Source organism: Helianthus annuus, chromosome 9 (genome assembly GCF_002127325.2).
Source record: "Helianthus annuus cultivar XRQ/B chromosome 9, HanXRQr2.0-SUNRISE, whole genome shotgun sequence".
Lineage (NCBI taxonomy): Eukaryota > Viridiplantae > Streptophyta > Magnoliopsida > Asterales > Asteraceae > Helianthus > Helianthus annuus.
Window position 1 is genome coordinate 87,897,448 of NC_035441.2, and position 72,089 is coordinate 87,969,536.

Consider the following 72,089-nt stretch of genomic DNA (forward strand, 5'->3'; position numbering starts at 1 on the left):
TTGATGTTGCTTGTTTGTGATTGTAGTTAAGGCTGGTGGTAAAAGGCAAAAGACTACAGGCCAAGCGTCATCATCAGGGGTCGGTTCTTCTTCCGGTCTAATACCGAAGAAGTGGGAGCAACTAAGCCCCGTAGAGGAGAATGATGCAAGATTGTATAGGCAGGATTGGGAGTGGGCGAAGTTTAGGGATAGCCAAAATGCTAGAATTTGGGATGATGAGAAAAACAAACCGTTATCGGGTTATCAAGACAGGAAGTTAGAGGCTAAGTTATGGAAGTGGAAGATGGTGAATGATGTGAAAACTTCAGTCCCAGAAAGGATAATATGTGAACGAGTTGTGAACGTTGAAGAATTTCGTCAGATTGGGATTGTGCAGATGTTCGAACGGTTAGGTTGGGAAAGTGTTCTTGACTGGTGTGAAGATAATACCTCCAGGGTGTATTTAGCGGAGGTGTCTTGAAGCTCATGAACAAGAATGAACCTCCATCGCAGTGGAAGTTGGTGGGAAAGACTAATCGAGGGAACATGACAATGTCCTTCGAGACGATAAATTGTATCGCGCGTTTCGACTCCTTGGGAGTACAAGCATATGATTACCCACCCATCGAGCATTTTTTGGATAATCATATGAACAATGATGATTCCGAGCAACTGTTAGATGTTATTTTACCGTTCAATAAAGGGGGATAAATGAAAAGAAAGCAAATGTCGCTTGAGGGAAAGATTCTTCAAGGGATTTCTGTTGAGAACATCTTGGCAAGGTTTGGTGATCGTGGAGGTGTTAGAGTGAGTGACTGTAGGGTGGTGCACGCTTTGCCTTATGGAACCCCAACATTGTCATGGAGACACATAGTGATGATGAACACGTGGGCTACTAGGGAGTCGTCCCAGAGGCGTTTTATTCCGTACGCACGCCTCATTAGCGCCATGATTGTGCAACAAAATTGCTTACCCCCGGAGTCACTATGGGTTTCTAAGCCGTTGGAGGAATTTAACATGGCGTACATGAGGAAGAATTGGAAGATAGAAGTTAAATTCTCGGGGAACAAGTACGTTGTGACCGATAATTTGGGTAACAAGTATGAGTTTCGTACTTCTGGAGTACCACCAGCATCGGAAGAAGATGAAGAAATGGGTGATGAAGAGGAGGAAGCTGCACCCTCTGGTCCACAAAGATCCAGACAGAGATATATGCGGCCACATAGGTAAATCAATGCAGATGTGGCGGGTTTTTTGACCATGAGACGGGTGCCCTCCTACAAAAATTTCGATCGAGGACAGCAGGAGATATATGACAATGTCTCCGCATGTATAGGTGAAGGACGGGAGTACAATCGAAGAAGGGAAGCTTGGGATGGGTCCCATGGACCCTCCATGCAGGAGTATTGGGCAGCTCAAGAAGCCCATAGGGAGAGAATGAACAAGTTTGTGGAAGAGCAAGAACTGTTCCAAGCAATGCAAAGATCACACATGGAACAGTTGGCAAAGATGCAAGAGGATGAGGCTGCCCGAAGACGGGCATGGGAAGAAGCAGAGGCAACGCGTCGGAATGAAGAAAGAGAATTGAACCGACGCCGTTGGAGTGCCTTGTACGTCTCTCAACAAATGGCGGTTAATAACGCCAAAGTGCTCCACGATCAGGAGCGGCACCAAAGAGACTACCAAGTCGGCCTCCCATATGCCGAGCACTCGGGGTGGACAAATTACCCCGACCTTCCCTACCCACAAGGCCCATCCGACCCGACTCCGCATTGGCCCGAAGCGGTAGGGTCTAGCTTTATCCCGATCCCGTACCAACCGCCGCCTCAAAGGGAGCAAAGTCCCCTCGATAACTATAGGGAGATGTTCGAGGCCCTCACTGGTTATCCATACCAACCCAACCCGCCAGTGGATCCAAACGAGCGATATCAGCGGTAGAGGTATGGTATATTTTATGTTGTTGTTGTTGTATATTTTGTTCCTTTATTTCTTGTCGTTTTTATTTAATTTCTGCCTAGTTAAATGAACTTTGTGGATGTGTTCCCTATATAACCCTCACGAGACCTCTCGTCCTCCCAAGCTATTGGGGGGTTTAAAAGGGCTTGTTGCATAAGCTAATGCAACCGTGATTCCTACGAAAGTGAGTTAGGTTTGTTGTTGTTGTAAAATATTTTCCACAAAAAAAAAAATCAAAGTGAAATAATGCATGGCTTGGTAATGTGTTCATAAAAAGGGTAGAACTACGTAACTAACAAATTTTGATGGTTGTGAGAAGCATGCTTCTACACAAGGATTAGAATTTGTAGGTACAACATGTTCAAGGGACAACCATTTTTATGAAGAAGACGCATGATATGAGCATCAAGCGATAAAAATCAGGTGCATGTGTTTCTTTTTACTTTGATTGTTAGTTAGGAATAAGTGGATTGTAATGTGTATTTTAATTTCCGGGGTGAAAAGTTGGGAAGGTTAGTCGTGTCACATCCCTTGTGCATTTTTAAAACTCTAGTTCTTATACATTGAGGACAATATGTACTTTAAGTGTGGGGATGGGGGAGTAGTAAAAGTTTTCGATTTTTGACCCGTTCATTTAAACACTACACATTGAGGACAATGTTTACCTCAAGTGTGGGGATGGGGGAAAAATTTCAAAAATTTTTCAAAAATTTCTTGTTTCAAAAGCGATCTTAAAAGCACAAGTAACCAAGTCAACGAGGGATGGCACAACCCATTTGGTCTTTTGTCATGGTCAAGTTCAAATTAATAGCATGACGGGTATTTAGCGGGTGGTTAATTGGGAATAATCCGCCTAAGAAACTAGTATATCATGCATATCACATATCATACCCTTATATGTGAGGTTTGAGCCACTTTTATATCATAGAATTGCATTTACATGTTTCTTTGTTGAGTGGACCATTAGTCGCGTATTGTAGAACTTGCAACTTTTGATACATTCGAGACCATAGACCGAATACAAGCACGAGAATGATTAAGGCATTAGGTAAACCTTTTCCCTTTACACAATTTTTATATCCTTACCCAAAAATTATCCCCTAGTAGCCAACTTTGAGCCTAAACCTTTCGTTTGACAACCCATCTAACCCATAACCATAAGCCGTTTCTTTTTAAACCCGTGTGATGAAAATTCAGTATAGGTTTTTTAGTTGTAAAGTTGTGAATTGAAAAAAAAACAACAGAAAATGTTGCGAAAAATAATGAAAAACCATTGAGAAAAATCCAAAAATATGTGTTTCTAGTTATTGAATAAAAGGCGAAAATCGTTGCCTCGTAGTTTATGTCTATAGTTAGTTTTGTTTAGAATAATTGCTTTGTAATAAAAATCAAGTTTTCATCACCTTAGCCACTTTAAAACATCCTATTTCCTACCCTTCGCCTAGCCCCATTACAACCCTTCAAAGACCTTTTGACTTGTGCTTGGTATTCGTGTTCGGTGTTGGAGAATGATTGAGTTGCAAGCCTATGCGGGTACGTGTTCTAACCGATTTTGAGTGATTAATTGATTGTAGTGCTAATACATTATACATATTAGCCAAATTTTAAGCCGAGTGGAGAGAACATTGTGCGGGATATGCATGACTTGTTAGTTTTACGGGCGGGTTAATCTTGGATAACCATTATTATATGTGATTATTCACTTTACCGGTAAATATTTGGAAATTGTAAAGAGTGTGAACTTTTGTATGACAATAGACCTTAACCTTTGTCTCAGGAATGGGATGTGTATTCGTTGTTCGACCCACGTGAAAGTGAAAAACATATTTGCTTGAGGGCAAGCAAAAGACAAGTGTGGGGATGTGATACGTGGTTGAAAACCGGTGTTCGTTATTGCGTAACTTTGTGTTTTTACACTAGTTTCAATCTTGAATGGCCTACTTTTAATTAGATTTGTGTTTATGCAGGTTTAACGAAGTTTAAGGAGCTTTTCGGGAGTTTTACGAGTCACCGGGTCGAAAACCGGAGCACCGGAACGCATTACGGATCAAACGGGAGTGAAACAAGCAAAATCAGAAGTTGGGGTTTTGAGAGCCCGTCGGCCAATCATGCCCGTATCCAGATGAATAGGCCGTCGGCCAGAATTGAGCTTTTGGGAACCCGTCGGCGACGGGGTCAGGCCCGTCGGCGACGGGTGGTACTTTTGCCAAACGCGAAAAACTTGAATTGGGTTAAGGATCTCGATTCTAATTGGCCGAGGGACATCAAAGTCGGGGGTTACACTCACTTTTGAGTTTTGAACTTGATCTTGGAGCCATTCACCATCCACTATTCAGCTACCATTCCATCACTATCATAACAACAACCCGAATCATCATCATCCATCTCACATCAATCATCAAAACCCTAGTTCATCCAATCCATCATCCTTTTCTCCATCATCATTCCATAAACCCTAATTCTCCATCATTCCTTCATCTTACAAGCTTCAAGATGACTCCATCCGCATTCCAAGAATCCGGTGATCAAGTTGCATCAACCATGAGCGGCTAATCATCTCGGTTTCACCCCGGTGTAGGTAGTTGTTAATTTTAGGGTTTCAATTTGTTCTTGTTTCATCTTAGTGACAATTTGTATTTGGTTTTTGAAACTTTTGACAATAGTATTACATTTGTTACGAATTCGTAAATTGTCGAACGATGTTAAAAGTTATGACTCTGTGAAACGGTGATATGTAATTGTACGTTATCATTGTTAGGATTTACTTATGTTGATTACAAAGTGTCTTTTTGTCGTTCTTCAGGACGTCGATAGCTAGTAGCACCTAAGTCACGGTACACTAAATCCGTTAATCAAATGCATTTGAGTTGAAACTAAAACTTGTAGAAATCCTAGGTTAATAATCACCGAAACCGGGCGTGATTCCTTTTTATTATTATTGTTCTAGTAACCATTTTTTATTGCAATTGTTAATTAGTAATGTTAATCATTCTCATCAATTCATTCCATTAAAAATCATCTTTCTCAATTATACGAAAACACAAAAAATTGTTCTAGTAAGCTTCATAATCGTGACAATTGTTTTAATTCATTCGAATCCACACACAAACCACATACTCTTCGTGGATCGACCCCTTACTACCACTAACACATTGTTAAGGGTAATTTGGGCTTATAAATATTATCTTTGACCGGAGCACGACACTCCGATCAACCCCCTATACAGGTACCTGACTATCTGCACAGGATTATTGCCACATCTAAAGTGTCGCGTGACAGGACTCGGGAGTGGTGCATAAGTGCTGACCTATTCATCCTGTACTCTCTGTTATACATGAGGCCACAGGCATGACGTGGTGTATAGCATAGTACTTTTGCATCTACACATCATTGGCAAGAGCAGATGTTGTTGTACGAGGGGAAATACATCACAATTCTTGCGCGCTCTGTAGGGTATTTCCCAGATGATGACCCGAATTTGTCCTCGACGATCATGTTGACGAGGGTAGACATGCGTATGGTGCATGGCATGCGCATGGCGCCCAAGTTCCCTTGCATCGGCCTTTGGTTTACCACGAGGGGCCACCATCTTTCGTGGCACAGCCATTTTCGGAGGTCATCTCGATCGTGCTTCTAGGGGTGGAAGGCATGGAGGCGTTGAAATAGTCACCTGATCTTGATATACCACCTCCGTCATCGCAGCCGCCGCCATCGCAGCCGCCTTAGTAGACGTATCACGTTTACCGAGGTGTGGGGCTACCTCCAGTTGTACATGCCTTTCTCCATGGCATTATTTTCCAGATTGACCGGTTGGAGGATTTGATGAGCTAGTTAGTTGAGTAGAGCAGCATAGGAGTAGGGCTACCGGTTTCGAGCCCCGACCACTACTCTCGGCGCGATAGTATCCTAATCCTAGTGCCATAGCTTAGGATCCCCACCCGGTAGGTGACGATCTACCAGCATAGACGTGGTCGTTCTCTATTTCTAAGTATTTCACATTCAGTTTATCTTTGTTTTGTTATGTATGTCCAAATTAGTGTTATATATATGTATAAATTTGGTTGTTTATATAGGTGGTGTTTGTTTACAATGCTTAGCATGTTTAGTTGTTTACCTATTATACAATAGTTTCTTTCCGATTAATTTAAAATGTTTGTATTATCTAATAGGGTGAGAGTTGGCTACAAAGTCCATTTTTCCTACAAAATGTAAAAAGTCATAAAACACCATAATGTTAACCATAAAACACACTCAAAACCCACAAATAACAAAGTGAAGATTACTAAAACGCCATATTTGTGGGTTTGTGTTATGTTTTGGATGATAAGGCTTTGATTATCAAATGACTAACATTAGTGTGTTTTATGTTGATTATCATGTTGTGTTTTATATTCATAGTTCTACGATGGTGTGTTTGAAGTTTTAATGGACTGATAGGGTTTGGATATTGTGTTTTAGTGTCCTTTACTCTATAATTTGTGGATTTGGAGTGTGTTTTATGGCTGAAATTGTGGTGTTTTATGACTTTGTACACTTTGTAGGAAAAATGGACTTTGTAGCCGAACCCCACCCTTATCTAATAAAATATTTACTTATATAATGTTTTGGAATTTATAAAGTACAAATATATATACATATATATATATATATAAATGTTTTATGATATTTTATAATATTAAAAGATAAATATTGTATGTATTATTTTTTTTATAAAAAAAACTTTTTAAATCTTGTTAAAATGATAAATAAATAAAATTATAATCTTATACACCTCGTATCAGTCTATATGAACCGCGTAACACTACACAAATCCCATTATGCCCAACTTTTGAAGAAAAAAACACATGGGTCGTGCATAGGCCCCGTATTAACCTATACACAACGTATACGACTAGCTATCAGAGAATAGAACTGACAGTTGCCAGTTCTGATTTTAATATTTTTGGTATACGTGTGTTTAGGCCAATGCAATACCTATACGCGACGGCGGGGTATTGACTTAGCTTTTTGGGGTGTGTGTATAAATAGAGCCTAATTTAGCTAACTAAAACGAATCCTTTAGAAAATAAAAAAAAATCAATATTATAGAAAGTTGATATATTGATATTCAAACTAATGGTATTAAGGTGTTGGATGATTGCATATTCAAGAGGTGAATGATCGATCTTCATGGTGAACATAAATGTGTGGTTTAGTGGTAGAATTAGAGAGTGTGTGAGTTGTCGTTCTGGGTAAAAAATGGTATTTGGACACCCCCTATATACCACGTATATCGTTATATGTGGTGTATATGTTTCATATCTACTAAGCTTGTATTAGTGAGACATCAATCAGCCTTATACGTGGTGTATAGGAGGCTGAATAATATGTATGTTCAGGGAATCATGGGGGTGGTAAGGGTAAAAGTTAAACCCTATACGCGGCGTATAGCACTATACGTGATATATAGGTCTAGAATTTGCACTTTAAAGCTTAGAAGTCGGATGAAGGGTGATTCAACATAAACTTTAAACCATATTTTTTTCCGACTGATCCTTCAAACCATTCGTATTACGATGTTGTCTTGGGACATTAGCTATGTTTTTGGCGAATATTCGAATGAGTCATGGATGTCAATAATCATTTTCAGACATGTTGAATCTTCTTATGAAAGAGGGAAGTTGTGTTCGTCGTTCGTTGTGATGACGGAAGAGTAGTACACGACTTGAACGAATAAATAAATCTCTATGAGACCACCCGTAGTGGGCATCATCTCCGGCGTGATCCCCCCAAAAAACGGCGCCACCCCACCCCCGCCGGCGTGATCCGGCAAAAATCCCCCGCAGGCGTATTTTAAATCACGCTTGGAACAAGTTGTTTTGGCCAATCAAATCTTATCTTCCTTTTTCATTTATTTAATCTTCCAATAGGTTTTTTTTTGGTTTTTTTTTATTTATTTCTTTACACCCTTTTATTATAATGCCCACATCCCCATTACACCCGTTTTAGAAAAACGCCCAGTAATATTCCTTGCTAACTGTACTGCTAAATGGCGGAAAACGCCCAAAGATTGGGGCATTATTCACCCTTACCACTACGCATATTCTAAGTGTGATGCTAATTTAATTTTACCACTATTTTGTTGTTTTGTATGGTATCATTATCTATATTTTTCCTATTTTAGGAGCACGGTATATAAACAAGCAATAGAAAGACCAAATCATTATATTATATTATATTATATTATATTATATTATATTATATTATATTTTATTATATTATATTATATATTTTCAACAACTACAATTTAAAGTGTCGGCGGAAATAGCTCCTGCTCTCTGTTGATTTAAATGGGCGGCATAGTCAACAGTGCCAGGCAACTGCCTGTCACTTTCTTATTGGTCCAACAAATTTACGTTTTTATCCCGCCTTAAAATTACGATTTTGTCATCAGTATAAAATTATGTTTTTGCCCTCACTTAAAAATAAATTTGCGCTTTTACTCCCACCTAAAAATTTCGATTTTGCCCTCGGTTAAAAATTGCGATTTTGCCCCTTTTAAATTTACACTTTTACCATTAGCTTTTTTTCCTTAAAATTACGATTTTGCCATCAGTTCAAAATTATGGTTTTACCCCCACTTAAAAATAAATTTACGCTTTTACTCCCAGCTAAAAATTTCGATTTTGCCCTCGGTTAAAAATTACGATTTTGCCGCATTTAAATTTACACTTTTACCGTTAGTTTTTTTCCTTAAAATTACGATTTTGCCATCAGTTCAAAATTATGTTTTTACCCCCCCCCCCCCTTAAAAATAAATGTAAGCTTTTACTCCCAGCTAAAAATTTCAATTTTTCCATCGGTTAAAAATTACGATTTTGCCCTATTTAAATTTAGAGTTTTGCCATTAGTTTTTTTTCTCACAGCCAAATTATGATTTTCCCCCAACTTAAATTTACATTTTCTCCATTGTTTTCGTTTGTTTTCTTGGTTAAATTACAATTTTGCCCCCTGTGTAAATTTGCAGTCATGCCGGCAGATGCCTGGCACTCCCACATTGGTCTTTTTAATTTACGATTTCATCCCTGAATTAAAATTATCATCTCGCCCTCGGTTTAAAATTATGCTTTTCCCATCGTTTTATTTTTTTTTACCAAAACTATAAAAGTTTTTTGTTTTAATTGGTTTACTCCATTTAATTTTTTTTCGTGTCAAAGAGCTGCCTAACACACGCTCGTTAGTCCTGAAAAATTACATTTTGCCATGAGACGAAAATTACGGTCTTACCATTATTTTAGTTTTCTCCCCAACAAAATTATAGTTGTGTTTTTTTAATTGATTAAAAATTATTCGGCTATCGCCCCACAACACGAACGAGACATCAACTAGTTATATAATATAACAACTGCAAGTGCAAGTTCAGTTGCAGTAACTTTTTTTCCCCTTTTTTGTTCTTTTATCTCTTTCTTTTCTTTTTGACTTTTTTTTTCTTTTATCTTTATTATTATTTTTATTATTTTACCTTTTAACTTTCGGTGCTAACAATTACAATCTTTTAACTTTCTAAAAAATTTTGTAATCAAATTTTACGTGTTTATTTTTATGTTTGTATAAATTCAAATTAATTTATGTTTAAACGTAAATTTTTCCCGGTAGTAAATTGGGTCAAATATAATATAATTCTTATGCTTATTATTATGTATGTTTTCAGTTAATCTACATTTTAATATAAATTTTATTTTATTTTTTCTATAAATGAGTCAGGTAAAATATAATATGTTTTCGTATTTATTTTTATGTACGTATTCAAATGGTCTACGTTTTGACGTAAGTTTTTTCCGGAAACACGTCGAGTCAAATATAATACGTTTTAATTAGACGCTATAAATTCGAGTCACTTTACGTTTTGATATCGTCGCAACGTGTCGTACCTATTTTCTTAAGTGCTTATTTTTATGCACGCGTCAGTATAAATTCAAGTTGGTTTACCATTCAACGTAAATTTTCTTCGAAAATATGTGTCAAATATAATTCGTTTTCTTTCTTATTTTATATATGTTTTCAGATGCTGGGCTACATTTTAATGTAAATTACAACTAGAAAGTTATATGGACAGTGCTTTTATCCTATTGGCTTTTTTTGTTTCTTTCTTTATTTTTTCTGGACTTTATTATTTTTATTTTTTAGTTTTCTTTATGTTAAGTGTTTTAGTTTTAGGTTTATTTTCATTAAAGTTATATTTAAGATAACATTTACGTTTCAATTTACAATTAATTTAAAATCATTCTGTCTCGCTGTCCAATTTAAATTTATGTTTATGGTTTTCGGTTGATGTAAAAACATGTGTTGATATTCTTTTGAGCATGATTCTTTCGGTTAGTATACTAAATCAAAATAGATATCGATTGAAACCCCACAGGATAGCGCATGTATTCTTAGTAGATCTTTGACATTTATTGAATCAATTGGAATTGATATCCCATTTGATTTTAAATAATCCATAAAATCAAAAAAAAATAATAATCAATTAATTTTCGATAAAATATTCACTTTAGATTGGAACTAGGGGTAAAAGTGAACTCCTCATTGTGTTTGTGCTGCCTATCTTTGCCTTTCATAAGTAAAAAAAATCAACTTTCCACCAAAACATCAAGTTGATTACATGATGAAATTGAAATCCCATTTGGTTTTAACAACCATTAAACTCCATCAAGACACCGACGTGAGAGTTCATTAATTTTAGAGTAAACTGCCATTTTGGTCCCAAAGTTTTGGTTATTTTGCAACTTTAGTCTAAATTTAAAACCTTTTGCATCTAGGTCCATGTGGTTTCACTTTTATTGTCATTTTGGTCCAAAAATGAATTCAGGTCATACTTCCTAAATTCAATCATGGTATTTTGTCCTTTTCCTCAGGGGCAAAATGGTCATTTCCTTTTTTATTTTATTTAAAGCTTTTATTAAAACAATAATCTTTTGTGGGTCCCACCACACCTCCACTTCTTCTTCTACCTTCTTTCTCTCTGTATTTCTCCTGTATAACAACCACCATCCATCACCACCTCCACCACCATCAATCTCCACCACCGCCACCATCTATCTCCACCTCCACCACTGCTCAACGTCACACCCATAACCCCGACGACGAAAACCGAAAACCGCCATAACATCTTTGATGATTTGTAAGGACAATATGAGATATTAACTAGTTTGGGCTAGTAGAACACACATTACTACATTATAAGCAAAAACTTGGGATCCTTTAAGTTGAATCTAACAAATCGATCAAAAACTTTAAGCTGCTAAATATAAATTGTAATTTGCATCGTAAAACCCGATCTAACGCATATACATGAACATATATAGCTATAAGTTTGTAAATCAATCGGTATCAAGCAAAAATCTCACAATATGAAGATAATTTATATACCTTTGCATCACAATCCTTCCAGACTTGGCAATCTAATGACCTCCTAAATCAAACGCTTTGAACTTTATTTTTCCGATACTCAACTCTTCGGACGGCAGATGTTGTGTCGGTTGATGTTGAACTAATCTCTGGCGAAACAGATTGAATCAGATCAGAATACAACAAAATCTCGATGAAAATCTCACAAATCGGTAACAATCAGGTGCTTGTTTCTGCAACTGCTGCTTGTTCTATTGTGATTTGGGTGTGACGTTGAGCAGTGGTGGAGGTGGAGATAGATGGTGGTAGTGGTGGTGATGGATGGTGGTTGTTATGGCAGGAGAGAGACATAGAGAAAGGAGGTAGAAGAAGAAGTGGGGGTGTGCTGGGACTCACAAAAGATTATTGTTTTAATAAAAGCTTCAAATAAAATAAAAAAGAAATGACCATTTTGCCCCTGATGAAAAAGACAAAATAACAGGATTTAATTTGAGAAATATGACCTGATTTCATTTTTGGAACAAAATGACAATAAAAGTGAAACAACAAGAACACAGATACAAAATGTCTGAATTCTGGATTAAAGTGGCAAAAATGACCAAACCTTAAGAACCAAAATGGTAGTTTACTCTTAATTTTAAATTTATTTTTTAACAGCAATTTTAAATTGTTATATAGAAAGCATAGAATTATTAAGATAGTTCTCTAATTAAAGTTGTTATTTCATGTTTTCATTTCACAACACAAAGGAGTAGTTCCTAATCTTTAGTGACTGTATTTTTTTAAAGGTGAACTTGATTCACAAAACACCACCCTTACCAAAAAGGCAAAGGAAGCAACAACCGAAACTCTTTAGTGATTGTGGATAATGAAAAGTTTTTGGTGTCATAAAAGAGAGTATTCGACAATATTAAGTGTGATTATACTGCACATAATATTTTAATCTTCCACTCAATCAAGTTCCAAGAAAGAGCCAGTATTTGGGTAGTATCGATTAATAATATAATTGTACATAGCCAACGTTAAACTCCTCAAATTTCATCAAATTTTTGTCAGCATTATTAAGCAAAAATAAGAGTGTTTGATGGATATAAAGTCGTGTATGCATAAGATGGTTCATATTTCATTCTCTAAACTAAACTTTCTTTACAAACATAATTATAGGTAAACATAGAAGTGTATTTAAAGTGTTATTATTCATCTCTATATAATTTATGTAAGTGTATAAGAAAGAGACAAAATTAATAAAATAAGTGTTTATGCGTAAGATAAAAATATATATATGGAGAATAAGATGGATGATATTTTTTTAAGAGTTAATTGCCAAAATTGTCCCTGAGGTTTGGGCACGTTTGCCATTTTCATCCAAAATGACACTTTTGTACCAAATTGCCCCCAACGTTTGTAACTTTTTGCCATTTTCATCCAAACCACTAACTTAGTTTATTTATTCTGTTAAGTTGAGGATATTTGGATGAAACTAGCAAATATAAAACGACATGGACGATTTTGGCAATTTACTCAAACCCTTTTTAATTTCTTTTATTTATTTATTTTTGTTACATATAAAATAAAAAAGAATATACATGGAGTTTTTAAAAAAAATTAATAGTTTTGTCACATAATTTTTAAACATCCTTCGCCTTAATAGAAAAATTAACTTACTTAGTGGTTGAATGAAAATTTATAAAAATTATGTGATAAAACTTTTATTTTTTTTTTCATATAAAAATTGCATGTATATTCTTTTTTATTATATATGTAACAAAATTAATTAAATAAAAGAAATTTAAAAGAGTTTGAGTAAATTGCCAAAATCGTCCCTGTGGTTTTATATTTGTCAGTTTCATCCAAATACCCTCAACTTAACATAAAAAATAAACTAAGTTAGTGGTTTGGATGAAAATGGCAAAAAGTTACAAACGTCGAGGGCAATTTGGTACAAAAGTGTCATTTTGGACAAAAATGGCAAACGTGCCCAAACCTCAGGGACGATTTTGGCAATTAACTCTTTTTTTAAATATAAACAAATTTTTAGAGAAAATGTGATTTTTAGATTAATTAACTATAATACAATTAGCAACTTGTATGAATAGTGTTTCAAGGTTTTTTTTATGTCTTTTTGGCTCTTTTGTCTTTTTTTTTTTTTTTTTTTTTGTATTTTATATATACTTTACCCTTATCTTTCAGTACTGACAGTTATATGCCCTTAACTTTCTAAAGACTTTGTAATCAAATTTTACCTATTTATATATATGTACGTGTCGGTATACATTTTTCCTGAATTTAATGTTGATATAATATGTTCATTTACGCTTCAACGTAAATTTTCCTGAAAATGAGTTGAGTCAAATATATTAACTTCTTATTCTTATTATTGTGTACATTTTCAGTTAATCTACGTTTTAAAGTAAATTTTATTTTGCTTTCTAAAAATGTGCCAGTTCAAATATAATACGTTTTTTGCTTATTTTTATGTACGTTTTCAACATATATTTTGTTTGGAAACGACTCGGGTCAATTATAATACGTTTTCATTAAACGGTATAAATTCGAGTCACTTTACGTTTTGATACCGTCGCAACGCGCCCCACCATTCTTTAACATAAAAAAATATTTTCATACATGCTTATATTTATGCACGTGTCAATATAAGTTCAAGCTGGTTTACGTTTAGACGAAAATTTTCATTAAAGTATATTAAACATGACGCTTAAGTTTCTATTTACATATAATTTAAAATCAACCGATACCACTGTCCATTTATTTTTATATGGTTTTCGGTTGATGTAAACATGTGTAGATATTCTTTTGAGCATATTTCTTCTGATTGCTATACCGAACTAAGATAGAAATCGACCGAAACCCCGCAGCGTAGCGTGGGTAGTCTTATTAGTTATGTATATGAAATAAAGTGCCATCCTGCCGTGTAAAAATATAGAACCACCTTTTAAATATGTGTGTTAGGAAACTTCATTTGAAAGTATTGAAGAAAATCAAATTCAGCCTGATCCATGAAGACAATAAAGTCCTGAAGATCGAACAACAAGAAGATAACCGGATAGGGCAACAGAAAAGAACATCTACTTCAAAGAATCATAAGCTGATCAAGGAACAAAAGAAGATTACCAGAAAAGGCCATTCTGATGGATCTGATGATATTTCTGATGAAATATCATCAGTTTCTGGCAAATCTGATCATTAGACTTTCTGATGATTTGTTCACCAGAATTTCTGATGAAGTGGTTATCAGAAATTCTGATATAACCCTACTTGTCTGAAATCAGTTCTACCCTGCCACAATAACCGAAGCAACTTGACATTATTGGATATCATGATAACAAAGGCAACTTGATTATTGGATTCAATGAATATGTTAAGAAGCTACTTTTTTGCAGGACATATATATGAATAAACAAATGTTTATTTATGTATCCAGGCCTTCTATAAATAGAAGGCTCATCAAGCAAAGGACGATTAATTAAGCCAAGCATTCAACACATACAACAAAAACTCCATTGTTCTTTCACCTCAGAATTCACAAGTATTCATTTGTAATAGATAATAATCTTACAATCACCTTGTAAACCATTTTGTTTCAAAATGATATAAACTTGAAAATTATGTAAGTCTTGTTTCTTGAAAATCTTATTTCCATTTCCGCACACTATTTTCATATTTGTTGAAATCACTTGCCATATTACGTGAAAAAAAGTTTTTAAGTCTAAACTGGGACCAGCAATGAATTGAATAAAATAAAACTTTATTGCTTGATTAAATGCTTTTTTTTGCTGTTTCTTTATTATGTGCTCTTGAACATCACATTATTCGGATTCTTCCACAAACATTAGGTTAACACAAATGGAAAAAATAATATAATCTCTTTATACAAATATTGTATAAGGAGAAGGCAACTTAATTATCTACGTATAAGAATATATTATTAAACCTATAATAAAAATATATAATAATTATTACTCTTAATGGAATATGAGTTGTAAGGTACGCTTCCTATATCACTGGAGAATCGATTTTCGTTCCTTTCTTTCAAAATAAAGAAAAGTTAACAAGTTGTAATAAAGTTAAGATCAACTATTAGTTTTGATTTCTTTTTGTATATTAAATTTGTAGGGAAAAGATCAAATAGGAAGTTAATTTTGGCTAGGAATGATAGGAAGCCATAGGATTATGACCAGTGGCGGATCCAGGGGTGTTTTGGGGGTTCCCGGGAACCCCCTCGGTTTGGAAAAAAATGGAAAAAGTTAGTGGAAACCTTATATGATTTAGAAAAAAATAGTGAGAATTAATGAGAATCTACCAAAAGGAACCTGGTAGAAAACATTTCTGGATCCGCCACTGATTATGACATGTGGCAAGTTTTAAAATAAAGAGAAAAGATATTTTAGTCAATCTCATCATTTCTTCTTCCTTCTTCTCCCCAGTTACTTCAAAACCCACCATCTCCAACCTTTTTTTCACTTACTATCTCAATAGTCACTACATTATAGTGTGATTTTCGTCATCAATCAATGATTCAACCACTCGATCAACGTGTTCTTCAGCTTTTTTCGAAGAAAACCCAGTTTAATTTCATTCAAAATCTCGTTTTTTCTGGTGATTTTGAAGATAATCACTCGATTTGTTCGATTCAATCGCTGATAAGTGTTTCTATCATTCAAATTTCGTCAATTGATGAAGAAACCGGCTTCGATCCATGTAAGAAATTCGTTAATTTCATTTTCATGATCTGGGTTTTTATTTAGTCATTGCGTTTTACGATCTTGGAGGGGGTCCGGGGGCGGCAGCCCCTGGTAACGGGGTCCAGGGGCGGCAGCCCCTGGCGGGGTCCAAGGGGCAGAGCCCCTGGCTGGGGTTGAAAAATTGCTGTACTAAAAACGCATCAGAAAAATTAATTTTCCAGAAAGCTCATTTCGAAGACAGTAATTCGTAGACAATTCAGACAGTTCACAGACAATTCACAAACAGTTTTATTTGTCCATTGCGTTTTAGAAATAAGAGAGTTTTATGTGTTTTCTGGCTATTGCGTTTTAGAAAAAACACATTTTTAAGTATCTTTAGTCATTGCGTTTTAGGTAAAACACATTTTTGAAGTGTTTTTAGTCATTGCGTTTTAGGTAAAACACATTTTTAGGTGTTTTCAGTCCATTGCGTTTTACAGAGAACACTTTCTTTTGTTTTTTTAGGTCATTGCGTTTTAGAAATGAGACATTTTTAAGTGTTTTCTGGCCATTGCGTTTTACAAATAAAACATTTCTTTGTGTTTTCTGGCCATTGCGTTTTACAAATAAGACATTTCTTTGTGCTTTTTGTGCATTGCGTTTTAGGTAAAACACTTTTTTATGTGTTTTCAGTCCATTGCGTTTTAGAAATAAGACATTTCTTTGTGTTTTCTGGCCATTGCATTTTACAAATAAGTCATTTCTTTGTGTTTCTGGTGCATTGCGTTTTAGAAAAATGTCATTTTTTAGGTTTTTTTTTTCATTGCGTTTTACGTAACTGGTGGTTTTTCTATTTCGTTTTACACAACTGGGTTTAAAATTTTTTTTTTAAAATATAGCAATAGTATACTCGTTTTAAAGATAAAAAAACGCTCGTTTTTTTGGTGCAATTTTTATAAAAAAATAATGTTGTATGAAAGATTTATTAACGTTTAAAAAATGGGGGGGAATTGGAGGAGAGAGAAACTATTGGCTTGGATTGACTAGAATGCCCTTGAACAAACTCACGCGCCTCTTTTCTTCCTTTCAATTTCCCTGATTTAATCTTAGCCCTTGATTAACTTAATGGATGGTCAAGATCACTTCCTAGCCTTCCTAGCCAAATAAACTTCCTATTCTATCTCCACCCTAAATTTGTAATCTAAGTAGATAAAGTCCCAGATATTCAGTTCTTTGTTATCGTTTTCTTAGTTGTTTTTGTTGTAAGCTACATTTTTTTATATAAAATAATAATAATCTTCTAATACTTTTTTAATGGCAAACAGAATCAATCTCGAGCACTCACGGGGCACCAATGGACCAAACGAAGTACTCCGAGAGTAACCCGAGTCCACCACCAATTCTGCGGAAAACCCGGTAATCTACCCGCCTGTAGACACGGCGGTGGAATTATCAGTAAAACCCATTTGCCTCAAGGATCCAACCCAGGTTTGTTGCGGTCTCATATCTTTGTCCACGAGTGTCTCACTCTGCACCAACTGAGAGTCGAACTTGCATCTCTCAAGAGAAATGCAAACCTCCCACCACTTGATCTAGAGATCATTATATTGGCAATAATCTTCTAATACTAATAAAAAATTTCATCTAATGTCACATGACATTCTCTCATTGAAGGATTTTATCTAATGCCATTTGACATTCTCTCGTTTAATTTATTTATATACTAGGTTATAGACTCGTGTATTATAAGAGTTGAATAAAGACAATATATTATGTAAACCCGTGCAACACACGAAACTATAACGTAATGACCTAGATAATAATATTTCATAATACTAATAATATAATAAATACAAATAAATAACAATACCAATAGAAATAACAATTTCTCATATGTTCCCTAGGTTTGCATTTTTTTCATTTTCATACAACTCATTAACTTCATAAAAAATTCAGTTAAATAAGGGCCATTTTTGTCTATTTACTTATTCAAATTGTTGTTTTTTAAGGCAAATTGGAAATAAATAATCCCAACTCACTGTTATTGGTCAATAATAATCCCAACTCATTTAATCACCAATAATAATCCGAACTATTCATTTTTGTTTGTAAAATACTCCCACGTTAAAAAAACACTAACTATGTTAAAATATTTCTGATGTGGCTTAACATGTGTGGACTGACGTGGCTGGTTAACATCTTACCTGTGTATAAAATGATTATCAGCCTCATTTGCACACACAATAATTTATAAACTCACCCCAATAATTTATATCCCTGGTCAAATATGAACTTAAAAAACTATGTAAATATCTTCTACAAAAAAGAGCTTTAACTTACAAAAATAAATTAAAATATAATCCAAGTTATATTAAATATAATTTAAATTTTAAACTATATACCATATGCGTTTTTTATAGGTTTATCGACGTGGCAGTATAAAGTTCGCTGAATACATAGTTATATTCACAATAAAATATTTTTTTTATCGGACACCACATGTGTTATATATTAATAATAAAAATTGGATATTAATCTAATATGTTATTAATAAAATAATAATATTGCTAAATTAAGAGATACACATGTGTAGTTATTCGCGAACAAACTATTAGGTTAGAATAGACAATCTAGGTCTACAATTATATAACCTAATTTTGTTTGATCTGCAATGATTAAAAAATAATAACTTTATGTCACATATGAAAATAAAAATAAATAAATAAAACACTACAATAATATAAGATAAATATTTATGTGTAGTACGTATCTATCTATAGTTATCTATAGATTGATAAATTGGATATGTTAATATGATATAATAACCATATGTACTTATTTGTTGTTGTGTATAGATTAACAAATTGTATATTAATATGTTATAATAATTATTATAATAATAATAATAACAATAACAATAATAATAATAGTAATAATAATAATAAAAATAATAATAATAATAATAATAATAATAATAATAATAATAATAATAATAATAATAATAATAATAATAATAATAATAATAATAATAATAATAATAAGAGAATGCCACGTAACATTAACTTGATTCTTTTATTAGCATTAGATTTACATATTTCCCCCTCCTAAGCTGGCTTATTACGTATTTTTCCAAATAAAAAAAATTACATATTTCCCCTCCCTAACCCATATATATTACATATTTCACTTTTCATTAAAAACTCTTACTATTATACCCTTAATGAACTATTAAATGAATATTTCATATTTCTCATTTATAATATCATCAATCAATTACATATCTTCCCAAGTTAGAAGCAGCATAAATTAGACAAAATGACTCTGGTCTTAGTGTCTCATCAACCAGCTTTAGTGTTCTTCTCAAAAAGGGAAAAGTATGTTGTAACGACATATGCTTGCATGGCTTGCCTTTATTTGATACTGAAATATATAGGTTGTGGTATAAAGGATTTGGTGTATTTTTAGATGCATCATTTGGAGTCTTCTTCGTATGCATGCTCTTATATGTACATATACTTGCATCTTTGCAAACAAAGATGTTTATGTTGTAATATGTAGTTTTTGATGGTTTGCTGTCTATCAACATCCACTAATGATTAACTTCTGTGCATGCAGGCAAATATATATCGAGAGGAAAATAATATCATAGATTTGTATGTTATTCTTCTAAGATATTCAAGATAATGATAGAGTCGTGATGAGATCCTAATTTAAGCATTTAGACATTTATCGTAATTGTTATTTTCTTCAATATGTAAATATTCATTTAATAGTTCATTAAGGGTAAAATAGTCATTTAATAAGAGTTTTTAACGAAAAGGGAAAATATGTAATATATATGGGTTAGGGAGGGGAAATATTGAATTGTTTTTTTTTTATTTGGGGAAATATGTAATAAGCCAGCTTAGGAGGGGGAAATATGTAAAAAATCCTTATTATTAATATATAATATATCTAATAATATGTAAATAAAAATAATTGATATACATTATCAAGATTTATCTTTGCGTCAATTTTTTAAACTTTATTTTTTAAGATTACATGGATTTTGTTTTTGTTTTCATTTTTTCAGTAAAATATTTAAATTATAAACAGATAACTAATTAAATAAGTATTTAAATTTAATTAAATAATTAAATGGGTATTTAAATTAATTTTTATACAATCTTTAATTTATATTTTAATTTGTGATCAACAATAATTAAGTTATTTCTAATTATTATAGAGGATATTTATATAGCATCTTGCGTCTACATTTGATCAGTGGGATAAACGAACGGCACAGGTTTGATTTTCTTTAGTTATTAACAGTAACAAATATATAATTTGAAGTAATAACTACTGAAATCCCCTGTGTGATTTGGCAGGAACTCAATTTCGATCGATATCGGTTTGGTTCATTACGGTAATGACACTCTAACAACTGAAAGATAAAACCAAAGAAATAAAGTCATGAAACTTTAAAGTATAAAAATTTTATGGTCATTTTATAAAAAAAAAGTTTAAACTTTATTATTACTGTAAAAAAAACACAAATGTTAAAACATTTAGAAGTACTAGCATGTTATTCATGTTAGTGTTCCATTTCAAATTATTTATAAATCAAGTTGTCTAAATTATAAGTTTTAACTTATGCATTTAATATCCGTTATATATTGGCCTCTTAATATGTGCAAATTTATTTCAAAATTATTATATTTTTCTCTAAATTTTAAAGGAAAAACTTTGACATTTTCCTGATTATAGGTGGTTTAAGCAATTGTTGTATGATATATATCATCTTTTACTTATATAAGTTATTTTATTTATTCAATTTGTGTAATAAATGTGTCTATAACCTAGTATATAATAATGCAATTTGAACTTTGTAGGTCCCTCTTTGGAGGATGACGAACCTAAACCTTGTTATACAAACCCACTAGCGAGTGCGGAATCCAAGCTAGCAAGCAAACCGGGATGAGACAAGTATAAACACAAGCACACAAGGATTCACCGATTAACACCACTGTATTAATACGAATGAAGGTTCCGGTTACAAGCACAATGTTTACAAATCTATCTTGCAAACTCTCTAGTGTGTGTGTGTGTTTTGATAGAATACTCTCAAACTCTCTCTATGTGTGCATCTATCTCACAAGTCTCTCAAGCCCCTCTAAAACAACACACTACATGGGTATTTATACCCACACACAGCAGGTCTGGTCGAAGGATTAGACAGATTGTCCGAAGGACCATCTGTCGACCACAATGGCCATCGAAGGATCCATATATACTTCGAAGGATAGCATATCCTTCGAAGTCCATCAGTATCCTTCGTGGTTTATCTTTCGAGCCAATCGAAGGATAGACATAATCCTTCGATTGCTCATCCTTCGACTCAGACACTTCACAAACATATTTCTAACTGTTGGGCCAAGTCAAACCAGGAGGACGGTTGACTTGGTCAACTTACAGGACTGACAAGGACATCGTTTACATTGTGACCGAATACAGACAAAGTACAGACATAAGTGCATCAACAAACTCCCCCTTGGCTGTAGCTTTGTCTTTATCTTCTATAGTTGTAGACTCGTCTCGAACTTCGATGGTCTTTGGTCTTCGAGTTCTCAAAACTCTGATGTCCTTTCAAGTCTTCAATGTCGGAGGATCTTCAAAGTCTTCACGTATTGAAAGCAGAGAGTGTATCAACAAACTACCCGTATCATGTAGGAAGTGTGTTAACAAACTCCCCCTTAACATAAGCTCCCCCTTGAGTTATGCTCGTGAAATACTTTATCTTTATGAAGTGAGATCCTTGTGGTGTTGACAATGGCCAGCGGCAACTCGATCATCTTCATCACTTGAGTGCCTTCATGTCGTGTCTTTATTCCGAAGCTTGTCATCGACCATGTTCTCCTAGCCTTTAGAATCTGCACATGCGAGAAATCTAAACGCGTAATGAGAACAACTGCTTGGAATATAGTTACCATAAATAAATGACACACTCATGACCATGTCACAATCAAACACCGTCCGACAGTTTGAAAGTTTTTCAAAATTGACAATTTTAGCCTTTAACTTTCAAAAACTTGCAAATTTCGACCGTTTATGAAGATTTAGTCAATTCGGTTTTCGTTCAGGTTTCAGGCAACGAAGACTCGAGTTCCAACATCGTACGATCGAAAATAAAGAAGAAATAAAATCTTTTTGGCTTTTATAAAGTTTATATTAAAACACACCTAAAATCTTTTTGGTATTTTTGACTTTTCTAAATGTAAGAACTGAAAGCAGTAAATTAAATATGTACAGACATTCTTTTTGCGAGTTTCGAGGGTAAGAGAATCATATCAGTGTACGGTCATACCAAAACACTCTTGTTGTTCAGTTAGTTAACATTAAGATAAGCATCCTATAACAATTATCGGTATTGTTGTCCACTTAAGCTCAACTTATCAGATGTAATCATGTTTAGGAGATACATTAAGGTATGATTTAAACTTACCGACCGGTGTTCATCCACATCACGACACATTCCCGTATCAAGGTATGCACGAGGGTTCATCTTACCGGTGAGTATACCGATTATCATCTGTTTGACCGTATATGCTGTGAGATTCTCACTTATTTGATTTGAAAACAAGCCCTATGTGATAGAATCACTTATTGATGAGGAACTTGATTTTCATATGCATGAGGGCACAGGTGCAAGTCCGTGAACAGGTCAGTACTTCCGTACAGCAGAGAGACGAACTTGACACCCGGATAAATGTGATATTTTATCACTTATTTGATTTGGACATGTGATTGTTTATCACTTATTGAGGTCGAATGCAATATGTATTATGTACACGTATGTATAGTATCATGGAAGATCTAGACTTGCGTCCCCGTTATTTTTCGGTAAAAGATACAACCATGATACCCAGATGATAAGCAGCATAAAGACCGAATATCTCAGAACCTCGGCAATCTATCAAACGAAATTTCGGTACTAAGACCATATGCCAATGAATGGTTCCCACCTGGTCTTCAGTCGGTTTAAGATTTATATCACCCTGCACACTTTAAAATGATTGTGAGCCTACCGATACATCTTATATAGAGCTGCTTATCGTTTTTCATTTAAGGTTTAAAGAGGCTTTGATAGACCACTGATGTACTATCATTTTCTCTTTTGCTCGCCAGGAAACTCATTTTTGATTTTCTATTGTTTTTGTGTTTTTGAAATTTTTCGATGTTTTTGGATTTTCAGATTTTTGGATTTACTCCCCCTAAAATCAATAAACTAAGACAAATTTAAGAACACAAAGGTATTTACAAAAATGATTTTCCGATGTTGGTTTTACTCGTATTTTACCTCAATGCCGTCTACTAAAATTAATTTTAATCAAAAATGATTTTATTGAATTTTGGAAAAATCAGTTGGCATGTCGGTAAGCGGTGCGGACCATGACACCATTGACGAGTTTCATAGAGAAACAATCACGTGTGAGGTGATATTCGAGATCAATGTGTCAGGTCAAAGAGTGCTGTATGAGATGATGATTCATAAAGCAGCTTAAATATCGACAAGCATAGGAGAGATTTAGAAATTCAAAACCGTATCCTGCAACTGTTTCATGCATTGCAAGGAATCTGAGTGCTCTCGCAAACTTGATATCCACCCGGTGTGGACTTCAAGGTCGAATTTGTAGCTACTGAAAAAATCTCTTCACAGCAACACGATCAAAAACCTTTGGTTCCGGCTGGCCTTCCATGTTGCACCAGCGAAGGTCTTTGACTTTCTCTTTCAGAAATGATGTGCGGATGTTCAATCCATGCCAAGACTTCTGCACACATTTCATTGTATTCTTTCCTGAGGACCCGAACAAAAACCATAACAACCAAATTTTGTCACGTCCTTCATTTGGTCGAATTTTGCAACTTCATTCAGCCACATTCTTTCATCAGACATTTTTGTCTACTTTTCCTTTTCCTTCCTCTCCATTAATGACAACATCATTATCCTAGATATAACAATATTTCGGAGCCTTATGTCGCCAATCTTGTGCATGGACGCTCCACTATCAACAATCCTAAAACTATCAATAGTTCCTCCTGGAACATCCTGCACACTCATTCAGAGATTAGTTGGAGAGGGGGACCCAAGCCTTCACAGACTTGGGTCGTCCGTCATCATCGAGAATTGTAACATCCATTTCCCGATGATTCGGAATTGATGCAGCTCCCCCTGAAACAGTTACCGGTTTTGGTATCCAAATCTGTTTCTGTTTTTCATGTTTAACATCCGATTTAACAGATTTTGTTTGGATGACCTCCGGTTTCAAAACTTTTTCAACTTCTTTTCTTTGTTTCTTTTTCTGTTTCTTTTCTCGTTGTTTAACAAAACGAGGGTCTTGTTTTGGTGAAACAGGTCTTTTATGGTAATTGTTACCATGGGGGGCATCAACTTTTGACTTTCTCTTGGTGAGATATGGACAATTCTTAATGATGTGTCCATACTCACAGCATTCAAAGCATGATCTCCGCTCAACAAACCTCGGAGTATCATAACTGTAACAGCTGGATGATGAACTTCGTGATCTTGAGGTACTTGGTCCTACATCACAACCGTTTGTTTGTTGTGTATAGTTGTTTTGACTGTTTCTCTTCAAAATTTTACTTTGTTTAACAAAATCCTTATTGGATTTGCCTTTGAAAGTATCAATTTTATCAGTTCCTCTTGATTTCACGAAGTTTATCTTCCGATCCTTTTTCTTGTTTTCGCCCTGTTTGCCTTTTCTATTCTCTTGGGCGGCATGATTTTGTTCACGGGGATCATCAACCTTTGCTTTCAACTTATGAAGATATGGACAATTTCGAATTATATGTCCAATTGTACCACATTCAAAACAATATCTTCGTTCAACAATCCCCGAAGCATCATGTGATCGTCTTGCCGACGATGATGAACTTTGTGATCCCGAGGTACTAGGTTTTGAACAGTTTAGATCATTTCTTTTCAACACTGTTGCTTGTTTAACAAAATCTAAGTTAGATTTGTTCTCAAAAGTTTCGATTTTGTCCGTTCCCTTAGATTTCACAAAGTTCACATTCTTGTTTTTTCCTTTGGGTCTGTTTCTTCTGACCCTGAGTCGGTGCCTTTCCCTTAGGTTTGGTATGATTTGGCTGCCTCTTTTCTGTTGGTAATTTTTGATTTCCATATTGTTTTCGAATTTCGGCCTTTGGAATAGGAGGACACTGCGTAACTGTAACATGTGGTCCTGCCTTTCCCAAAAACTTACTTGTCGACTTTTCAAAGACTTCACTTATTAAAGATTGATTAACATTCTTAATAGGAAAATCTTTATCAGAGTATATTTTATCATCACCAACAAGAGTGTACAGCAAGTTCACACCCTCCGACTCTTTCTCAGCAGTGAACTCGATCGCAACAGTCTTAGCGGGTTTTGCAGGAGGATCACATAGAATGTAATTCTCGAGAGGTATGTCCTCATCCTTTACCACCGCATCAGACTTTGCTGTGACAACATCATCAGATTCATCATCAGAGGAATCAGCATCCTCAATGATGGGAGGACTCTGTTCCTTAGCACACGATGAATTGTTCACATTCTCAGACTCAGATTGCCCTGAGGATGATGTACCAGTTGTGAACCCGAGGCCTACTGCAAAGTCATCAAGACAGAGTGGCACTGTAGGTTCAAAACGGGGCATATCCTCGTCATTAGGCAACTTGGAGTAGTTATGATTCATTGGTGGAGGACATGATTTGTATCCTACACCAATGTACTTTTCATCCTTCTTTTTCTTTTGAACATCAATAATGTGATCCAATACATAGCGGGAATTGCAATAGCTTTCCAATTTCTGCTTGATTGTTTCACATTCACACTTGACTGTGGCTAACTCTACCATCTGTTGTTCAATTGTGTCAATTAAATTATTATTAGCATGTTGTTTTCTCAAAACAACCTTTTGAAGTTCAGAAACATCATATTTTAATGACGCAATTGTTTCTTTAAACTCTTTTTCATTTCTTGTTAAAAACAAGTTAGCCTCAGTTGCTTTAGACAGATCAACAATCAATTCTTGATTGTGTTTGTGTGTGATGTCAAAAAGACTTTCCTTTTCTGCATATTCTAGACATTTAGCACATTCAACAGTTAATCTAGCACAATTATCACAATCTACAGCAGTGGGTTCATCGACACATACCTGACTGGAATCACTCTCAGGTGTTGACCTTTCTGCATCAGAATTAATAACCTTCCTTGATGATTCACATTCAGATCCATCCTCGCTTGAACTTGAAGTTGTATCACCCTCAACTGAAGTTGAAGCATCTTCATCTGAACTTCTGTCATGTTCAGAACTGTCATCATTTCCCGAGGCTTCACCATTGCTTGCATCTTTGACAATTTCAGCATACAACGCCGATTTTGTCTGACTACTGTTCTTTGGGTCAAGAGATGATGGTTCTACAGTAGAACGATGGTGTTGTAAACCAACTGGGGGTAATGGATTTCCATACAAGTCTGTGGTTGGAGCCGGCTTTACAGGAACTTGTATTGGATTGCCAAACCAATCTGTTGTTATTTTCGGTTCACTTTGCCTTTGATTTGTAACTGATGCCCACTGATTTGCAGATATCATGGCAGCTGAACGTGGGGCAATAGCCTGTATCCAAGCATTCCTGAAATCTATTTCAGATTGATAAGCAGATGATTGCGTATCAGATGATTGCGGAGCCAAGGATGTTGTAGTCCACGCGGATGGATCCCATTGACCGTTTATTCCCATTTCTGCAGTAATTCGAGATGGTGTGGGAGATTCGGCCCTTGATGGAGATAAAATTTGTACACGTGTAAAATTTGTACACGTGTATTTTCACTGTCGAAGGATCAACCGAAAGATCACACGAAAGACAAACACCAAACCGGTCTCGAAAGATGATATTTCGTAAGTTGATACAAACGAAAATAAAAATGATTAGCGGATCTTGGGCTTTGGTGATTTTCTAAACGTGGGCCGTGCACAAACAAAAACTTCAAAACTTATTATTTTTTTTTATTTGTTTGGGAAGGTGCCTTGGGCAGTGAACACAAGAACCAACAAAATGTATTGGTCACTTTGGAGGTGAAATGGGCCGTGAACTTCAAACAACAAAACAATAAGGCTTATTGGTTTATTGGGTCGGTCTCTTGGGCCGAGAACACACACAACAAATAACCAAGAGTTTTATTGGTTGATAAAAACTTTAGTGGATGGCGGTGCACATGGGCTGATAAAAACCTTAGTGGGACGGTGATCAACAACAATCAATCAAAGTTTATTGGATGTCTTGGGCGGTGCACTCTTCGTATTAATTTAACACTTGGTGCGGTGCCTTGGGCCGAGAACCCAGACAACATACAACCAAAAGCTCAATGGTCTATTTGGGCGGCGCCTTGTTTGATTGACCAATTATTTTTGACGGCTCACTATAGATCCTTCGAAATTTTAATAATTGATCAATTGCGGTGCACATCAATCAATAAAGTATCCTTCGAGTAAACAAAAATTAATCCTTCGAATAATAATATCCTTGGGCGGTGGTCACTTGGTTAGTGCCTTAGGCGGTGCACAACAACCAATAACCCATCTTTCAATGTTGTTGAGGGGTAAAGGTGATTGATGTGACCCTTGAACAGTTGGTTGACCATTCGAGACAAGCAACGTTGAATCTGATGATCTTTCAAAGTTGAATCTGATCCTTCGAACAAGAAAAATGATCTTTCGAAAAAGCAAAAGTTGACCCTTCGAATTTTAGCTTGACCTTTCGAAAGCCGTAGTCTGATCTTTCAAAATTTTGTGTTGATCCTTCGAGACTAAAAGGAAAATATCTGATCTTTCAAAATTTTGTGTTGATCTTTCGAACTTAATAACTGATCATTCGAAGTATGAAGATATCTTTCGAAGTATGAAGATATCAAGAACTTTATGAACACAGCAAGAACACGGTGACTGTTTGATCTGCAGATTTGACGAAAACCGACCCAAGACTTGAACAAAAACCCGGTTTTAAACAAGGTAAAGAGCCTTAGCTCTGATACCACTTGTAGGTCCCTCTTTGGAGGATGACGAACCTAAACCTTGTTATACAAACCCACTAGCGAGTGCGGAATCCAAGCTAGCAAGCAAACCGGGATGAGACAAGTATAAACACAAGCACACAAGGATTCACCGATTAACACCACTGTATTAATACGAATGAAGGTTCCGGTTACAAGCACAATGTTTACAAATCTATCTTGCAAACTCTCTAGTGTGTGTGTGTGTTTTGATAGAATACTCTCAAACTCTCTCTATGTGTGCATCTATCTCACAAGTCTCTCAAGCCCCTCTAAAACAACACACTACATGGGTATTTATACCCACACACAGCAGGTCTGGTCGAAGGATTAGACAGATTGTCCGAAGGACCATCTGTCGACCACAATGGCCATCGAAGGATCCATATATACTTCGAAGGATAGCATATCCTTCGAAGTCCATCAGTATCCTTCGTGGTTTATCTTTCGAGCCAATCGAAGGATAGACATAATCCTTCGATTGCTCATCCTTCGACTCAGACACTTCACAAACATATTTCTAACTGTTGGGCCAAGTCAAACCAGGAGGACGGTTGACCTGGTCAACTTACAGGACTGACAAGGACATCGTTTACATTGTGACCGAATACAGACAAAGTACAGACATAAGTGCATCAACAAACTTTATTTATAAAAAAATTAAAGTTCTTCACTAAAAGATTTGAATTCTGCATATAAACTCCCATACATCATTAGGCATTGTTTTATTTGGACATTACTAATAACAAAAAAAAAAAAAAGTTAAAGCTCTTCACAAAAAGATTTGAATTTTGTATATAACTTACAACACCTCATTAGGTATTTTTTGTTAGGTATTTTTTTACTAGGTTATACATTAAAACCCCGTGTATGATGCGAGTTGAATAAATGTAATATATATATATATATATATATATATATATATTAAATGATAAAATAATACATCTTTAAAAACCTCTTTTATTATATGAGTTAAATAAATATGATTTTATATATTAAATAATAAAAAGTTATACTTTAAGAACCACGTGTATTGTATGAGTTGAATAAATGTAATTTTGTATACTAAATAATACAAAAACTTATATCTTTAAAAAACCCTATGTATCGTACATGTTTAATAGATATAATTTTATATATGAAATAATAAAAAAGTTTTATATATGAAATAATAAAAAAGTTATATTTTTAAAAAGCATGTATATTACACTGGTTGAATATATGTAATTTTGTATAGTAAATAAAAAATTTATATCTTTAAAAAATCACGTGTATTACACGGGTTGAATACACCTAATTTTATATAGCAAATAACAGAAAAGTTATATCTTTAAAAATACTAACAGATATGCTCCATAAGCGATGGATAGAATGATTACGAAGACGGTTTTTGAAAAAAGACACGTTATGTAAGAAGCAAATCAACAACCATTTGAGTGATTAAATGTTTGTACCAATTCCGACAATTTGATTTATAAATTATGTAATAAAATCGATATAATATTTTTTTTAATAATGAAAACAAAAATAAGTAATATATTAATACAAAGTTTGGTTTTCATGATAAATAATTTGTTTTATTTAGGAATATTTTAAATTAACAATTTAAATTTGAGTATAATATTTTTATTAGAAAAATAGAAGGATTATATTCGAGATTCAAAGTTGGATAAAATTTAATATTAATAAATATTTTATTAATTTATTTAATATAAGATATATGTAACGCCCCAAAATTTGAATACATATATTTACCCTATGTTTTCACATGATGTAACATGAAATAAAATAACTAGGCTATTTAACCTAGTTAAAATACTTGGTAAAAACAAGTATTGAATGAAATGGATGGCATTTGTGATGGTGTGACAAACTAGAGGGGCTAAACTTGAATAAATGGGAAGATTTGTTACTAGAACAAAATAAAAACACAAATACACACACACAGGCGTGTGTGTGTGTCGACCTAGCAGGAGGAAATGGGGGAAACCCCTTAACAATGAAAAATCTACAAATTAAGAGGGGAATTCAAGTTTAAGTTCATGCATGAACCAAGATTCTTGATCACCAAAGTGTTCTTCACACCAAGTAAGTCGAATTTTATGTTTTGATGATGTTTGACGAAGTGGGTTATTATGAACCCGTGAATTTTGATTGAAATTGGCATGAATACTTGCTAATGTTATCATGTTTTAATCGAATCATGGCTGAATTGTAGTAATCATAGAGATTTAGAAGGAAAACCATGTTTATGAGTATGAGAAAGACTATTATGAACATGTGTTTAGTGATGATTTTGATTATGTTGATGCATGTGTTATGTATTAGGTTTTGATAGTAATATGATGTAGGTGAAAATGTGATCTTGTTTGAATAAAAGGATTCATGAGGTGAATGTGGGGAGAATATGCTTAAATTGCTTGTACAATGTGCTTAAATGTTAGTGCGCACGCCAAGTGTTCGATGAAATTACTAGGTGAAGTTAGAAAGTGAAATTGTATGCAAGTTGTAAGTTTATATGTATAAAAAGCGATTGTGATGAAAGTAGTAGTTTACTAACTTGAAAAATGTGCCTTAGATGGAACTCGTATATGAATTCGGGTTGAAGGTATATGTTGGTAAAATTTATGCATTAGAAGCTTGTACATTGTGTTTGAACGGGTAAGGTTTGCTATGTGGTCTACTAATCCCTTAATTACGGTCAAAAGTGAACATGTACTAAATATATATATATATATATATATATATATATATATATAGCAAATGACCTCGCTAGCAAAGGATGATGTTACGATTATGTTAAGTTGATTCTCATAGGAAGTGGTTGTCGAATGTAGAATTATGAAAGTATAAGTATGTGAGAATTGATTAGGTGTTATGTGTGATGACGAATTTGGATTCAAAGATATTGAACTATGTGGTTGACAAATCATGTCGTATGCGTGTTAGTGAAAGTCAATGTAGATAAGAGTTGGAAAATGTGTGTTAATATGAATGAGCATGAATACTAACATTATTATGGCATGACGGCATGAAAGAATAGGAACCACACTAGCATGGACCAAGCATGGAAGGCTAACGGGTCAAGATTAGGCAAGGAAGCGGGTATGAACACGGATGCACAAGGTAAGTGATTCCGTAATCACTTCTTAGTTGTTTATGTAATGTTATATGCAATTTAATTATATGTGATAATTGAGGTCAAATAGGAATGAATTGTATGATGTCAATGAAGTATTAAACGGATCTTAGTTTTGATCCGAGCAAGGTAGGCGTGATTAAGAAATTGTAGCTAAGTAGTGGAATTGGTTACTTATGTAAGGAATTCCTTTGTTATTAAGGATAGAGCATAGTTGACTAAAATGCCCTTGATAGGTATATCGGGCAAACGACCTTAGAAGTCGTTTGGAAACGAGCTATTCGATTAGAGTAATGTCTTGGACAAGTATGAAAGCGAAGTATAGGGTTTTGTATGTCATAGTCCACTTAATGCGCAAATACCCATAACAGGTCAAAAATAAGCTTTCGAGCAAAAATGGGTTAAGAGGATGAAAGACAATTGAGAATTTTATCTTTTATGATAAACGTCATTGATATATATAGGTTCACAAGAAATTATGGTCAAATAAACAGATTTTGTTGTTAAATGCATGAATGGGTCAAATAATTAGAAAATGATAATAAGTCGGAAGTGCGTAAGATAGGAATTTCCTTAAATCGGACATGGGATTCCAAGTCCATATGATAGAACGTGAATTTACAAGCATGTAGGAAGAAACGGGAGGTTAAACGGGTAAACGGTTCAAAAGTTATGCAAGTTTTAGCGTTTTCGGACGACGAAACGAATCTGCAGCAAAACGACAATTCTAGGGGCCGTCGCCGACGCCCCTATGGCCGTCGCCGACGCCCCGTGCATTTTCATTATTTGTCCGACGCCTTAATGTACTGTCTACGCGATTTTGGCTGACGCAAGGAAGCGCACGGTCGTGCGCTTGGCCGCATGGTCGTGCGATTACGAGCAAATCATTGCACTAGCTTGTGCACTGCCAGTGCCCCCGACATCGTAGGAACTGCACGGTCGTGCGGTTGGGACGCATGGCCGTGCATCAGCTGCCAGTTCAGTAAAATGTGCAGAATTCCTCCAAAATAGTCCCGTAACCAAAAAGGAGTCCCGAATCGTATTCTAAACTTATTATAGAATGTTTATGGGATGCGATGAGCGTGTATGCATTTATATATGGAGCGAAATAAGTAGAAAGACATAGTTAAATATAAGTATGGATTTACTTACCCGATTAGTAAAAGGGAATCCATAGGTGAACGCGTCTAGGAATATACGTATGTAAGTAGGTACGTATGTATGTTGGTATGTTCACATGTATGGGTGTGTGTACGCATGTAAGAATGTATGTATGCATGAATTGATATGTTAGAGTTTTAACGTTACTAATTATGCGTTTGAGGTTGGTACGTAATGCAGGAATGAGCACATCAGATTCTTATGAAGTTTAAGCCGAACCCGGAACAAGAGAATGAGGAAGGATAGTTGAATGAACTGAAGATGCATTATCGAACGTTATTTAATCTTTAATTATATGAGATTAATGTTATATAATGTTGTCGTTGACTAATGGCTAAGTTGTATGTGATGCCACAGGTGCTACACGGACTTCTTCAGCTACTAAGGAAGTGAAGCGGACCTAGATTGAGTCAAGTACAAGGATTGTACGGAAAGATCGGTCACATAGTTGGAGTATATAACGTCTAGAAGTCTTAATTTTAGTACAAATGTTGTGAATTATTTTTATAGAACGTTCACATTTTGAGAATTTGGAACCTTCATGTAAATAATGTAGTCAATAAGGAAAGAAAATTTATGGCTCTTTTTCCGCTGCGTCATTTTTAAGGTTAAACGTGTTAGGGCGTAACAAGTTGGTATCTGTAACAACTGTCACGAAAATCCATAATTAGGATGGTAATTAGGTAATAAGGAAACCCTAATTAAGAAACCCAAGTGATTCCGCATAAACCCTAAAATTTTCATAACAATCGGAATCAGGATCAGGGCCCCTAAAACTCAGGGGGGGTTAAACCCTAGTTGATAAAATCCTCACAATTTTACTTGAGAAGTAAGTTTCTGTCGAAATTGACTCATCAAAGCTAGTTGGGACACGAAACAACCTAGGCTACGAAATAGACCCGTCGCGCCACGCGACGGGTACACAGGTCTTCTTCGCGTGGCACGAGGGAGGCCAAATTCCAGCTATAAATAGAAGGCAGTGGGATTTAGTTCTGCGCTTTACTTTGACGTTCAATTTCGAATTGAGCTCTGAGTTATAACGAATATCGTTCACACAAAACACACACCGATCACGAAGTGCTGCCGCAATCAGGGTAATAACTCGATCGCTATTACGATTCAACGTCCGATCGATTATAACTATCCAACGATAGTCCGGGTGCTGCTCAATTGAGCTTGTACTTTGATTATTCGTCGTGATTTCGACTTGAATATTAGAGTGCTGTTCGAATTCGGACTATGCTCTGTTATTCGTTGTGAATCCGATTGAATTATCGAGTATTGCACTGATTAATCATTGTGAAAGTTTAATCTCGTGAATTGACGTAACTGCTGTATTAGTTACTAACCTGTGTGTGTGCATTGTGTTAAATTAGGTTTAAGCAAGGCTAATCAGTAGGCTTATATCTATTGCTCGTTAATCTGCAAAGTGAGTCATTCTTCTTTTTAAATTGTTTTCTCACCGTTTGTGAGTAAGTATTACAATACCTCAAATTATTTTCAAGGTTATAGTTACAGGGATTAAGTCTTTGTAATCACCAAATTACAGCTGGTATGTGGGGTATTGTGCACAGTACTGTTATTATCACTCTATGTGAGTGAATATTACTCTATGTGAGTTATTTCTACTCTGTGTGAGTACACCGTCACTATTTGGGCAACGGGACCCAATAGTGGTATGACCACAGTCACAGAAATGAATCGAGTGACAAATACCCATTCTTGATAATTGGTTGATAGAAACATTGTAATCGCTCTTAATACTGTAAATTATAACTAACGGGTCGTTTTAGAAAACAGAATGATTCACTCAGTATTTCCCGCTGACAAAACCTTTTTCAAACATGTTTCAGGTGATCTATGTGATCCAGAAAAAGTGCAGTAAAGCACTATCAAGCTCAGGGAAGTGGCTTAGTGTAAATAAATGAATAAAACATGTTTTGAGAAATAAAGATTTCTGTGTGAAATCAACGTATTGTAAATTATGGGATTTATCCCTTAAACTTTGTGTAATATATTAAACGAGCATATTTCACGGATAAAAGATCCTGTTATAAAAAGACTTCCGCTGCCGTAATAATTAAATACCACGGGAACTGTCTCGCGGTCCCCCGACTCCGTCCAGGGTGGGTCGGGGAGCCGTGACAGCGAAGGTGGTATCAGAGCTAATAATTAAATTGAGCCACTGATCGAGCCACTGATTAAGCCTAAATTAAGCATTTTGGACCACAGTGCTTAATTTTACTAATTGTTATTCTGTGATTATTTGTTTTATTAACTGGCTATTTTTAGTTACAGTATGGGTAAACAAAAGTTGTCTGCTATCTACCACAAACTAGATGTGGCATCTTCTTCTAAAAATCCAGTAAATTTAGAAGAAGGAATCTTTGTCCGCAAGGCAAACTATGAGAATCCACTTTCCCCAGAGAAAAGGGATTCGATACTTAAAAAGAGTCAGGAGACAAAGAAACCCCGAACCAAGAGAGTTAGGTTTAACCCAGAAGTTCAAGAGTTGGGTAATAATACACCTTGGGAAGATAAAATAGACGGGAAATGGGCAAATCTCTATATGCTAGCTACTGTAGCAGAAAATGCTAATCTCTAAATATCCGATAAGTTGGGTCTAGTAAGAGAAATCACAAGTCCTAAGTGTGTTTATTTCTGTTGTTCTTTGTATAAATTAGTATGCAATAAAACTTCAGTATTTTGTTTGTTAAACTTTGTTCCAAAGTTTTAACATTACATTTTACATATATGCTATGCAGCATGAATGAGATGTCGGAAACATTCCAGAATCTCAACTTATATCCAGTGCCTATCGAAGTCTCTCACGACTTTACTGGTTACATTGCTGACATAGAAGAACCTGTGGAATTCCAAGCTCCACCGTTGGAAAAAGCCAAACCTAAAAAGAAGAGAAGATATGTAGGGTGGAGGAAAGTGCGCCGTAGGAAAACTGCCACTAGGAAACTCCCTAAAATAGAAAATCCTGTGATCATGAACAAGGGAAAGGAAATAGAAACTGGAGAAGGTTCGAAATCACCTGAAAAAGAAATAGGAATAGATCTGAAGCAAAAGGGAATAGAGATTGGCGAAAGCTCTAAACAGTCTGAGGAAATCACGTTCCAGGACGAAATAGATCGCCTATTAGAGAACTGTGATGTTTTAGAGCCTATCAACGATAATCTCTTTTCTTACCCGGCTACAGTTCAATTCCCACTAAACCTAGGACCAGTTATTCCAGACCCACTAGTTCATACCAGACCATTAGGCCAAATGGAGGAATGGTGGACCAACGACTGGCAATTCCAAAATATAGTTAACAGTCCTTATAGTTTCCTTCCACAATTTGACCCAGAACCACTCCCAAATCCTCCCATGAGTAATGAAAACCTAGCTGAACTCCATCAGTTCGGTGAAGAACTGATAGGTACAGGTAATAGGATCAGGGAAATGGGAGAGCATATAACTTGGAAGTACGATGAGAGGGAGCATCATTACTAGAACTGTCAGTTAAACCACAGAAAGCCGTATTGTATAATAGTAACTTAAAATTCTGTAAAATGGGCAATAAAACTCTGTAAAATACAGGTGTGTATGGATGCATATACAATATACTAACAAAGTAAAAGTCGAGAAATCGACAATTTTGGTTATATTCGTATGTTGTGATAATCTATGTGTATCTATGTGAATTTTGTCATTGATAAGTTAGACACTAATAATTTTACCAATTAGCAGATGGAAAACGCTAACAATGAACCAATTAATGAAGTAAATCAATCTGAGCAAGAACAGGAAGATCAATATATAACTCGACAAGATATCGAGCATTTTATCGCCCAAGGGATAGCTCATGCTATTCAAGAAATTGTAGCTGCTGTTCGAAAACCTGCCGAACCACAATTAATTCCTAGTAAATGTATTCCAGAAGATAACGACAGTAACAGCATAAATGGAGGCGGTAATCATGACGATCATGATCCGCAGCAGGCCCCACTCCCTAAAAGAATGAAAGCTGCAACGCCTGGTTGCACTTACAAAGAATTTCTTGCTTGCAAACCCGCTGAATTTGCAGGTAACGAAGGAGCAACTGCAACACTGCGTTGGTTAGAGAAAACCGAAGCAGTAATTGCAATAAGCAAATGTGCCACAGAGGATCAAGTGATGTATGCATCAAATCTGTTCAAAGAAGGAGCACTCGAATGGTGGAACACGGTCCTCCAGGCAAAAGGAAGAAGGATAGCCTATGCAATGAGTTGGGAAGAATTTAAGAGTCTTGTAGAAAGAAAATTCTGTCCCGAATACGAGAAGGAACAAATGGCAAACAAGTTCCTAAGTCATCGTATGCTAGGAGTAGATTGTCGGGGATATACTTCGACATTCTTTGAATACGCAAGGGTAGTGCCATCACTGGCTTCGCCAGAACCGGTACTTTTCTCTCGTTACATCTGGGGGTTAATTAGTGAAATCCGAAACATCGTTAAAGCTGCGAGACCTCGTACTATTGACGATGCTGTAGAATTAGCTAATACCCTAACAGATGAATTGGTACGCACAAGAGAGGAAGATCGCAAGAAGGAATTAGCTCACAAGATTACCCAAGGATTTCGTGTGGGTAATGCCAAGAAGAGAGGAACCGGACAATCCTCATCATCTCCTTTCTGCAAAATTTGCAAAAAGAAGCATTATGGACAATGCAACATGGTTTGCAATTTTTGCAAAATGAAAGGACATCGGGAAGAAGACTGCAGGAAGAAAACAAAAGTTTGTTATAATTGCAGAGAAAGGGGACACTTTCAATCTGAATGTCCTAAGTTAGCTAAACCTGTAGTTAACCAAACCAAACCAGCTGAAGGAGCAACCAAGAGAAATGCGCGAGCATTCCAGCTGACCACTCAAGAGGCCGAACTCATTCCAGATGTGATAGCTGGTACGTTCTTAGTTCACAACGTATTTGCAAAAGTATTATTTGACTCTGGTGCGAACCAAAGTTTTATAAATACTTTATTTTGCCAAGATCTTAAGTTACCTTTAACCACTCTTAGGCAAATCTTCACAGTAGAAACCGCAGAAGGAAATTCTGTGAAAATAGATAAAATCTGGCAAGAAGGAAAAATAGAACTATTAGGCCATAAGTTTTCTGCAAATTTGTTACCAATGAATTTAGCAGGATTTGATGTAGTATTAGGAATGGATTGGTTAATAGCCAACCATGCACGAATCCTATGTGACAAAAATGCAGTAGAAATTCAAACACCTACAGGAGAAGTAATTTTAATTACCGGAGATAGACCTCGAAAGCCACTAAAATTCATCTCAGTAATGAAATTGGCTAGTTATTCAAGAAAACAGGAAATGGTGTATATGATTTCAGTAACCATTAACACTAAGGATAAGGAACTTCAGGATATTCCGGTAGTGTCAGAATACCCAGACGTTTTTCCAGAAGAATTACCTGGATTACCACCTGATAGGGAAGTAAAGTTTAGAATTCATTTAATTCCAGGTACTGCACCAATAGCTAAAGCACCATATAGATTAGCACCTACCGAAATGCTAGAATTGAAAAAGCAATTAGATGAATTACTAAGCAAAGGATTCATACAACCGAGTTCATCCCCTTGGGGTGCACCGGTATTGTTTGTGAAAAAGAAAGATGGATCGATGAGAATGTGTATCGATTATAGAGAATTGAATAAGGTTACGATTAAGAATCGATACCCACTACCTAGGATTGATGATCTTTTTGACCAATTGCAAGGAGCTAGGTATTTCTCTAAGATAGATTTAAGATCCGGATACCATCAGTTGAAAGTACAAGAAGAAGACATACCTAAAACTGCTTTCAGAACTAGGTATGGTCATTATGAGTTTACAGTCATGCCCTTTGGATTAACGAATGCCCCAGCAGCATTCATGAACATGATGAATCGAATCTGTAAACCATACTTGGATAAATTTGTGATCGTTTTTATCGACGATATACTTATTTACTCCAAAAGCCAAAAAGAACATTGTGAGCATTTACATGTTCTCTTAACTTTGTTAAGAAACGAAAGGCTTTATGCCAAATTCTCGAAATGTGAATTTTGGCTACAAGAAGTACAATTCTTAGGTCATGTGGTAAATCACGAAGGTATCCATGTAGATCCTGCTAAGATAGAAGCAATTACGAAGTGGAAAGTTCCACAAACAGCAATGGAGATAAGAAGTTTTCTAGGCTTAGCTGGATACTATAGACGATTTATCAAAGATTTTTCTAAGATAGCCGTACCATTAACTAAGTTAACCTGTAAAGCTGCTAAGTTTGAATGGGGACCTAGACAAGAAGAAGCCTTTAAGATTTTAAAGCATAGGTTGACGAATGCACCAATCTTAACTTTACCTGAAGGAACAGAAGATTTTGAGGTATACTGTGATGCTTCAAAATTAGGATACGGATGTGTGTTAATGCAACGTAAGAAGGTGATTGCGTATGCTTCTAGACAATTGAAAAAGCACGAAGAAAATTATACGACTCATGATTTAGAATTAGGAGCCATAATCTTTGCCCTTAAGATATGGAGACATTATCTGTATGGAAGTAAGTTTACTGTCTATACCGATCATAAAAGTTTAAGATATATATTTGGGCAAAAAGAATTAAACATGAGGCAAAGAAGATGGATGGAGATGCTAAGCGATTACGACTGTGATATTCAATATCACGAAGGAAAGGCAAATGCAGTTGCAGATGCCTTAAGTCATAAGTATCATGAGAAACAGAAACGAGTCCGTGCTCTGAGATTAAATCTACAAGTAGATTTAATGGCACAAATCAAAGAAGTTCAGAAAACAGCGATCCAAGATGATGCTGAAGGAATGAAAGGTTACTTAAAAGAATTAGAACAAGGAAATGATGGAATTTGGAAATTCCATAAGAAACGAATTTGGGTACCTAAGCAAGGAGAGTTAAGAAATAAGATTTTAGAAGAAGCTCATAAATCTAGGTATACTATGCACCCAGGAAACAATAAGATGTACCAAGATTTAAGAAATAATTTCTGGTGGATAGGAATGAAAAAGGATATAGCCGAATACGTATCCAAATGCTTAACTTGTTCACAAGTTAAAGCTGAACACCAGAAACCTTCAGGATTACTACAACAGTTAGAAATGCCTGTATGGAAATGGGAACTCATAACAATGGATTTTGTTACAAAGTTACCCAAAACCAAAAGAGGTAATGATGCGATTTGGGTAATCGTAGACCGATTAACCAAGTCAGCTCATTTCTTACCAATAAAAGAAACCTTTAGCATGGAAAGGTTAGCACAACTCTACGTGGACGAGGTAGTATCCCTACATGGAGTCCCGCTCTCCATTGTATCGGATAGAGATAGTCGATTTACTTCGCATTTCTGGAAAAGTTTTCAGAAAGCAATGGGAACTCGACTAAATCTAAGTACTGCTTATCATCCACAAACAGACGGACAGAGTGAAAGGACAATACAAACGCTAGAAGACATGCTCCGAGCATGTGTAATTGACTTTGGTGGTAATTGGGATAGCCATTTGCCATTAATTGAATTCTCCTATAACAATAGTTATCATTCAAGCATCGAAGCTGCACCATTCGAAGCATTGTATGGACGCAAGTGCAGAACCCCGGAGCTCTGATACCACTTGTAGGACCGGTTTTGACACCGTTCGATTGCGTAACGAACGTTTCACGTGCGGAATCCGTGAACGAACGTGACCGAACACACGATAACGTACTTCTAATGTGATTCCATTGCTAAATTTGACAAGAACAATACAAGAATCACAAATTTACAACTTTCTCTCTCTACTTTCTCTCTCTAGAAAGTCTTCTCTCCAACTTCTCCAAAAGTCTTTCTCTAAAATCTCTAAAATCTCTATAAAAGTCTAACTAAACTAGTGACATATCTCCTATTTATATGGTCAAGGCAACTAAATGAAAGTTCACACTAATTACAAGTTTGCCACCTTGCCATTTCTAACTAAATATGACAATATGCACTTGATTTCTTTCGGCTTTTCACTATGACTCGGATTGACGAAGGCGATAGACAAAATATGCATCAACAATCTCCCCCTTGGATATTGCCGTAGTCAATCTCGTAGTGAAACTCGTAACGACTTGTCTTTCTCTCTCTTTCTAAGACTCGAACTAAGATGTAGTCGACAGACAACTGCACCAACAGACTCCCCCTTGAATGTTGACGGAATCTTCAGTGAGAGTCTTTGATCATTTCCAGCTCTTCACTCTTGTTCGGTCTTCTTCAGGAACTCAGCCTGGAATCAAATCTTCTTCAAGAATTTCTTCTTGGAATCATATGCCTGGATCTTTCTCTGGCTTTAACTTTCGTCAGACTCCCCCTATCATCATGCTGGGATCTCTGTCTGGAAATCGTTATCACCATTGAAATCAACTCCTGACTTTCTCTGTTTAAGCTCTCCTCTGGTTCTGATGTATCTCCTGGCTATTCGTAGCAACAGGATCAGAAACCTGCAAAACTCAACTACACTATCACAAAAACAACACAATTTGTAATTCAACTTAATGAATTAACTAATCGTATAAGAAAAACTATGAAGATCAAATTGTAGGTTACCATTCAACTTAGTCATCAAGTTAATGAACCAATTTTACATTTCAAATCTTCACAATTTAACACTCTCTCCCAAACCACAAGTTCAACATGTTTAGCACTTGAAATGTCAAATATCAGTTCTTCACACTCTGTTGTTGAAAATCTTTTTGTAATTTTCAAATATCAAACAAAAATACAATATTTTTGGATTTTTGAATTTATAGAAAAACATAAATGAACACTATTTTTGAGAGATTGTGCAAGAGGATCATATCGGTTTTTTAGACATATCACCAACACCGTTGATCTTGATTAATCAGCAAATGTTAAAAACAAATTTACTTCTGATTGTCAGTATTGTTGTCCACTTAAACCTCTACACAAATTTTCAATTGATTCAAGATACGTATTTAATGTTTTAGAACTTAGACTTATTTGAGTGTCCCACCTCTTGAATATACTCCCGTATCCAGATCTCAATATTCTGATTTACAGGTAAGTATACTACAAATGATATCTGTATATAAATTAGGGGAAAAATGCGAAGACTGAGGGATCTCAGGTCAGAACTTCCGTTCAGCAGAGAGATATCAGTTTCGACTTAGCAGTGTGTCCCCTTTAGAGGATCTTTTCAGCTACAACAACTGATCATCAATTTTAATTGTCTAATCAGCTGAGGGCTTTATGCTATGTTTCAAGCATATTGAAGCAAGTATTTGCCAGGGACTAGGTCAGAACCACCGTTCAGCAGAAGTCCCAGAATAATACCCCAGACATCAATTGAGTATAAGAACCTAGTATTTCAAAATAAGAAACCTTTCAAACGAGATTTCAGGGGTTACCTATATATCCAAGTAGTGTTCCCCACAAAATAAGTAAGTTTGATTTTAGGTTTATATCTCGAATACAATTTACTAACTGTGTGAAGTCTACTGACACATCATTAGTAAGACTTATTTAAAACATTTTTGAATTTACAAATCTCTAGCATGCTGTGATAGTCCACCGATGTACTATCATCTCCTCTTTTTGCAACAAAACTCATTTTCATTTTTCAATTTTTTTAAATTTTTCAAAATTTTAATACTCCCCCTAAAATCAAAATATGTTTCAATTTTGATTTTCTGAAGAAAAATTGAAAACAAACTATACAAGAAACTTGACAACATTATGTGAATTACCTCAATTCACCATTCTCATGCAAAAACAATCAGAACTCCCCCTCACAACAAACTATTTTCCCATAATGATTTCAAAACACTTAAGTTTGTTTCAATCAAAATGGTTTTTCCGGAAAAATTAGTTTGTTTACCAACCATTTGTAGGTTCGGGGTTATCTCTTCATTTTGTTTTCTTCAAACCTTTTAAAGATTTAACATTTTCAGTTTTAACATAAACCATTTGTAGAAAATCAAGTACAACTTAATGTCCCTGATTTACCACATTTGAGACGAAAAATCACCAAAGTGAAATTTCTCAAGAAATGTGCCGATTCATGATCCACGATACCATCTTGGGATCTCCGGCAAGTCAGGTTTTTCATTTAAACAGATTCACCCAAGCCTGACGGTCCTTGGGTGATTTCGAATTCTTGTTCAACAATGGTGGAAAATTTGCATCATCCATTGCTAAACCTGAATTCTCCTTTTTTACCTCAACCAATGGCTCCTCTGGTTTTACCATACCAGAATCATTGCCTGAATGTGGCTTGTCTGATTTTGACCTATCAGATTCATCGCCGACATGTGGCTCCTTTGTTTCCGAAGAAACAGATTCATCGCCAGGAAGTGAAAACTTCACTTTCTTCTTTTTCTTCTCCTCTTTTGTCCCCAGATTTGTATCTGATGAATTCTTTTTGCTTGTCTTTGCAACTGAGGGAGTAGATTCATCAGAACTGTTATTCTGTTTATCCCGTGAACCCGAGGACAAAATCTTCTCGAGATACTCTCTCGCTTTCTTTCTTTTCTTCCTCAGTCTGTCTTTCTGCCCCTGTGAAAGCTTGACTTTCTTTTCTTGAATTTTCTGTTCTTGAACTTTAGGTTTTAGAACCTTCTGTTCCTGGGGCTTGACTTTGACTGGAATCTTTGCCAATTTCTGAGAATTAACCCTCAATCTGTCATTCGATTTCCTTGGGCATTCTCTGGCAATGTGACCTTTGATGTTGCAATTAAAGCACCTTCTGGTCTCATAACTCCAATACTGGCAGTTAACAGCAATGTGTCCGTGATATCCGCAGCTGTAACACACTCTGTTATCGTACCGTATACCACCTTCACACCAAACGCTCAGATCATAGCATTGTCTGGCTTGGTGATATTCCTTCCTCAAGTTTGCTGGATTTGGCTTTTGAGCACTGTGGTCCGACCTGCACCACTTATTACCAACAATTTTTGAATTTTCATTTTTTACTTTTTGTAATTTTTTCTTTTGATTGGATGATCGATCTGATGAACTTTTATTATCTTTTTGTTTCTGTTCCACTTTCTTCTTCAAAGGTTTCTGTTTAGAACATTCACCTTTTTCAGTCGATTGTAGAACAGTTTTCTGAAATTTTTCTTTTAAATTTAAAAACAATTTTTGTTTTTCAATTTTAACATGTTCATCATCAGATTTTACATCACAATCTTCAACTTTGACAGAGTCAAAGTTTGTGACATCGTCACTTATTGGAACAGAATTGATTGGTTTTGGACAGGGAAAATTCAAACTGTCTGATTTAGTCACAAAACCTATCAATTTCTTCTCAAGTTCATCAATTTTGTTCCTCGAATTCTCAGCTTCACTTTCAAGCTGAGATATTCTCCCAAAATGAGACTTGATTGTTTTCTCATTATCATTCTTCAAATTTTCAAGAACAGATTTTTCATTCATCAAAACTTTTATCTGTTCCTGAAATTTTGATTCATTCGCTTTCAGATTCTTGTTTTCCAGCTTAATCCAGAAATCCTCATCTTCTGAAGATTTCTTTTTGCTTTCAAACTCTTTTTCCAACACTTCAATTTTCTTTCTAGCACATTCACATTCTTTCTCCAAATTTATAATTTTCTGAAGATGTGAATTGATCAATTTTTGCTTTTCAATGTTGTTTTGGCTAAAAACCTTTCTCCCATCTTCAAGAATTTTCAGTTGATTTTGAAATTCTTTTTCACTTTTTGATTTTTCAATTTCAAAATCCTTAATTTTCTCTTCAAAAACCTTTTCTTTTTCTTTCAACTTCTTGTTTTCAAATGTCAAACTGTTCAAATTACTTAACAGTTTGTCATTTTCAGCTTTCAACTTCTCACAATTTTCCTTCAAAATAAGAATCTGCTTATCATTAGCATGCTTCACATCTTCCAACTTCTTGACTTTCGATGTCAAACTTTCCGCATCCATCAAGAGTTTGTCATTTTCAGTCTTGAAGCTGTCACATTTTGAGCACACTGATGCAGAATTTGAAGAGTCATTCTTCACAGATTCTTTTTCAGTTTTCTGTCCTTCAGCTTCCTTTGTTGAACTTTCTTCAACTTTTGCTTTTTTCTGGATATCCAACTCATGCTCTTCAATTTTCTGAATAAACTGTGCCAGATTCATAACTTGAGACTTCCTCATTTGTTTTACAATCAACAGATAAGTTCCCCACTTCTGTTGGGGTAAAACCTCAGCTAGCTTATCGATCCACTCATCATCCTCTTTCTTAATGTTCAATTTATCCATTTCCAATACCAGATGACAATATCTATCAATTGTCTGCATTGTAGTTTCATCTTCAAAAGCCACAAACGTATCAAATGATTTCCAAGCAGAAAAAGCTGTAAAAGTCAAAGAATCTGTGAAGAATGAATCGTCAAGGTCTGCATCAGTATGCTCAAATTGTCACAACTTCAAGACAGTCAATGACAAACTTGTGAAGGATGCAGAAAGTTTAGCATTGGAGATCAAGAAGTTGAACAATAAGAAGAAAGCTGATGAAAAACAGATTCTAGACCTACAGGGTATTTGTGAGAAGTTGAAAGTCGAAAATGGCAAACTGTTGGGTAGTGTGAACAGTTTGACATTAGAGAACAAAGGTTTGAAAGAAAATGAAAAGGTCTTTGAAAGCAAACAGAAATCATCAGAAAATGAAGATTTCTGGATAAAATTGGAGAACAAAAATCTGAAAGCTAATGAAGTGAAACTTCAAGAACAGATAAATGTTTTGGAAAATGAAAAATCTGTTCTTGAAAACTTGAAAAATGAAAATGAAAATTCAATCAAGTCTCATCTTGAAAGAATATCTAAGCTTGAAGACGAAGCTAAGAGTTCAAGGATCAAGATTGATGAACTTGAAAAGAAATTGATCAGTTTTGCGACTAAATCTGACAAGTTGAATATTCCTTGTCCAAAACCGATCAATTCAGTTCCAATAAGTGACTGTGTCACAAACTTTGATTCCGTCAAAGTTGAAGATTGTGATGATGCATCTGATGATGAACATGTTAAACTTGAAAAACAAAAATTGTTTTTAAATTTAAAAGAAATATTTCAGAAAACTGTTCTACAATCGACTGAAAAAGGTGAATGTTCTAACCAGAAACCTTTGAAGAAGAAAGTGGAACAGAAACAAAAAGATAATAAAAGTTCATCAGATCGATCATCCAATCAAAAGAAAAAATTACAAAAAGTAAAAAATGAAAATTCAAAAATTGTTGGTAATAAGTGGTGCAGGTTTGACCACAGTGCTCAAAAGCCAAATCCAGCAAACTTGAGGAAAGAATATCACCAAGCCAGACAATGCTATGATCTGAGCGTTTGGTGTGAAGGTGGTATACGGTACGATAACAGAGTGTGTTACCGATGCGGTTATCAAGGACACATTGCTGTTAACTGCCGAAATTGGAGTTATGAGACCAGAAGATGCTACGATTGTCAGATCAAAGGTCATATTGCCCGAGATTGCCCGAGGAGATCAATGGGAAGATCAAGGGTTATGTCTCAGAAAGTGGCAAGAATTCCAGTCAAGGTCAAGCCCGAAGAACTAAAAGTTCGAGAACCAAAAGTTCAACAACCGAAAGTTCTAGAGACGAAAGTTAAACTTTCTCAGGGGCAGAAAGACAGACTGAGGAAAAAGAGAAAGAAGGCACGAGAGTATCTCGAGAAGATTTTGTCCTCAGGTTCACAGGATAAACAGAATAAAAGTTCTGATGAATCGACTCCTTCAGTTGCAAAAACAAGCAAGACGAATTCATCAGATACAAATCTGAGGACAGAACACAGAGAGAAGAAGAAAGAAAAGGTCGGCGATGAATCTGACAGGTCAAAGTCGGACAAGCCACCTTCAGGCAATGATTCTGGTATGGTAAAACCAGAGGAGCCATTGGTTGAGGTAAAAGTTGAGAATTCTAGTTTAACAATGGATGAGAAAAACTTTCCACCATTGTTGAGCAAGAATTCAAAATCACCCAAGGTCAGTCAGGCTTGGGTGAAATTGTTTAAATAGAAAAACCTGACTTGCCGGAGATCCCAAGATGGTATCGTGGATCATGAATCGGCACATTTCTTGAGAAATTTCACTTTGGTGATTTTTCGTCTCATAAGTGGTAAATCAGGGACATTAATTTGTACTTGATTTTCTACTGATGGTTTATGATCAAACTGGAAATAATAAATCTTTAAAAGGTTTGAAGAAAACAAGATGATGAGATAACCCCAAAATCTACAAATGGTTGGAACACAAACTAATTTTTCCGGAAAAACCATTTTGATTAAAACAAACTTAAGTGTTTTGAAATCATAATGGGAAAATAGTTTGTTGTGAGGGGGAGTTCTGATTGTTTTTGCACGAGAATGGTGAATTGAGGTGATTCACATAATGTTGTCATATTTCTTGTATAGTTTGTTTTCAATTTTTTTTAGAAAATCAAAATTGAAATATATTTTGATTTTAGGGGGAGTAAGAAAATTTTGAAAAATTTAAAAAAATTGAAAAATGAAAATGAGTTTTGTTGCAAAAAGAGGAGATGATAGTACATCGGTGGACTTTCACAGCATGCTAGAGATTTGTAAAGACAAAATTGTTTTTAAACAAGTCTTACTAATGATGTGTCAGTAGGCTTCACACAGTTAGTAAATTGTATTCGAGATATAAACATAAAATCAAAACTTACTTATTTTGTGGGGAACACTACTTGGATATATAGGTAACCCCTGAAATCTCGTTTGAAAGGTTTCTTATTCTGGAATACTAGGTTCTTGTACTCAATTGATGTCTGGGGTATTATTCCGGGACTTCTGCTGAACGGTGGTTCTGACCTAGTCCCTGGCTAATACTTTCTTCATATGCTTGAAACATAGCATAAAGCCCTCAGCTGATTAGACAATAAAAATTGATGATCAGTTGTTGTAGCTGAAAAGATCCTCTAAAGGGGACCCACTGCTAAGTCGAAGCTGATATCTCTCTGCTGAACGGAAGTTCTGACCTGAGATCCCTCAGTTCTCGCATTTTTCCCCTAATTTATATACAGATATCATTTGTAGTTATACTTACCTGTAAATCAGAATATTGGGATCTGGATACGGGAGTATATTCAAGAGGTGGGACATTCAAATAAGTTTAAGTGCTAATACATTAAATACGTATCTTGAATCAATTGAAAATTTGTGTAGAGGTTTAAATGGACAACAATACTGACAATCAGAAGTAAATTTGTTTTTAACATTTGCTGATTAATCAAGATCAACGGTGTTGGTGATATGTCTCAAAAAACCGATATGATCCTCTTGCACAATCTCTCAAAAATAGTGTTCATTTTTGTATTTCATTAAATTCAAAAATCCAAAAATATTGTATTTTTGTTTGATATTTGAAAACTACAAAAAGATTTTCGACAACAGAGTGTGAAGAACTGATTTTTGTCATTTCAAGTGCTAAACATGTTGAACTTGTGGTTTGGGAGAGAGTGTTAAATTGTGAAGATTTGAAATGCAAAATTGGTTCATTAACTTGATGACTAAGTTGAATGGTAATCTACAATTTGATCTTCATAGTTTTTCTTATACGATTAGTTAATTCATTAAGTTGAATTACAAATTGTGTTGTTTTGTGATAGTGTATTTGAGTATTGCAGGTTTCTGATCCTGTTGCTACGGATAGCCAGGAGACACATCAGAACCAGAGAAGAGCTTAAACGGAGAAAGCCAGGAGTTGATTTCAATGGTGATAACGATTTCCAGACAGAGATCCCAGCACGATGATAGGGGGAGTCTGACGAAAGTTAGAGCCAGAGAAAGATTCAGGCATATGATTCCAGGATGAGTTCCTGAAGAAGATCGAACAAGATTGAGGTGCTGTGAATGATTGAAGACTCTCACTGAAGATTCCGTCAACATTCAAGGGGGAGTTTGTTAGTGCAGTTGTCTATCGATTACATCTTTGTTCGAGTCTTAGAGAGAGAGAGAAAGACAAGTTGTTACGAGTTTCACTACGAGTATCACTACGAGTTTCACTACGAGTTTCACTACGAGTTTCACTACGAGATTGACTACGGCAATATCCAAGGGGGAGATTGTTGATGTATATTTTGTCTATCGCCTTCGTCAATCCGAGTCATAGTGAAAAGCCGGAAGAAATCAAGCGTATTATGTCATATTTAGTTAGAAATGGCAAGGTGGCAAACTTGTAATTAATGAGAACTTTCATTTAGTTGCCTTGACCATATAAATAGGAGTTATGTCATGATTTTAGATAGAGACTTTTGGAAGAGTTTTAGAGAGATAGTTGGAGAAGACTTGGAGAAGACTTTCTAGAGAGAGAAAGTAGAGAGAGAAAGTTGTAGATACGTGATTCTTGTATCGATCTTGTCAAATTCAGCAGTGGAATCACATTAGTAGTACGTTATCGTGTGTTCGGTCACATACGTTCACGGATTCCGCACGTGAAACGTACGATACGCAATCGAACGGCGTCAAAACCGGTCCTACACAGTATGTTGGGCAGAAATCGGAGAAAGTCAATTATCAGGTCCTGAAATTGTACAAGAAACTACTGACAAGATAACACAGATCAAGGAAAAATTAAAAACAGCCAGAGATCGTCAGAAAAGCTATGCAGACAATCGTCGCAAGCCACTCGAATTCCAAATAGGAGATAAGGTACTTTTAAAAGTTTCTCCTTGGAAAGGAGTAGTACGATTCGGAAAGAAAGGAAAGCTAAGTCCGAGATATGTTGGACCATTCCCAATGATTCAACGAATCGGACCAGTTGCTTATCGTTTGCAACAACAGAAGAATTGGCTGGAGTACATGATGTATTTCATGTATCCAATCTCAAGAAATGTTTAGCAGATGAATCCCTGGTAGTACCTCTTCAAGATGTAGAGGTGAACGAAAAGTTAAAGTTTATAGAGAAACCACTACAGATCGAGGACAGAAAAGTCAAGTTTCTCAAGCACAAACGACTAGTACTGGTCAAAGTCAAATGGAATTCAAGGAGAGGACCAGAATACACTTGGGAACTGGAATCGGAAATGAAGCGAAAGTACCCTCATCTATTCCAGTAAATCTCGAGGACAAGATTTTTCTTAAAGGTGGGGAGGATGTAACAACTGTCACGAAAATCCATAATTAGGATGGTAATTAGGTAATAAGGAAACCCTAATTAAGAAACCCAAGTGATTCCGCATAAACCCTAAAATTTTCATAACAATCGGAATCAGGATCAGGGCCCCTAAAACTCAGGGGGGGTTAAACCCTAGTTGATAAAATCCTCACAATTTTACTTGAGAAGTAAGTTTCTGTCGAAATTGACTCATCAAAGCTAGTTGGGACACGAAACAACCTAGGCTACGAAATAGACCCGTCGCGCCACGCGACGGGTACACAGGTCTTCTTCGCGTGGCACGAGGGAGGCCAAATTCCAGCTATAAATAGAAGGCAGTGGGATTTAGTTCTGCGCTTTACTTTGACGTTCAATTTCGAATTGAGCTCTGAGTTATAACGAATATCGTTCACACAAAACACACACCGATCACGAAGTGCTGCCGCAATCAGGGTAATAACTCGATCGCTATTACGATTCAACGTCCGATCGATTATAACTATCCAACGATAGTCCGGGTGCTGCTCAATTGAGCTTGTACTTTGATTATTCGTCGTGATTTCGACTTGAATATTAGAGTGCTGTTCGAATTCGGACTATGCTCTGTTATTCGTTGTGAATCCGATTGAATTATCGAGTATTGCACTGATTAATCATTGTGAAAGTTTAATCTCGTGAATTGACGTAACTGCTGTATTAGTTACTAACCTGTGTGTGTGCATTGTGTTAAATTAGGTTTAAGCAAGGCTAATCAGTAGGCTTATATCTATTGCTCGTTAATCTGCAAAGTGAGTCATTCTTCTTTTTAAATTGTTTTCTCACCGTTTGTGAGTAAGTATTACAATACCTCAAATTATTTTCAAGGTTATAGTTACAGGGATTAAGTCTTTGTAATCACCAAATTACAGCTGGTATGTGGGGTATTGTGCACAGTACTGTTATTATCACTCTATGTGAGTGAATATTACTCTATGTGAGTTATTTCTACTCTGTGTGAGTACACCGTCACTATTTGGGCAACGGGACCCAATAGTGGTATGACCACAGTCACAGAAATGAATCGAGTGACAAATAGCCATTCTTGATAATTGGTTGATAGAAACATTGTAATCGCTCTTAATACTGTAAATTATAACTAACGGGTCGTTTTAGAAAACAGAATGATTCACTCAGTATTTCCCGCTGACAAAACCTTTTTCAAACATGTTTCAGGTGATCTATGTGATCCAGAAAAAGTGCAGTAAAGCACTATCAAGCTCAGGGAAGTGGCTCAGTGTAAATAAATGAATAAAACATGTTTTGAGAAATAAAGATTTCTGTGTGAAATCAACGTATTGTAAATTATGGGATTTATCCCTTAAACTTTGTGTAATATATTAAACGAGCATATTTCACGGATAAAAGATCCTGTTATAAAAAGACTTCCGCTGCCGTAATAATTAAATACCACGGGAACTGTCTCGCGGTCCCCCGACTCCGTCCAGGGTGGGTCGGGGAGCCGTGACAGTATCAGAGCCGTGGTTTGAGAGAATCAAGTAACAGGAGGTAAATACTTGAACTCAAACCGGTGTGCTCTCGTGACCAAGAACCCGTGCAATCCAAGACTCGATCGAGGTCTAAATGCAAAAGCGAATGTAAGTATGTATTAGATTATGTATTTGAAGGAAACTAATAGTATGTTTTGTGAAGGGTAAGCGCAATTGTTAGAAGAGATGATCCGTGAATGCGGTCTAGGACCGGCATCGAGGCAAGTAATGAAACGAATTGACCCTAGGTATGTAAACCTAACGTATGGGCGTATGAAATGGTATGGTTAAGCAAGTGAAAGAAAAAATTTGAACAAATTATGATAACGACATGGTAAATAAGTTTTGAAAATGTTACACGAGCCGACACTAAATTCTTCGGACATAAGGTGGCGATTACGCGAAGACACGAAACTAGTACGTGGAATGTGTACCTGGCCAGTACACAAGAAACGTATGACGTTCGTGAGACCGTGATAATTATTACAGGTATGTCCGATAGAGTTTGGTAGCAGCTAGGTGTGTGGGTGAAATGGGTAGTAAGACTCTCGGGGGATTGAGAGTACTTTGTAGGAATGAAAGATGTGAATGCAATGCTTGAATCCGCGAGACGGATTCAAGGAATGAAATATGCGAATGCAATGCTTGAATCCGCGAGATGGATTCAAGGAATGAAGTATGCGAATGCAATGCTTGAATCCGCAAGACAGATTCAAGGAATGAAATATGCGAATGCAATGCTTGAATCTGCGAGACGGATTCAAGGAATGAAATATGCGAATGCAATGCTTGAATCCGCGAGACGGATTCAAGGAATGAAATATGCGAATGAAATGATTGAATCCGCGAGACGAATTCAAGGAATGAAAGGCATGAATGAAATGACTAAATCCGCGAGACGGCTTCAAGGAATGAAAGAGGTGAATGCAATATTTGAATTCATGAGACGGATTCAAAACATGAAAGATACGAATGATGCAAATCCCTTGCGGATTTGGTTATGATAGCGAATGCTGTAATAAGCTATGCAAGTCGACCGGTTCAAGTCGAACAAGTCGAGTAAGGATAAGGTACCATCCGCTTAGAACGGGTGGTCGTGAATGCAATAACGAATGTATGAAGTTCAATCCGTTATACGGATAGAACGAAAGATTTATGTTGAAAGCAATTAACCCGATGTGACCGGGTCGTAAGCGGTATGCTTGAATCTCATTATGAGAGTATATGCCATTACACCTTTAATTGGGTAATCGAATGTGTAAAGGAAATGAAAGTATATGAGCAAATGGAACTAAAATGTTAGTATTGTAAGCGAAATAAGTATTATGACTAACTTTTAAAACGGGAAGGGCAAGTGTTTGCAAGAAAACACTGGAACAGTGAAGCGATGAGATCGTAAGCATGTCTGAATAGAAATGGAGTACAAACATGTACTTCGATACGTATGTATATATATATATAATAAGAAATAAGTGGCAGTTTGACTTTGAGAAGTCAAACTGCAGAAGCGGAGAAGTAATTTAATTTCAAACCATGGGAGTGCTAGAGAAGAGAGGAAAAGTGTAGTGTAGTGCACCAAATGAGTTAAAGAATTACAAAATAATGGTTATGCATTTACCCATCAAGAAGGGGTCAAATAATAAGGATGATATATTAAGAAATGGCCATGTATTGACCCGTTATGAATAGGTCTAACACACTAATGTCTTAAGAAGGAACTGAGAAAGTACTAATATATAAATGAGGTGATGTGATAAACATCATGTACGAATGAGATCGAATGAAATGTGTAAACCCCTAATTTATAATGAGATTGGCAGTAAACATGATGCAATAAATCTACCTAGGACGGTGAAAGAATGCTCATGAATGAAAGCTCATGATACCAGATGGACAAGATCAACCCTGTTAAGATACGGATTCGTGAAGGAGCCAGTCAACTCGGGTTGTTACACGTTGGTTCGTGCCAAATTAGCGAGGTTAGTAAATGGTTTAACTTATGGATGTTAAATAGAAAGTTATATATATTGAATAATACTTTTATGCGAACTGGTGGTAGTAAACCTGAATGCTCGTAACTGTGGAAATTCTGATAGAATTTATGAGAAAGGAAGCATCGTTAAGAAATGCTAACTCTGATGCTCGGCTTGTTGGCCATGTTCATATTGAACAAAATGAAAGATAGCATATGATGTATGAGTAGTATAAGTAAATCGATTTATTTTAATTAGCAAATATATGAATGTGATATGCTTAATTAGGGAGTTAGAAACAAGCCGCAGACTTAGGTTTGTATGATTAATGATAGTATATAACTGGAATAAGTTCGATGAATGAAACGCTAGTGATGACGTGTGCTAAGATCTAATATTATAAAATAAAAGACACTAATAAGAGCTCTGGAGCAGAATCTGACATAAGTATGATTATGAAAGTGGTTTACTTAATTTAAGAAGATAGGGACAATGCGTATGATTATATACATAAACATGGATAAGACTTTTGTAAAGATCTCGAATGCAATCATGATATACTAAGCATCGTGAATGGGTAAACGAGAAAGTGAGTGTAGTTTTGGTCTACTGAGAATAAGAAAGGTTTCGGGGACGAAACCTTCTTTAAGGAGGGTAGACTTGTAACGCCCCAAAATTTGAATACATATATTTACCCTATGTTTTCACATGATGTAACATGAAATAAAATAACTAGGCTATTTAACCTAGTTAAAATACTTGGTAAAAACAAGTATTGAATGAAATGGATGGCATTTGTGATGGTGTGACAAACTAGAGGGGCTAAACTTGAATAAATGGGAAGATTTGTTACTAGAACAAAATAAAAACACAAATACACACACATAGGCGTGTGTGTGTGTCGACCTAGCAGGAGGAAATGCGGGAAACCCCGTAACAATGAAAAATCTACAAATTAAGAGGGGAATTCAAGTTTAAGTTCATGCATGAACCAAGATTCTTGATCACCAAAGTGTTCTTCACCCCAAGTAAGTCGAATTTTATGTTTTGATGATGTTTGACGAAGTGGGTTATTATGAACCCGTGAATTTTGATTGAAATTGGCATGAATACTTGCTAATGTTATCATGTTTTAATCGAATCATGGCTGAATTTTAGTAATCATAGAGATTTAGAAGGAAAACCATGTTTATGAGTATGAGAAAGACTATTATGAACATGTGTTTAGTGATGATTTTGATTATGTTGATGCATGTGTTATGTATTAGGTTTTGATAGTAATATGATGTAGGTGAAAATGTGATCTTGTTTGAATAAAAGGATTCATGAGGTGAATGTGGGGAGAATATGCTTAAATTGCTTGTACAATGTGCTTAAATGTTTGTGCGCACGCCAAGTGTTCGATGAAATTACTAGGTGAAGTTAGAAAGTGAAATTGTATGCAAGTTGTAAGTTTATATGTATAAAAAGCGATTGTGATGAAAGTAGTAGTTTACTAACTTGAAAAATGTGCCTTAGATGGAACTCGTATATGAATTCGGGTTGAAGGTATATGTTGGTCAAATTTATGCATTAGAAGCTTGTACATTGTGTTTGAACGGGTAAGGTTTGCTATGTGGTCTACTAATCCCTTAATTACGGTCAAAAGTGAACATGTACTAAATATAAATATATATATATATATATAGCATATGACCTCGCTAGCAAAGGATGATGTTACGATTATGTTAAGTTGATTCTCATAGGAAGTGGTTGTCGAATGTAGAATTATGAAAGTATAAGTATGTGAGAATTGATTAGGTGTTATGTGTGATGACGAATTTGGATTTCAAAGATATTGAACTATGTGGTTGACAAATTATGTCGTATGCGTGTTAGTGAAAGTCAATGTAGATAAGAGTTGGAAAATGTGTGTTAATATGAATAAGCATGAATACTAACATTATTATGGCATGACGGCATGAAAGAATAGGAACCACACTAGCATGGACCAAGCATGGAAGGCTAACGGGTCAAGATGAGGCAAGGAAGCGGGTATGAACACGGATGCACAAGGTAAGTGATTCCGTAATCACTTCTTAGTTGTTTATGTAATGTTATATGCAATTTAATTATATGTGATAATTGAGGTCAAATAGGAATGAATTGTATGATGTCAATGAAGTATTAAACGGATCTTAGTTTTGATCCGAGCAAGGTAGGCGTGATTAAGAAATTGTAGCTAAGTAGTGGAATTGGTTACTTATGTAAGGAATTCCTTTGTTATTAAGGATAGAGCATAGTTGACTAAAATGCCCTTGATAGGTATATCGGGCAAACGACCTTAGAAGTCGTTTGGAAACGAGCTATTCGATTAGAGTAATGTCTTGGACAAGTATGAAAGCGAAGTATAGGGTTTTGTATGTCATAGTCCACTTAATGCGCAAATACCCATAACGGGTCAAAAATAAGCTTTCGAGCAAAAATAGGTTAAGAGGATGAAAGACAATTGAGAATTTATCTTTTATGATAGACGTCATTGATGTATATAGGTTCACAAGAAATTATGGTCAAATAAACAGATTTTGTTGTTAAATGCTTGAATGGGTCAAATAATTAGAAAATGATAATAAGTCGGAAGCACGTAAGATAGGAATTTCCTTAAATCGGACATGGGATTCCAAGTCCGTATGATAGAACGTGAATTTACAAGCATGTAGGAAAAAACGGGAGGTTAAACGGGTAAACAGTTCAAAAGTTACGCAAGTTTTAGCGTTTTCGGACGACGAAACGAATCTGCAGCAAAACGACAATTCTAGGGGCCGTCGCCGACGCCCCGTGCATTTTCATTATTTGTCCGACGCCTTAATGTACTGTCTACGCGATTTTGGCTGACGCAAGGAAGCGCACGGTCGTGCGCTTGGCCGCATGGTCGTGCGATTACGAGCAAATCATTGCACTAGCTTGTGCACTGCCAGTGCCCCCGACATCGTAGGAACTGCACGGTCGTGCGGTTGGGACGCATGGCCGTGCATCAGCTGCCAGTTCAGTAAAATGTGCAGAATTCCTCCAAAATAGTCCCGTAACCAAAAAGGAGTCCCGAATCGTATTCTAAACTTATTATAGAATGTTTATGGGATGCGATAAGCGTGTATGCATTTATATATGGAGCGAAATAAGTAGAAAGACATAGTTAAATATAAGTATGGATTTACTTACCCGATTAGTAAAAGGGAATCCATAGGTGAACGCGTCTAGGAATATACGTATGTAAGTAGGTACGTATGTATGTTGGTATGTTCACATGTATGGGTGTGTGTACGCATGTAAGAATGTATGTATGCATGAATTGATATGTTAGAGTTTTAACGTTACTAATTATGCGTTTGAGGTTGGTACGTAATGCAGGAATGAGCACATCAGATTCTTATGAAGTTTAAGCCGAACCCGGAACAAGATAATGAGGAAGGATAGTTGAATGAACTGAAGATGCATTATCGAACGTTATTTAATCTTTAATTATATGAGATTAATGTTATATAATGTTGTCGTTGACTAATGGCTAAGTTGTATGTGATGCCACAGGTGCTACACGGACTTCTTCAGCTACTAAGGAAGTGAAGCGGACCTAGATTGAGTCAAGTACAAGGATTGTACGGAAAGATCGGTCACATAGTTGGAGTATATAACGTCTAGAAGTCTTAATTTTAGTACAAATGTTGTGAATTCGTTTTATAGAACGTTCACATTTTGAGAATTTGGAACCTTCATGTAAATAATGTAGTCAATAAGGAAAGAAAATTTATGGCTCTTTTTCCGCTGCGTCATTTTTAAGGTTAAACATGTTAGGGCGTAACAATATATAGGTGTTACACCAATTTATTTAATATAAGATAAAGGACTATATACGTGTCGTGGAAACGGTTCAACCAATTGATCCGAAATTGTCCTCACCATGGCAATCAAAGATGGGAATTGATTACGGCATTTCATGATGGCATCTCCAACGAAGATAGGAAAGATATTAAGGTCATGACTGGATGTGCATTTTTATAAAATCGTGTTGATATTGACTTGGATTATTTGGAAATTGTAGCCGTTGATTCGAAGAGGCAGGCTCAGCTGGAGAGGAACAAGAAATATCCAGTTATGGCACCGATCAGTACGGGTGCCACCAATGCTAGAGTTGTTCAAATGGAGAGAGAGAACGAAGCATTGGATGGGCAATTAGCGAAGTTTAAAGGCATTGGTGGAAGAGATGCATTGCATGCGGCTCAAACCTTTCCAAATTGTGACACTTCTGGCGAGTTAGGCCATACTTTGGAAGATTGTCCGGGACAAGCCGGTATGGCCGAAGAGGACGTAAACATGGTGTATGGAGAACATGAGAAATATGATATGAATTCTAACACATATCACCCAGGTTTGCGTAATCATACTATTTTTCGGTATAGTAATACTACTATTTAATTGAATCCAAATTTTTAGGTACCAAATCAAGGAGGCCAGCAATACCAAAACCGACAATCTAATTATAACCAGAATTATAATCAAGGTTGTTACAACCGGGGGAATCAAAGGAGTTATCAGCCGAATCAAGATAAAGGCAAGATGAGAAACCAAAGCGAAGGATCCAGTAATGAGATGATGGAGATACTGAAGCAAATTAGAAAAGACCAAGAATTGCAGTCAAAGTCTCAACAAGCATTGGAGAAGCAAGTTGCTCAGTTCGTGGCTGATGTGGCTCATGTGAGGAAGGATTCGGGTCGAGTGCCCAGTGATACTACGAAAAATCCACAACATCAAGGAAGTTAGTCTAATGCTAGAGTTAATCAGGTTAGTATTCTTCGCTCTAGTAAAATTTATGCTAATAATGTCGGGTCTGCTCCACCATTTGTTGAAGGTATTGTGGAGGAGGTAGAGGAGGAAAACACATCTGAAACTGAACCAGAACCTGTCAGCCGTAAAAAGAATAAAAAAAGTGAATTTTCAAGAAAAAATAATAATAGGGTAATAGAAATCGAATCGGTTGAAACAAAGGAAAAGGGTACAAAGGGTACTACCGTCCCATTTCCTAAAGCGTTAATCTATCCGGACACAAACGTTGTCAACAAACGAGGCCCACAACACGATGGGATGTGAGAACTTTTTAAACAGGTCAAAATAGATCTCTCGTTACTTGATGCAATCAAACAGCTTTCGGCTTATGAAAAAATATTTGAAAGATCTTTGCACCCAAAAACGGCATAACAAATTTCCAAAAAAATTGCTTTAACCGAAAATGTTAGTGCCATTTTATCTATCACGCCCCCAAATTACCACAGGTGGGTTCTACCACGAGGCATGTGACGTAGCAGGATCTAGCCACTAATCATGTCGAACTAATAGTAAACAATAATAAACATAATCATCATGTCCAACATGAATAGTGCATTCTAAATTAACTGTCTCAAACAAAAGTATGTATTCAGCAGAAGCAAAAGTAACTGTTTCAAGACAACTAAAACCTTATTGTTTTAAAAACATAATATTAAGTGTTCTCATCAAGCAGCACGCCCCACGACACTTCAAACTCCTCATACTGCAAGTTTCCGCGTACCGATGTACCTAACGACCTGCAAAGCATGCAAATGAGTGTCAACATAAAGTTGGCGAGTCCACTGGTTTTGTTCAATGTAAACTAATGTAAATGTTTAGCTTTAAAGACATGTCATGAAATATTAACTCGGTACCGATATGACTGATTATGATTCTTGTGCCCTCATCAACGTCTATCAACATTGATCCAACATGATTAAGGTCCTTAGTTCACGACCGACTCCCGAGTATGGTGTGAGGTTTGTCAAACCTAATAGCGCTATCAACTAATACTCTGTTGCCTCCCACGACAACTAGCTCGGTAATAAGTAGGGACTTACATGATAGAGATTGAGTTTACCCACTAACATCGAAATTAAACTAAAACATTTATTAAAAAGTAGTCCACCTAGGAATAATGGTTTGTCCCTTTGGATACATGCTTGTAGAAGAGTAGTGAACTCACCTTAGTTTGCTCAGTATGTGTTAACGTGCTTCTATCGCGTTAATAAAGTGTTAGGTCTGTTATACGCGACCTAATGTACAATAATGTGTAAGTATGTATACATGTAGGGTTATGCAATACCCTAAGTTTCCAAACAACTAAGTGTTTAGTGTGATCAGATCAACAAGTTTAACATACAATGGATTTCTCTAGTTGGTGACATGTAGTGTGATTTTGAGAACACGGACATCACACAATCTTCACAACTCGAATAGTTATTAATCAATAAACTCGGAACAAATATCACATACCCGGACTCACATACTTATACTCGGATCACACAAACTCGGAACAATTATATATAAGATAAACCCGGACCCAGTTAACAAACTAGGAACCAACCTCTGAACCCTTGTAAACTCGGAAACTCCTTCCTTTTAAACAACCTCGGACCAAACATGTAACCCGGATACCTTTGGTTTGTTATACAAAAACCCGGAACAAATACTCGGACTCACATATACCCGGACTTACATATACACGGACTTACATATACTCGGACCGCATATGCTTATATCTATTAAAAAACTCGGACCCATTCATATTGATAAACTCGGACAAATATAAACACAAGTCGGACTCTTATATCCAATCCATAACTCGGAACAAACATAATAATTCGGATCCTTATATAGATTCTAAACTCAGAACATAAACAATAAACCCGATCCTCATATACACTAACTCGGAAGATAACTGAACTCGGATCCTTAATTATAAATTCCAGTAACTTGGTCTTTGTGTATATCGGACCAGAAGTTCCAATAACACGGACTTTGTGACTTCATAAAGTCAAACCAATTATCCTTTGACTAACAATTATTCTCGGATTAACAACGCACAGTAACACAGAATAAGAAAAAATCACAGTTTTTCAATGTAACAGTTACAGTTCTACGATCAAAACCTAATCTCAACAATGTTACAAACCAAATCAACAGTTTAGCAGTTCAAATATGTCAATAGCATCTACAATATCTAACAACAATTACACATTCAATCAGGCATGATCAACTAACCACATATCGATTGTTGGATATCTAGGGGTTTGCATGGAATCAAGAGAACAAAGATATCAACGTATAACATAAAACACTTACCTTAGATTCGATCTAGTGTTTGTTCTTGATGGATTGAAAGATTAGAGGTTTGATGATTGTGTGTGTGAGATTTGTGTCGCCAAGAATGATTAGAGAAAACAACTGTCACACCCCCAAAATCCCACCTGCGGAGTACTACCGCTTGGAGGCGTGACTGACCAGGATCCAGCCACCAATCATACTGAACAAGCATATAAGCAGTTATAAAAGTTCAACCAATACGATTGGTGTTTCAAAACAAACAAGTTAAGTTGCAAGCGGAAGCATAAGTTTAAAGTTATAACATAAGTTCAAAAGTTCCAAGTTTAACATAGCACGTAGCAAATCCGTGTCCCACAACGACCCTCCTCCATGCAAGCTCCAGCTGAGTACCTATGGTCCTGCAAAGCATGTAGTAACGAGTCAACAACTAGTTGAGTGAGTTCACGGTTGGGTGTTCGTTTTAGTTGTTTCGAAAACAGTTTACTTTAACTGGCATCCTGCCGTGGGGGTTACCCCATAGTTTAAAAACGTGACATGTTCATTCCCAGTTACTCCGGCATTCCAGCCGTGGGGGCTACCCCATGTTAGTTATCAGGCATTTCGGCCGTGGGGGCTACCCCATGCGTACACTAGACTCGTTACCATATCGACTGCTGACTGTAGTCATGTTTATGTGCCTGAAAACATCAATGTCTATCATCATTGACGTGCCCCAGATCCATTAGTTCACGCCCGTCCTCTGCGGCACGGTGTGAGGCTTGTCAGACCTAAATAGCGCTATCTAACTAATGACCCGCTCGCCATTGGCCCGGCGATTAGTCGATACAAAAAGGAGGGACTTCGTGATAGAGTTTTAGTCTAGTACGTTTATCCGTCCATCCGGACGAGGAATCACATTCCTGAACCACTGACGTCCTACCCAAGGAGGACGAGGAATCCACGTTCCTTAACCCCGTTCCCAACCCAGGGAATCCCATGCTTTGTAGAGGGTGTGAACTCACCTTGGTTTGCTCGGCAGTTAATCACAGAAAGATCAATCAAGTCGCAAGTAGTCAATAACGTCCTAACACGGATATCACTTATAATCAGATTCGAACCAAGTAGTGCACAAATGTTCAACACGTATGGCAAACACGTTTAACAGTAACAGTTCTCAGTTAACAGTCAGACATAATCCAAAGTCTAAGTGTGAGGCCCAAACAGTTGGGCTCGTGATAACAGGCCCAAATAACACATCAACAGTAGCACAGAAGTCCATAAATTCGGCCCACTAACTTAGGCCCAAAGTGTGGTCTCGAGTCGCAACCGGACTCGCAAGCATGGTCTCGAGTCATGCTGTGTGTGCTGATCTCAGGTGGTTGCGAGTCGCAACCATGGTTTCGGCTTGTCATGCTGAGGTCTCGAGTCGCAACGAGACTCGTAACTTGTGGTCTCGGCTTGTCCTGTTATGGTTGCGAGTCGCAACCGCGTGGTCTCGAGTTATCACGCTGTGGTTGCGAGTCGCAACTGGGTGATTGCGAGTCGGTATGCTGTCATTTTCACGTTCAGGTGTTGATGCAGATGTAGTCAGCCAAATGGTACTATGTAATCAGGCCCAAATCAGGAAATAACCAATAGAATTCCACTAACAGTTTTCCTAATCAGGCTATTAGTCAAAGTGGATCAAAATCACAAGGGTTTTCAATCTTCAACTATCATTCAAATTGTTCTTCACATGCTCAAACACATATTCATCAAGTTCATAACATAAACAACTCTCATTCAACCATATTATGCATTTTTGGACAATAGTTATAACACCACACTAGATATCAATACTCATCTTGCTAGCAACACATTTTTAACTAAGTTTTGCCATTATCATAAACTAGTCCGATTTCATGAATATCAACATAAATGGTTCAAACTTCCTTTAAACACAAAATATCACAACTCTACATGAAGATGTGTTAACCAATTATCAACATTGTACATATAATATCATCATTTGTTAACAAGTAGCAAATCATTTCTCATGTATAAACAACCTAACCTTCAAACCCTAGACATAACATGAATCACCAACATTCAACAAAACATCAAGAACACTAACCGGTTATGAAAGGGGTACCGAGAAGATGGATGGAATGTCCGATAGTTCCGGCTCTTGTTGGTTCTGATTTGAATCCGAGAAAGAGAGAGAGGTGGTGTTTGTGTTCTAGAGTTTTTAGTGAGAGAGAGGATAGGAGAGTGTGTGTGTTCTAATGTTCAACAAATGGTAACAAATAACTAAGGGTGGTTTATATACTAGTTCCAAGTGTTGCACCCTTAGTGGGTTTCGAGTGGGGGTTACGGCCCAAATGGCCCAACCGGCCAAAGGCCCAAACCGGCCTAATGGTTACGGTTCACTCGAGACCACATGGTCTCGAGTCGGGTCCTTGTTGTTTCGTGTTGGGTTCTCGGCTCGCATATAACACACATACATATATACATACAATGCACACAAAACAAAGCACATAAAAGTTCACGTTTATCATTAAGTTTAGTCAGTCAACTAGTCACATAATGTACAAGCAAATTACATCGAGACACAACGAAAGGTTCTAGATTTCGAGTTGTCACATCATCCCCAAGTTGAAAGAAATTTCGTCCCGAAATTTGATGGCACTCACTGAGGAAGCTAGTCAAGTTGTAAGGTTTTCCCGGTTTTCCTGGGGTGTCACAACAACTACCGTACTGAGTGAGATTATGGGGAGTTTAGGGTTTGTAGTAGTTTTATTATAATTTCTACATTAATCATAAAACACCCTTAACTGTATAACTTTTACACAAAAGCACATAACATCTTGCAGTTTAAAGTTAAAACATATAACTCACGTATTTGTCATACAACGTGTAAGTTTGTATAAACCGTCCGTTTATAATTATTATTCGTGTTAGTCACCAACATTCGAGAATTAACTTGTGTGTGTTCCGGTAATTCCCCGAATTACCAATGTAGACTCATTTAATTAACGCTAGTTAAATGCAGTGCTATGAATGTATGTCTAAACTAACTATGGTTATGTTAGAGTATTAAGCCCTAAAATTGCAGGTTGTCACATTATCGGGTGTTCTCCCTCCTAAGCTCTGAGATCCATGTGCTCCTCTAATCCCCATAAGTGGGTGACTTCAAAATGAGTCAAGCCTTGTTGGATTTGGGAGCAAGTGTTAGCATTCTACCGGGGAGTTTATACGATCGATATGATTTCGGACCATTCAAACAGGCTGACACCGCCGTGGTGTTGGCCGATTTGACGCTAAAACTACCTCAGGGGATCTTTCTTGATGTCATTGTCAAAGTAGAAGAGCTTTATTACCCGGTTGACTTTTTGGTTTTAGATTATGTTCAAATTGAAAAAACTAAACATCCTAATGTCATACTCGGTAGACCATTTTTAGCAACCGCCAATGCATTAATTGATTGTAGAAACGGTACAGTCGACATCACATTTGGAAATTGAAAAGTTCGTTTAAATGCTTTTTCCTGTACATCTGATTCTCTAGTCAATGATGAATGTTTTATGGTGGACATCATTAACGGCTGTCATCCTCACGAAAATGGGGAAGACAATATAGAGACGTATGTTGTTTGTGACAGGGACCTAGCAGAAGTTGATGCGGAATTAGAAAGTGAAGAAAAGGAATTAGAGGTGATGGCTATTAGGGATTCGAAGCCTACTTATACACTTCAAGTGGAGAATTTGCCCGAGCATATTGATACCTACCTTAAGCCGTCACTTGAATCACCTCCACAAGTTGAGCTGAAGACATTACCAAGCATCTGAATATGCTTTTGTCGGGGACAATAATACCCTACCGGTAATTATTGCATCAAATTTGTCAACTGAACAGGAAAAAGTGCTTATGGAAGTTTCGGTAGCCAACTAGGTTGCGATTGGGTGGACGATTGTTGATCTCAAGGGGGTTAGTCCATCCATTGTTATGCATAAGATCATCACCGAAGAAGGTGCGAAACCTGCTCGAGATGCACAACGGAGACTGCACATGAGGGAAATTGTGAAGAAGGAAGTTTTGAAGTGGTTAGATACCAGGATCATCTATCCCATATTCGATAGCACGTGGGTGAGCCCAACGCAAATGGTACCAAAGAAAGCAGGCATCCAGGTTGTTACAGGAGAAGATGGTAAGGAAGAGCCACCCGACCAGTAACCGGGTGGAGAATTTGCATAGATTACCAAAAATTGAATGCATCAACGTCTAAGTATCGCTACCCTCTTCCCTTTATTGATAAAATTGTTGAAAAGCTCACAGGTCAGAAATGTTACTGTTTTTTAGATGGTTATTCAGGTTATAATCAGATTGTTATTCATCCTGATGATCAACAAAAGACCATGTTTACTTGTACTTACGGTACCTTCGCATTTAGGCGAATGCCTGTTGGACCTATAAAAGAACATATGATATCTAAAAGACAAAGAATGATCCATTGATCAAGAAATAAGCAAAAGATTGAACAAGTCTTTTCCCAAAGAGAGTGAATCTTGAACACCTAATTAGAACATTTTTTCAAGAGCATGACAAACATCTGATCAAGATTTGGTACCGTTGTTCAAGAGGATACAATATCTGTTGAAACTAAAGTCTGTTGAAGCTAAAGTCTATTGAAGACCAAAGCCCTGATCAAGCCAAAGGTCTTATAAAGAAGACCAAACATCTATTTGGCCAAACAGATGTTTGGACAACTGCAACAGAGGATAACATAGACAGTGGTTTCTTAATGTAACAGTACTTATCGTATTAGTGTTTAGAATTAGCCTAGATCAGTTGTTAGAATTTGCATAGAAGTTTGTAACATCTATGTAATCTTTTCTATTAGGAATGTTAGATGTCACTATTAGGGTGATGTTAGCCAATCATTGAATAAAGCTTTCATACTTAGTATAAATAGATCACACATGTTAGTGATCTATTTATCACACACTCCACCTTTTTCTCTTGTACGAACTGGTTTGTTTACGTGATCAGCTGAGGGGGAGTTTGTAGAGTCAATTGAGTTGTAAAACATTGAATCTTTTGAGATTAATGAGAAACAATCATTGACGATGACTTCCAGTTTATGAATTTTATTTTGGTTGATTAATATTTGTTTACAAACCAGAGACTCAGTTCTAACAATTGGTATCAAAGCTTGGTCACGTTAAATTTGATTTCACAATCAATTTAACACTAAAAGATCAACTCATTAAAAGGTCCAGTTCACTTCGTATCTCAGAGTTGTATAGTGAAGAACTAAACAAGTGTTTTTCACATACTATGTTTTTCTTCAAAAGAACTTGAGAAAATGGCACAAAACGATCCACATAACACCGGCTTTAGTAATAAACCATCTATCCTTGTCAGATCTAAATTCAACATCTAGCAGCACAGGATATGGCATATACTAGCTTAACAAAATATTGGTTGTTGGAAATTTGTTGTCTTCAGACCTCATGTTCCGATTGTACCTAGTACCGGAAACCCCAATGTCTTCGAGCCAGAGAAGCCGGAAAACTATTCTGAGCAAGATTATCAAGAATTCTAGTGTAACACCCTGCGTTTTGATACTCTTATTACTTAGCAAGTTTTATCGCACTTCCTATCCTGTTATGCTTTTACACTCGAGACGATCGATCATAATGAGAAATGAATTGTTTGAATCTTAATTGTGCTAAACTATGTGAAACTTTTACTCTATGTGACGCTTTTATATATGTGAACGATGTAATTGCCATAGATTCTTGACTCTTTGTGATTCTTTGATACTTGATGAACGAGAAGCTAATTTAGACACCAATTCGAAACACAAGTTACTCTTGTATTTATGCTATTTAAACTCCTAGACATAATAAGACTATATGTAATGTTACTCACAATAGTACGAAACGCAACACTTAACCAAGCTCGAAAGACGAACCAGAGTCGGAAAACTAACAAACACGAACCGGCTGTCCGAATGGACATCCGATCGGATGACCATCTGCCCGGATGACCATCCGACCGGATGGCCATTCGACCAGACGCCATCCGATCGACTGCTTCCTCCACCGACTTAACCCATTCGATCGTGCCCATTCGAATGAGCCTATCACTATCACCTATAAAGAGAGCACTTAACCTTCATTTTCACCTTTCACTCGGACCTTTCGCTCTCAAGCTTCCAGAAAGGATTCAAGGCTATTTTGTAAGATTCTTCACCCAAATCTCCTCTAATCTTCGTCTCTAATCACTTCTACACCATATTCTTCATGAAATCACACGAACACTTCAACTTTTTCTCGAAAACCAACTGATTTGGACCTCTTGAAGGTGGTTTCCACTCGGTTGCTTATGCAAACTGTTGTGGAGCACCATTTAACCAAGATTGGTTCCAGATCTAAAGGATTTTCACAATTTTTTTATACAAGATCTAAAGGATTTCATGTTTTTATACTAGATCTAGAGGATTTACACATGTTTTCCGCTCAGATCTGATAAACTTTCATGCTTTACAACTTCTTTCTCAACTTATCTTCTGTTTTACGCAAATATGGATGGAATCGGACTCGAACAGACTCTCGACTCGTTCCTTAGTCGAGAGTCGGCCTGAAAACTAATTTCCACCGGAGAAAATGGACCGATTAACGGGTCGAACATGAAATATCACCAAGAGCAGCTCGTCTGTCCGAAGGGGTGGTACCCATCCGACCGAGTGAACTGGGTTTGGTACGTTTCCATTGTTTGACACGTCGTCACGCCATCTCCATTAACTCAAAACCTTTACTTAGAAATGTTTATGAAAACTTCGAACATTGACCATCTAACCGAATTGCCATCCAATCGGATGACCATCCGTCCAGATGATCTCCCTATGGTAACCATTGTTTTTTATTTTGTTGGACACTTCGATCGAAACATCGAACACTTTAACAGTTCGCAAACACCCACGCACTGTTTGAATGGCCATTCGTTCGGATAGGACCCATCTGTTCGAATGGTCATCCACCCGAATGACCATCCGTTCATGTCACCTGTTAAACACTTGTCACACCATTCGACACTCTGTTCCCGACCGGGTCAGCATTTAGAGGACTTATGCTCTGTTCCCCGCACACAGGTTGATCCAGTGCTCCCTTCGATCCAACCCATCTGTGTTTAAGATCTAAGCACCCGCTGTAAGTATACTTGATCCCCTTTTGTTTTAAACACTTTGGGATGCAACATGTATTCTATATAAACGCACGACACTTGAAACTTTTTTATAACACGCTCTATCCACTGTTAAACATGAAAACATGATACTTGTGAGTCTTATGTGTTATGTGAACGTTGAATCTTATATTTAGCCACCTTGACAAATATAGCGCTATAGGGTTAACGCACCGCCCTTGAGACTTGGGGTATTGTTAAGTTTGATTCTTTTACCTCCTCTTCGTGGCAATGATGCAGGAAAGGCACATTTAACGCTTTGGAAACTTAGGTTAACATATTGATTACGTTAGTTTAACATGTTGAAACTTGTAATATGTTATTCATGTTGGATATGAGGAATCACATTTAAAACTATTTGTGCTATGTACTAAACTTGTATACTCGCCAACATTTTTGTTGATTTTATTTTAATACATGTTGTAGGTTGATAAGCAAAGGAAACAAGAAATCAAGCTAGGGTGACCTTAGAAACTCATCTTAGAAAAACAATATTTTGGAGCATGTTTGAAATTTTGGGATGTTTTTGATACAATTCTGATCGTGTTTGTTTTGCATGACAATTTAGTTATCGTTATGCAATTTTGATTCATCTTTATCGAAACAAGTAGCGTTATGATGCTTTGAGAGATTTGTTCGTCCCACACCGATGTTTCCGCCATCGGTTGGGGTGTGACATCTAGCTAGATGCGAAAGCCTTTAGTATCATAGTTATGTCTCTGCCGAATGATATATATGTTGGCCTATGGCATTGTAACAATGCTAAGGAGTTGTGTGATGCGCTGAAGGAACAATTTGGTGGGACGGAGGATTTTATGGAGAATACTCGAGAAATCCTTAACCAGCAATATAAAACCTTCACTCATGCCAAAAGGGGAGACCCTAACTCAGCAGTTTGAACGTTTTTCATGTCTTATCAGTGAATTAAAGTTGGTTAACAAGGTTACAAAATCCGCTTTAAGTAACCGAGTTTTAAGATCTCTGCCTGAAAAATGTGACACTATTGCTATAGTGATAAGGATGTCCCCAGATTTCTAGGACATAAGTCTGGCCCAGCTTCATGGAAAGCTTCTAACCTTTGAGAGGAAACTTGTCCAAAAGAAAAAGCTCCAGGAAACTGGAAAGGTGTCTTAGAGTAACGTTTTTGGTAACACAGCACTTTTAAGTCAGGAAAGATCATCGTTTGGGATGGGAAGAGTTTTGACCATTTTATTGATATTTCTACTAGTATCAACTCTGATCAACATTCCACCAGTTATGCCTTTGCAGCTAACGATGATGCTCATGTCACTGATAATTTGTCGTTTATACTTGATGATCTTAAGCACATAGACTCTACTGATCTTGAGGAGATGGACATATTACACCAGGTAGCCCTACTCAGTCTAAGAGCTAACAATTTTTACAAAAGGACTGGTATGACTTACCCATGATTAAGTGGGAGGTCTAAAGTGGGGTTGGATAAATAAAAAATTAAATGTTTTAAGTGTAATAGGCTGGGATACTTTGCTAGAGAGTGTAAGAGTCTAACAAATAACTCTACACCAATGATCACATCTCCTAATCAAAGAACTCAGTCTAAAACACAAATTAGTTTTATCCCGAATATACCCCTGGACCAAATGTGCAAAACACACCCCACTTTGCACAAAATCTGAATCATGTACTTGTGCACTATGTCCCTGCACCACATGTCCCTCAGGTCCAATATGTCAAAATGCTAATAGCCCATGTTTAAGCACCCCAAGCTACTCCTGCTCCTACACCAGCAAAGCCTAATCAACAGAGCTCCTTTACATAAGGCTATGTTGATTGGAGCAGCTTATTAGAGAATTTAACCGATGAAAATTTTGCTTTAATAGCAAATGAATGTGATGAACATGAAAATTGTTGTTTTATGGCTCTTGAGCACGTTACATGTGATGTAGATCCAGTTCAAACTGTTGTGGTTGATGAATAAATTCATGGTAAAGCTGCTGAAAGCTCTGGTCAAATATCTATTGATGAGCGGGAGCATGCAATAAGGATGGATGAGAAGCATTCCAAAAGTTCCTCTGATTATATCAGTGCTGATCAAATCGAAATGGATACATCTAAGGTAACACCTCAAACTCTTAAAGAGTTGTGTTCAAATAAATGCATCATAGCTTTTGCTAACATAAAAGAGGTGAATGAGAACCTTAGAGAAAAGGTACAAATCAGTGAACTTATTCTTCAAAAATTGAAAAAAGTTTTTAAAATAAGAATAACTGAAAAAGACCTTGAGTTAAGCAGATTGAAATACAAAGCATCTATAACCAAAGATCAACGCTAGTCAATGATAGAAAAATATCTGACTTGTAAAAAGGAGTTAGAATCAACACAGATCACCTATGAAACAAAGGTTGAATCTTGTCAAGGTTATGAGATGCTCTTGGATAAACAGATCAAGAGCAATGTGAAGTTTAGGGTTGGTTTTAGAAAATATGACAAAAAACAAGAAACCCAAGCTTCCATTAAATCTGAAATGGTTAAGGTAATTCCAACAACATCAACTGGGGAATAAATAAAAATTACAGAAACTAGTGTCAAGAAAATCAATCTTGAAAAGCCACCAAGTTCCATTCAAGCTGAAAAACTAAAGTATGAATTCAAACCTACTTGGTCAGATGAATGTGATGTATTAGAAAATTTCAAACCCATTGATTTCACTAACCCAAATGGTCTTGACCCACCCAAGATAAAAATCATTCCTCTTACCAACTCTCAACAGATGATAAAACATCTTTTTTTGAAAAGAGACATAAGGGTAAAAAGAGAGTTAGGGATCCAACACTAAAGTGTAAATGTCTGTGGAAAGTTAAATCATATGGAAAAAGATTATTTTTAGTTAAAAGCCTATGATATTAATAGAACAAACGATGTCTGTCTATCCACTTCTGGGTGTACCATTTGCGGAAGACTCAACCATCTGACTCAACAATGTTCTTTTCATAAACCATTTGATGTAAATCTAAATAGGTCAAAAAAGAAAAGGAACTTCATAAAGGAAGATAGGTCTGATAAGATGAATAGCTAATCTCTTCCCAAATGAGTTGAATCAGATCACACTGTTTACCCATAAAAGTCAAACCAGTATCCTGCACAGAGGTCAAGTCAAACCTCTGGTGCACCACAGAACCAACTCCCTAGAGGCTATGTGCAACCACCATGCAACAGGGTACCTTATAGGTATGTAGAACATGTGCTACTTCCCCAAAAGCCAAGGGTAAATAAGCATCCTCATGGGTATTAACATCTTGATGGGAATGGTCAACTTCCAATTGACCCAAGTGTGCATGCACTTGCAGAAGGTTAAAAACATCTGTTGGAGATTGTTCAAAAAGTTCTTCTGACCAATGACCAATCCCAAGGAGCCATTGTAGTGGTTGATAACATTAAATCCAAAGTAGATAAAGCTTTGGATCATCTACAAGATTAATCCATTCATCACCATCTGCATGAATCACTAAAAGTGCCAACAGAGAACACATGTACATCTATCTCTATCTAAATAAAAGAAAGAAAATTGTTCTGAAAAAGACACCAAAAATTTTGTCTTTATTTCTTTGTTTTTGTTAAAATGTTATTAGAAAATCAAAAGTTTTGCTTCAAAATCAAGAAAAGATTGATAAAATCACCAAAAACAAAAACTTTGTTCAAAAGAGTAAAACAATTGTTTCTTTGGTTTAAAAGTCTGTTTAAGTGGAGAATAACCATTGTTTAAGGCAAAAGAACCATTGTTTTCAAAACCACTGTTTGACTACAAAGGTCAAACAGAGCCATTGTTTCCATAAACTTCAACAACTGGTTCACTCAAAACTCTGTTTAAGCCAACAAAGGTTTCAAACAGAGTTTTTCCAAAATAGATATTTTGAAAACAGATCTTTCATATCTTCCTCAAAGGGTTTCCTCTGTAGAACCCACTTGTTGAACAGAGGTTTGCCACAACAAATAGCAACTGACCATGTGGACTAAAAAGGTAACCGTTGTCCACGTTAGCATCCCTATTCCATTAACCCTATAAAAACCAATGAGAAACAAAGTTTACTTCTATCCTCCATTATTGATAAATCAAAGCTTTTTCAAAAGAGAAAACTCCGAATTAAGCTTCCATCATGATGTATTTTTGATCAAAAGATCATCTGCTTAAAGGATTTTCAAAAGATTTGAACAATGGCTCATCATGGCCCTTGAAATCAAAACCCTTCACAATTACTTGTTGTACCTTGTAAAGCACAACAGGAATACGGATTTTCACTCCATCATTGACATCATAACTTCATCAAAATATCACTTCATTCTCACTGTAAACACCCATCCATATATCCACCCTTAGAGAATTTCGGGCGAATGCAAAGCTTACACTTCAAAACAAAAGCCCTTTCCATAACTTCCACCATCAAAAATGAATATGTGGAAATTACCGTAGAATCTATCTCCACTATATTCCGATTAGAGGATATGACAGGTATGGAATCTTACCCCAAAAATGACTTACATGCTGAGTTCATAGAAAGGGGCTATGAAGGTCAAACGATAGGAGCAACACTTTACAAACCAAAGTTCTCACATGAAATGAAATTCTTTTTCCATACTCTCTTGGTTTACCTATCTACTAAAACCACTGTTTTCAATGAAATACCCCTAAAAACTCAGTGTCTAGGGTATGCTAT

The 72,089-nt window shown here is 36.2% G+C and overlaps 1 protein-coding gene across 1 annotated transcript; it reads left to right on the forward strand.

Annotated features, from left to right (window-relative positions):
• The first annotated feature begins 1,239 nt into the window (after positions 1-1,239).
• LOC110875735 lies at positions 1,240-58,167 on the forward strand. Its single transcript, XM_022123939.1, has 4 exons — positions 1,240-1,729; positions 57,122-57,396; positions 57,514-57,835; positions 57,929-58,167. The coding sequence occupies exons 1-4, from the start codon at positions 1,240-1,242 to the stop codon at positions 58,165-58,167; spliced, it is 1,326 nt and encodes a 441-aa protein (XP_021979631.1).
• The last annotated feature ends 13,922 nt before the right edge of the window (positions 58,168-72,089 follow it).

What these genes read in the sequence shown, in the direction of transcription:
- LOC110875735 (XM_022123939.1), top strand. Translation starts at nt 1,240, where the DNA reads ATGAGACGGGTGCCCTCCTACAAAAATTTCGATCGAGGACAGCAGGAG. An exon ending in CGACCTTCCCTACCCACAAG is followed by an intron (nt 1,730 to 57,121) that starts GCCCATCCGACC and finishes TGGAAATTGTAG; the next exon opens with CCGTTGATTCGAAGAGGCAG. An exon ending in CCGAAGAGGACGTAAACATG is followed by an intron (nt 57,397 to 57,513) that starts GTGTATGGAGAA and finishes CCAAATTTTTAG; the next exon opens with GTACCAAATCAAGGAGGCCA.